This window comes from Tachysurus vachellii, chromosome 7 (genome assembly GCF_030014155.1).
Source record: "Tachysurus vachellii isolate PV-2020 chromosome 7, HZAU_Pvac_v1, whole genome shotgun sequence".
Taxonomy (NCBI): Eukaryota; Metazoa; Chordata; class Actinopteri; order Siluriformes; family Bagridae; genus Tachysurus; species Tachysurus vachellii.
This window is the reverse complement of record NC_083466.1, coordinates 1,393,950-1,466,038: the sequence shown is the minus strand read 5'-3', so window position 1 is coordinate 1,466,038 and position 72,089 is coordinate 1,393,950. Positions and strand designations below refer to the sequence as shown.

At 41.0% G+C, this 72,089-nt stretch overlaps 2 protein-coding genes across 3 annotated transcripts; one reads left to right on the top strand and one right to left on the bottom strand.

Moving 5' to 3' along the window:
• The first annotated feature begins 9,780 nt into the window (after positions 1 to 9,780).
• On the top strand, positions 9,781 to 21,411 carry shha (sonic hedgehog signaling molecule a). The gene is made up of 3 exons (XM_060873777.1): positions 9,781 to 10,425; positions 16,395 to 16,656; positions 19,530 to 21,411. Exons 1-3 carry the CDS (start codon positions 10,135 to 10,137, stop codon positions 20,183 to 20,185), a joined length of 1,209 nt encoding a protein of 402 aa, XP_060729760.1. The 5' UTR covers positions 9,781 to 10,134; the 3' UTR covers positions 20,186 to 21,411.
• Positions 21,412 to 25,447: 4,036 nt separating this feature from the next.
• rbm33a (RNA binding motif protein 33a) lies at positions 25,448 to 46,960 on the bottom strand. Of its 2 annotated transcripts, XM_060873775.1 has the most exons (19): positions 46,773 to 46,959; positions 45,845 to 45,938; positions 44,493 to 44,541; positions 44,334 to 44,407; positions 43,923 to 44,160; positions 41,839 to 41,955; positions 41,597 to 41,756; positions 41,286 to 41,512; positions 40,213 to 40,516; positions 39,756 to 39,817; positions 38,215 to 38,341; positions 37,809 to 38,092; positions 37,386 to 37,643; positions 37,005 to 37,283; positions 35,258 to 35,959; positions 33,736 to 33,903; positions 33,100 to 33,279; positions 30,462 to 30,550; positions 25,448 to 30,340 (listed from the first exon to the last, which is right to left on the bottom strand). In XM_060873775.1, the coding sequence occupies exons 1-19, from the start codon at positions 46,789 to 46,791 to the stop codon at positions 30,292 to 30,294; spliced, it is 3,480 nt and encodes a 1,159-aa protein (XP_060729758.1). In that variant the 5' UTR covers positions 46,792 to 46,959; the 3' UTR covers positions 25,448 to 30,291. The 2 variants fall into 2 exon arrangements, with proteins under 2 accessions (XP_060729758.1, XP_060729759.1); XM_060873776.1 differs by lacking the exon at positions 33,100 to 33,279 and having other exon boundaries at positions 46,773 to 46,960.
• Between the last annotated feature and the right edge of the window lie 25,129 nt (positions 46,961 to 72,089).

Sequence of the window (72,089 nt, the reverse complement as noted above, 5' to 3'; positions counted from 1 at the left end):
ACACCATCTTCTTTTTATTTGGTCTCAATTCTTGTTTATCGCTGTTATGTTTCTCTCACCTTTCTCCCACTGTTTCTCTATCTCTCTCTGTCCAAGTTTGTCTCTCCCTCATCTCCTTGTCCTTCTCTCTCTCTCTCTCTCTCTCTCTCTCTCTCTCTCTCTCTCTCTCTCTCTCTCTGAGTGAAGGGCACTAGTGTCTCTATATTTAGAGCACTTTGGTTTATTTACCTGCTCCCTTCGCTAAAAGTGTCCTTGCTGAGCACTTCACACTGACTATCGCCACTGTGTGTGTGTGTATATGTGTGTGTGTGGGTGTGTGCGTGTGTGTGTGTGTGTGTGGGTGTGTGTGTGCATGTGTGTGTGAGTGTGAGTGGAGCTTCTTAAATTTGCATTTTAATCAGAAATTCACAGAATTCTCCTTCATCAAGGTTTTTTCTCTTCATCTGCTCTGTGTGTATGTGTGTGTGTGTGTGTGTGTGTGTGTGTGTGTGTCCTTTCTTAACACAGAAAGTTATGGAGGGAAAAATTGCAAGAACTTCAAGGTCTCTCTCGCTTCATCTTTCTGTTGTTCTCTCTGCTCTGCCTTTCTCTATTGTTCCTCGCTTCATTTTCCTCCAAGGCTCTTCTCTCTCTCTCTCTCTCTCTCTCTCTCTCTCTCTCACTTTCATTTGTCCTAATTTCTGATGTTTTCACTCATTCATAGGAGAAAAGGATGCAGGGATTGGAAAAAGTGACATAGAGAGAAATCTTTAGGATTTTTATGGAGATCAAATGGAGTGTTTGTGTGTGTGTGTGTGTGTGTGTGTGTGTCTGAGCATAAGAGGATTTTCTAAGCCCAAGCCGTCGCCCCCTATTGGCCAAAAATATGAATAAATTAATAAATAATTCTCTCTCTCTCTCTCTCTCTCTCTCTCTCTCGTTCTCTATTTATCTTTTTCACTCTCCATCTTCATTTCCTCAGACATGTGACTACAGAGAGTCATCCCTCCATCTTTTCTGTCCTTTCCATTTTCCTGAGTGTTTGGAGTTTAATGTGCCTGAGACTCGTCTACTTTAGATCTGTTCATTTATCTGTTCACTTATTCGTTCGTCTTCAGTCAGTGAACCGGGTGTCATACTGATGGACCTTGTCATGTGTTTTTCTCCTCAAAAAAACAAAAACAAAAACAAAAACAATAAATAAATAAATAAATAAATAAAGGATATATTTTAGGCTGCTATGGCTTTTTTTTGAGGTTTAACCAAACTGTAGCTTTTGAGCACAGTCCGAGGCTCTAACTCTTAACACTCCAGAGACGTCGACTTCCTCTTCCTAAAACCCGTTACAGAGATTTGCCGAAATTTACAGCCATGCGTAAATTCCTTTAAATTTTTTTTTTTTTAATTTCAATGCCGGCTGCTTTTAGTTAGCTTTGATTTTTTTTCTTAAGACTATAATTGGCTCGTCACTTCCTCCTGTCCTGCACTGCATCAACACACACACCGTTTCCCTGTGACCTCAAAAGATTGACCTTCTGACCTCCGGGTTCAGAAACATGACAAAACAGAGAGATGCAAAACGTCCCCGAAACTTTTTATTCAAAATGCCGTGAAACTCCCGATGTCCTTCTTCATTCTCTGATTATCACCTCACATTTTACACTTTGACTGAATTTAAAAAAAAAAAATCATATCTTTAGTGGCCTTATGAGTATGATCTCTAATGAAGAGCTTTTTTATTCCATTTTATAAAAATAAATAAATAAATAAAATAAAAAAAAAACGCTAATAAATTCGAGCTTGTCTATTTATAGCCAAAGCGCCAGAGGCAAGAAAAATTCAACATGTCTGTGATTGGCGAGTGTGTGTCTGGCCTTGTCAGGTAGCAAGTGAGTGAGTTTTTACACACTGACCTGCTACTTCTTTTGGACTAAACTGTATGTGTACTGGAATTCTTCTGATGTCTCCTAGTCTCTATTACCCACAATCCATTGCAGGCGTCCTGAGAAAAGACACGACGGAGGACGGAATACCAGGAACGCCAACGGACTTTCATTAACGTTCCTTACTGTATTGTTCTATAATTATTGAATAATCATGAGATAAATAAGTCACAGATACAAGGTAGTAACGTGTAGAAATGAGATAATTAAACCATGACTACGACAGTAACGTAAAGGAACGAGATACGAGGAACGAGATAAGTCACGGCAGCAACTTACTAATGTTACAGAATGAGATAAATATTTCATAGCTATGACTTTGTAATGTGAAGGAATGAGATAATTAAGTCGTGGCTAAAATGTAGTCACGTGACAGACTGAGATAATTAAGTCACTGTCATGACAGTAATCGAAAGAAATGAGATAATAAAATCACAACTGTGACTTAATAATATGGTAGAATGAGATCATTAAATCATGGCTACGACTAACTAACTAACATGAAGGAATGAGATGATTATTTTGTGGCCATGATTTAGACATTCACGAGGAATGAGATAATTAAGTCACGGGTTACAAGATAGTAATGTGAAGGAATAAGACAATTAAGTCACTGCCAAAAATGTTCTAATGTGACAGAACGAGATAATTAATTACGGTTCTGACTTTATACAAGATGTTGTGGCTCCAACTCACTTAAGTGAGATAACAAGATAATTATTAGGCATAGAATAGAATGTTTGCACAAAAAATGGAAATTTTACACACTGTAAAATGTACAACACGACACATAACACAGATCTATAAGTTACACACACAGACGTTTTAAGCCACGACACAGTGATGTTCTTAATGACCTTGTTATTTTGATGAATTACGGACGTCCACGGTTCGGCTCAGTACGCGTCGTCTCTTTAATAGTAAAAAAGAATTTATAAAATGGTTAGAGACACGTGTATAAAGTCGTAAAGATTCACAATGCTGAGATTGGATTTAACTGTCGGTTTGAGTCCAGTGAAGTTTAAGCCATAAGCTAAGTGGCTGCTTTTGGCCAGGACTCCTGAAGAGGAAAAAAAATGGCGGAGAGGCATTACATCACCAGCGAGGGCTAGATCAATAAAAGCGATCTATCAGCCGCCAGCCTCTCTTCAACCTCAGAGTGTGTGTGTGTCGTTGGTCTGATCTTTTGTAAGAGATTGCAAGGTGAAAGGATTTGTCTTTGATAAATGTTGTCTCTGGTTAGCATTTCAGATTGGATGCTAGCTATTAAAACACAAGGACAACGTTATTATAACCCATAACTCACTGGATATTAGCTTAAATATTACATACAGTACATACATTTTAGCAATGTGGGGGATTAGTTACCCTAATATGCTACGTGTGACAGTTAGCAGTTTTATGCATTTTTTTTTAAAGCAAAAAACATTATAGCCTTTTTTTTTTGACTAACCAGTAATTCGCAAATCAGCTAGTAAGCTGTTTATGCTATCACTCATGCAATAAGCTAGAAGTAGCAGTTCTCTCTGTCAGGCTTCAGCTGAATTTCCTGTATGCTAACAACTCATGAGCAAGTACGCTAGCAATCAGTTTCACACTTAGCTTAACTTAGCTTAAAGTTTAGCCTCTGTGAAGGCCTAGCCTGTGTGCTAATCACATATAAGAATCAAGTTGTAGCTAGCTATGTTAGCACAAAGTAAAGCTAACAGTGAATTTTTTTTTCTAACAAAGTTTAACCACACACATAAGATCGTTCCCAGTTTTTCGCCCTAAAACCCTCAACAAACAATATAAAAAATATCATAAAGTTATCTGTCAGCCGTAAACGATATTTTAAAGCGCGTTCCTCTGGAGGACGTCTCTTTCTTCTTCAGCATCATAAACCAGCATGTAAGGTCGATACGTCGCTTTTGAAGTTTTTGCTGAGGATTGAACCTTAAAAGCCTATAAAAAAAAGCCTTTTCATTTGGACCACATTCTGAGGTGTTATTTGGTTTTCCTTTTTCTTTCTTGGCTTCCTACTTTTGATGACAGCATTTTATCTTCTCTATCATCAGAGCTCCAAATTAGAAACTCCATTACTAAGTGCTGTTTTCCTTTTTTTTTTTTTTTAAACTTCAGTCACTCAGGTCTTGTGTTTAGATCCAAACTGTGGCTGATTCTGATCTCGTTTGCTAGCTGCTAATCAGCAGATCAACTGTTGACTGTTAAAATAAAGCAGCTGGCATAAGTGGGAAAAAATGAAGTCCAAGCAAATCCTGAGGTAAACGTTGAAGTATAGCTTTGAATTATTCACTGAAGATAAATTCATAAAGGATAAAAAAAACTCAGGTTTTACTTTCTGATGTTAAATAAGTGCAAAAGGATAACGTTAGCTGAGGCTAACAAACAACAGCTTTATAAAATCAAGCTAGCATGATAACGACTGTGTAAACTAGCTGAATGCTAATTGCTAGCTCACAAAACAATCTGTGTTGATTTAAACAAAGTATATGTACATAGATGTGATTAAAGGAAAAAAAGGTAGCAAGGATTTTTTTTCCTGTCCGTTAGCATGTTTTGTTTCTGTTTTTTCACTTACTGGATTTGTATCTGTTTGCTTTGGGTTCACTTTGCTGTCTGTCTGTCGGTGGATTTCTCGTAGCTTTCTCTCGCACTCTTATTACCGAATTTCTGACATAACTTTTCAGAATCTTTCCCACCTTTGCTAGCTAGCAGTACGATAATCAAAAGACTAGCAGTTAGCATATAAAATGGCATGTTACTTATCTAAATTAGCTAAATGTATATAAATCCACAGACGCGATCTTTTTGCTTGTGTTTTTTACGTTTTATTTCTTTTCGTTATTCTGATTTTCATAACGTATGATTTGTGGTGCATTATGGGTAGTAATAATAATAATAATAATAATAGTAACACTGCTGTTAACTATATCATTCTCAGTTTAAGGTTTCTTTAATTTTTCCGTTTGTTTTCACCTCCCTCCTTTAAAAACAGATAAAGCGAGAGCTCTCACTAGACACAGCACGTCGGCTCTCGTCGTAAGACTTCTCTTCACTTTGTGCTGCTTCGTTTTTTTTCCCCTCTCATGTCACCGCAATTATGTTTTCATCTGTTGCTAAAGTGTCCATCACAACAGCGCCTGGTTCTTTGAAGTCTCTCTTTCTTTTTTTTTTCATTCTCTCTCTCTCTCTCTCTCTTTCTCTCTCCCTCTCTCTCTCTCTCTCTCTGTCTTTCACAGGTGAGTCACGGCGTTTTTGTTGGGTTTTGTACAGCAACCGAGATCCGAGTGTGCGTGACTTCGTATCGCTGCCCACACAATACAATGTGGCTAATATCCAAATAAACAAATGACTCATTGACGGCGGTGCTAAAGGCGTGGACATCGCGCAGTGATTAGCCTGAGATTCGGCAATGATTTCGGGCGAAAACCGAAAATCAACTTTTTCAATTTAACAGATGGAAAATATGACAGTTTGTATGAACGCTATGGATTGCTGTATGCTAAATAACATTTATCCTTTAACATTTATCCTTCAAAGAGGTTTGTCATTTCAGTATTTATTAGCTTTTAAAATAAGTTTTAAAATGTCACCTCACATAAAAATGCCGGGGGAACAACAAAAAAAGTCGAGGGTGACGGCAGAACCCTTACAAACCCCACCATACCAAGTGTGTTTAAGTAGAGGGAGCGGCCGAGAGGAGCAAATAAAACGCCTTTACACACAGGCAGGCCGGGCCGAGCGTGAACTTCAGCTACGCGATTGTGAAATTCCACCACAGCGGAAACACGTCCCTCAAACGGCTCCATGAGTATGTGGTGCTTTTTGGTTAAGCACCATACAGCAAAAAAAAAAAAAGAGGACATTGTATGGTGTATCGGTGTTGCGTAATCTCTGATTGGGGCCCACCTGCAGGTTGAAAGCCGTGCCCTTGCTCCTGTTTGTCAGACGGATGAATAAGAAAAGCTAGGCTCTTCCCAGCAAAACACACCTGACCTGGTTAGGTGTGCGTCTGTGTGTGTGTGTGTGTGTGTGTGTGTGTGTGTGTGTGTGTGTGCGTGTGGGTTTTGTGTGCACAATTAATCCGCCGCTCTAATTCATCATGAAAGGCTCGCAAAGCTCCAGACAGCGGCATGGGGAAGAGCCTAAAGCCACAGGTGCTCTTATGCTTTACAATATTCCACCTTTACCAGTTACCCAGAATGCCATTGGGCTCAACACAAACGTAAAAAATAAAAAAATTAATAAAAAGCATGACGCGGCAGAAATACCTCAGAAATCTACCTGGTCAGAAGAATTTCAAATGAAAGTACTAATAAGGCCTGCTGCTTAGATAGATAGAAGTTATGAATCAGATTAGTGATCCTCTTGACTCACTGATTCAGGTAGAGTCACAATGTTGTGCTCATTGCTCATTGATTCGGTTTGTGATTGTAAATTTATGACTCTGTACCTCACTTCACGGTTATTTCTTTTTTTAAACAAATGGCGTTTTTTGACACTGTGACTCGGACCATTTCCCGATTTAATTTCCTTTTCAGACTCGATTTATTGATATGACTCAGTAACATTTGAACAGTCTTTTATGATAAAATTCTCTCTCTCTTTTTTTTTTAAACAGTGACTTTCTTTGAGATTTGGATTCGGCTAAACATTGAGTCAAAACTGTGAGTCACATCAACGTTGGGATTTGGTTTGACAATGTGACTCTGTGATTCTAAAATCTTGACTCGGCTCAACTGACTCAATTTAACACTGTGACTCGGTTCAACACTGCGATGTGATTCAATACACTGACTCGACTAAACACTGTACCTTAGTTTAACATTGTGACTCAATTCAGTTTCACATTAGAACGTAGTTCAACATTTTATCTTTCTGACTCAACATTCTGACTTAATTTAACACAGTGACTCACTTGGTAAATGGTTGATCACTGTGACTCAATTTAACACTCTGACTTGATTCAACACTGTGACAAGATTTAACATTCTGCCTCGATTAAAAACCGTGACTCGGTTTAACATTGACCCGGTATGACACTGTGAATCGATTCAAAATTTGATTTGATTGATTCTTTTCAACTTTTTACTAATTGGAATCGCAGAAGCAGGTCAACAACACAGTTACTCTGTGATCATTAAGGTTTTGATGTTTTGATATTTTGCAATAACAGGTCGTTAAATGACCTCAAAGGAAGAAGCAAAAGGTCGCACCGAATGAGTTTTTAACTGAAAAATTCCTCCACCTCGGCCGAGAGCTTCATAACGTTTCCCACCGTCTCTGAGAGAACACCAGAATGAGACGCATACCTCACTGTGGCCGTTTCCATGGCTTAATCTGTCACTGAAGTGGAGTGTGTGCTGTTTCAGGGCTGATCTCTCAGCCAAACAACACTGTGTGTGTGTGTGTGTGTGTGTGTGTGTGTGTGTGTGTGTGTGTGTGTGTGTGTGTGTGTGCACACAGGAGGAGCCCTTTTGGAAAGCTCAAACAGACAACAAGGGGGATGACACCCAGAGGACACCGATGCACGCACACACACACACACACACACAAAATTACACTTATTAATATATTCGTCTATACTCAGTACATAAACCTAAAAGGCATCGATTCAGGAAAAAATTTTGCACTAAAAAGCCATCTCACTCTCTCTCTCTCTCTCTCTCTCTCTCTCTCTCTCTCTCTCACACACACACACACACACTCTCACACACACATTATGTCCTAAAACACTTTCTTTTGAGTTAATTAGACCAAAATGTATCACCATTTTGGAGACTCATCACTCACTTATATATTATAATAATTAAAAGAAAAACTGCATTAATTGATTTAAAGCCTGGAATTAATTGCATTCAGTTGCATGCATTAGCTGAAGTTTCATTTATCATTATTAGCATGCCTTAATCTCAGGCAAGTGAGACGACCAGTGCGTGGGTGTGTGTGTGTGTGTGTGTGTGTGTGTGTGTGTGTGTGTGTGTGTGTGTGTGTGTGTTTTCACTGCTAGCTTCTACGACTCTGTAAGTAAATGTCAGTATCTTGCTATGAAATTCAATGAAATTTAACAAAACTTGTCAAAAACAATTACATGTAAAAATATTACACATTATTTATTAATAGTAACTTACAATATTAGTGCATCTTCATAGATTATTAAAGATCCTGGATACATAAATACACAAATAAACACAAATCTACATTTATAGATTTACTCCATAGACATTAAGGGGTCTGATTTATATAGAAAGAAAAAAAAAAGTCTCAGATTGTTTATTATTGCGCTGGGGAGATTTCTAGAGTTGTTTTTCTCTTTTTAAAACATACATTTATTTTCCATCAATTATTTTGAATAACGGTCGACGTTACAAATTTATTAAATAAAAAAATGAAGTCTCTGGGATGAGTTTTGAATGTTTTTTTTTTTTCATCACAAACATTCTAGTGAGTTGCAGTCGGATTGGTTTATTTTGTCCACAATTACATTTTTTTTTTTCTTTTGATTTAATTGAGATATATTTAAAATAGCAATCCAGGATACAATGTTGTTGTTGTTGGTTTTTTTTGTATTATTTTTATTTTTATTTATTAATTTTTTTTTTGGAATGCTCCAGTAAACTATGCTGTAAAAGATTTATTGTGATATATAATGTGGTACTTTTTTTTTTGTCAGAATAAAGGTCCATGTTCAAAATCTACAAAACAAACAAACAAACAAACAAATAAATAAATAAATACATTTTAATTTAAAAGTATTTACTTACTTTTTTAAAATGAACTTTTACATAAGTAAAGTAAAAACAAAAATCATAATAATAATAATAATAATAATAATAATAATAATAATAATAATAATACACTATAATATTTAAATACTTTACCGGATTAATTTGCTGTATCAATGTGACATTTTATTTATTTCTTTATTTTTATTTATTTCTTTATTTTTATTTATTTCTTTATTTTTTAATGGTCCAATCATGTGCCCAGCTGTGACATCACAACACGACACCAAGGAAATTGTGACGTCACTGCAGGGTTTTTGTTTTGGTTCGTCGTGTCCTATAAAGTGAAATAAAATTCTGAACTTGGTTTGGTTCTTTTGACTAAAATCCTACAGCATGTGACACTAATTATGCTGCATTTTTGCAGATTTATTTATATGTATCATCATGTACATAAACCTTTATACTGTTATGTTATAAACCTTCCTGTTCTTCTTATAATACTCTAATATTACTCATAATATTAGTTAATACACGTCTTTGTTATTTTGTTTATACTTTAAATGAATGTCTCTGAATACAGAAGAATCTTAATGCATAATATTGTACAATCTGTTTAGGGGGAACGTTCACATTCACCGTCACGGCACGTGCACACCGTGTGGATCCTGGACGTCTAGCGCGTAACCACTGGTTTTATTTTATGTTTGACACACTGGAAAGATGTAACTGGTGTGTGTGTGTGTGTGTGTGTGTGTGTGTGTGTGTGTGTGTGTGTGTGTGTGTGTGCGTGTGCATTTAGATTGTAGCTATATTTCCTCTATGATCCTTAGGTGCATTGCACGTTGGAGGGAAAATGTCTAATTGGTGTGTGTGTGTGTGTGTGTGTGTGTGTGTGTGTGTCCCAGTGCAACCCCACCCTTCAGGTTTAGAGGTGGGTGGGTGGAAAAGACACACACACACACCATGTTTATTCCACACAAACAGCATCTTTTCACATCTGTGTGTGTGTGTGTGTGTGTGTGTGTGTGTGTGTGTGTGTGTGTGTGTGTGTGTGTGTGTGTGCAGGTCCCTCCCATCTGCGCTTATAACGCTTTAGAGGCGCGCAGAGGAGCAGCATTACAGCGGAGACTCTGCACCTGTACCGGAGAGGAGAGGGCAAGGACGAGCGAGACAGTGCCGGTGCTTCTCTCTCTCTCTCACACACACACATACGCACACACACACACACGCACGCACGCACACACACGCACACAGGAATAGGAATAGAGACGCATAGACGCGTGCGCGCGCTACCGGCCCGAAGCCGGTTGCATAAAAAAAATAAAAAATAAAAAGCAACAAAAAAAAGAAAGAAAAAAGCAAACAGAAAAAGAAAGAAAGAAGCTCATTGATGTGCTGATGATTCTAATGTAAAAATTTCCATTTCGGGAAAACAGAAAGGAATTTAAAAAGAAAACAGGAAGGAAAAAATAAGGAAAGAAATGCGCGCGCTGTCGGTGAGTCTGTGCCTCGCGCTGCTGGTGCTGCTGCCGGTGCGCGCGTGCGGTCCTGGCCGCGGTTACGGCCGGCGGAAGCACCCGAAGAAGCTGACGCCGCTCGCGTACAAGCAGTTCATCCCCAATGTGGCGGAGAAAACGCTGGGCGCGAGCGGGCGCTACGAGGGCAAAATCACGCGCAACTCGGAGCGCTTCAAGGAGCTCACGCCTAACTACAACCCGGACATCATCTTCAAGGACGAGGAGAACACGGGGGCCGACCGGCTCATGACCCAGGTGCATCTCACACACACACACACACACACACACACACACACACACACACTGACTATTCGTGAGCATTGATAATTCCGCACTCGACACAGTACCGAATTCGCACGTGCACAACCGGAGGTAATTTTTTATTTATTTATTTTTCTTTTTAAAACACTTCCCCTGCAAACTGAGTGTTTATTTTACCTGCGCGTTCAGTCTCGTGCTTCAAAGCTCAACACTTCGGGGCTGATTAATAAAAAAAAAAAAAAACGCCACCGGGTTTCATTCAACACTTGTAGGCTGTAACGCGCGCGCGAGCGCACCGTCGACCGTGCACGGTTTGGGCACTTGTTCCAAACATCCGCTCAGTCTGACATTCCATTGGGACATTCCACACCTTTAGATTATTGCAGTGTTAATTGTTGAATAAACACCCTGCGAGGTTAAGTGTTATTATCTAGTAACCAGATGAATCTCTCACTATGGTAGTGTTTAATCGCCTCTTCACCTGCTGACGGTGTTCAGCTCCGTTCAGGTGTTCGTTCACTGAGAACTCTGAGGTGATTAACACCACAGCACCTTCACAGTCTTTAATCATTCTGTAGGTTGTAATAAAAACGCACACTCAGTGTTGAGTAATCACTGTTGGATTGCACTGTAGTTATTCTAATCAACACCACCGGAAATGTTCAGTTTTAACACAGCTGTTTAATTCAATTCTGCAAGTGTTCAGTGTCCCTTGAAGTGGGTTAAATCACAGCCTCTAAAAACACTGAGCTGATGTGTTTAGTTCTCTTCGATCGAGTGTTAAATGAACAGCGCTGCATAGGAATGCTCAGGGCGTGTGTTAATTCACCTCTCACACACTGCTGAATTAATGCAGTGTTAATGCACAAAAGTTGTTCAGTCCACAACTGAGCACCTGTTATTTGATTCAGTGACGGTTGTTCATCAAACTTAGGTGTTAGTTTGACATTTTAGATACTTAATACTGTGTGTGTGTGTTGATTCAACACTGTGAGGTTAATTCGCTTTAACTCTTACGAGGTGTTAGTTCTCATGCTTAAAATAAGACTGATTTAAACAGTGTTCAGTCGGGTTCAGGTAGATTACACGTGTTAGTTCAATAGTTCTGTACTGTTTTAACTCTGATGTAGGTGTTTATTCACGCTCACTGATTTTAATCACCTGCACCTGTTAAATTAACACCTACAGTATAGAATGAGCTGTGACAGTCTTATGTTTGATTGTGATGTTAATTCAACACTGCATGTTTCACTTAACACTGCTTTGATTCAACACTGTAATTCATTTAAGCATTTTTCCTTTTACAAGCCTGAGAATTGAGCTGAATAAACATACAGAGTGTTTAATTGGTATTTCGTTCTCTTGGGCTGAGTGTTAAATATAACTGTTAAGCACATGTAGTGTTGAATTAACACCCAGAGTCACAGTTGAATTAACACCCACAGTCACTGGTCACTGTTATCACACATTCTGTAGTGTTAGTTTAAGGCTTGAGGTGTTCATTTGAAGTTGTATTTAAAGCAGTGGGTGTTAATTTCCAGTTCTTCGTTCAGCTCTAATTCAACACTGTGTATGTGTGTGTTCCTTCACAGAAGTGTTAATAATGCGTAGTGCTGAATTAACATCGCATTAAATTAAATAGTAAGTCGAATCAACTGCTGCAGTGTTGAATAATCCTTAATACTGCAGTGTTTGAAATAATAAAGGTGGGTCATTTGGACCCAGATGAAAAGGTTTAGAGATAATTAACGCATGTTCTGATAAAAAAAAAAAAAAAAAATTGATAACATTTAGGGAAAATTGAACTGTGTTGAAACTGGTTAAACACCGCACATGTTCATTTCCGTTCTCAACACTTTCAGTTCGATTAAACACAAAAAATGTTAAGTTATGCCATCTCTTTAAGCCTGGGAAATGTTCACTCAACATTTCTAGGTGTTGGTGGAGAATTAGACACTGTGCATGTTGATTAAACACTGCAGGGTCGAATTAAACACTATTAAATACTGGTGTTCATCCCCTCGCATTACAAATCAGTCGTGTTGGATGTTAAAGACGCAGAGTTTGCGAGATTAATGCAGATTTTTTTAACGAGCCTTCGTTACACACTGCCAGTGTTGATTAATAATCAAACACTATTAAACACTGTCAGTGTTAATTCTCATGCTGTTCCATTCTTTTAGAACTAAAAAAAGTGAGACACGAAGCTCACTCTGTCTCACTCCCTTGTTCTGGCAGCTGTTTTAAAATATTAAACATGCCCTATATGTGCGAGAGAGAGAGGGAGAGAGAGAGAGAGAGAGAGAGAGAGAGAGAGAGAGAGAGAGAACATATACATTATACACATATACATCCACACACACGTTTCATTTTGTTATTAACGAATCCGTCACAGCTGCTAAATATAGAGACAGAATGAAGCCTCCATGTTTCAGACGGAGCTGTAGGGAATTTTCTGGAAAGTCTCCACATGCTGCATTATCCAGAATGACTTCTTCGGGAATTATTCTTAAACAAACTTGGAGGAAGGTCGTGCTTTGATAAATCAGCCTTGCAAGGACACACACACACACACACACACACACACAAACACTCAAACACACAGAGACACACAAACACTTAAACAAACACACCAACGCATACACACACACACACATACATACATACACACACACAGAGACACACACAAACACTTAAACACACACACTCACACACACCAACACACACACACATACATACATACACACACACACACACAAACACTTAAACACATACACTCACACACACCAACACACACACACATACATACATACACACACACATACACACACAAATATTCAAACACACATACACACACACAGACACACACACACAAACACTCAAACACACAGAGACACACAAACACTTAAACACACACACTCACATACACACACACACACCAACACACACATACACACACCAACACACACACACATACATACATACACACAAATACTCAAACGCACACACATACATACATACACAAATACTCAAACACACACATACATACACACACCAACACAGACACACACACAAATACTCAAACACACACATACATACACACACCAACACAGACACACACACAAATACTCAAACACACACATACATACACACTCACACACACAAGTACTCAAACACACACATACACACACACACTCACACACACAGATACACACACACACTCACACACACAGATACACACACACACGCTCACACACATACATACACACACATAGATACACACTCACGCACATAAACACACTCACACAAACTCTTTTACACACACACGAGTCATGTAAGCAAAAATTTGTGCTCACAGGTGAAGTCACGTGATGTCATCACTCTGGACCAGTTGGAACATTGGCACTAAACGATGTCGGTTTTATGCCCATATAAGGACATCCTAAAACAAATTAACCGAATATGCAATGCACGTGCGGGAAATTTTTTTTTAAAAAATCATAAAAACTAAACTTTTACGGACGCACATCGTTACACTGCACAGCAGAACTAAGACGTTTAGGATACTGTAAGTTTCCTACGATCCCTTATCGATTCACTGCAGGTGCATTTTAAAGTCTCTCTCTCTAGTTTTTTTTCAACCTCCTTTAGAATCGGGGGATGAATCTAACTTCTGGTGTGGTTTAGTCTTTTCTCAGCGCAAACTTCACCTCCAGGCACACACCAGCTCATTAACACATAGGGTTAGCACTAGCATGCTAGCAGCCTTGCCTGAGGAAGGAATATTAGCATTAGCATTTTAGACCAGGTTAACTGTTTGAGGCTCATTTTAACACGTGCAGTTAGAGAGCTAGCTGACGACAGCTAGTTTTCTGTTTAATGTGTCGCTAATAAACACTTTTTTGAGTAGTTTGAGATGCCAAAACATTCCGTGTCAAAATAGCAAACGGTCTTTAGCTAATGCTCACTCACTCACTCATCTTCTACCGCTTATCCGAACTACCTCGGGTCACGGGGAGCCTGTGCCTATCTCAGGCGTCATCGGGCATCAAGGCAGAATACACCCTGGACGGAGTGCCAACCCATCGCAGGGCACACACACACACACACTCTCATTCACTCACGCAATCACACACTACGGACAATTTTCCAGAGATGCCAATCAACCTACCATGCATGTCTTTTTGGACCGGGGGAGGAAACCGGAGTACCCGGAGGAAACCCCCGAGGCACGGGGAGAACATGCAAACTACACACACACAAGGTGGAGGTGGGAATCGAACCCCCAACCCTGGAGGTGTGAGGCGAATGTGCTAACCACTAAGCCACCATGCCCCCCTTAGCTAATGGTATATATATATATATATATTTTAGCGATGTGAATGGTTTTAGCCTAGCTGCCTTGCAGAATGTGTTGCTAGCAAAGTAGCTAGCTGAGTTTTCTTTTAGCATGTCTCATCTTCCAATCAAAACTAATAATTAATGAACAATTCATTAAGTAATTATTGATTGTAATTATGTAACTGATGATGAAATGGCGGCTTTTGATTGGTCGGTTGGTAGAAATACTGTTACACACACACACACACACACACAGAAACATCCAGTCTGATGTGTATCAGATATCCACCAAATTTTACAAACACACACACACTCGCACACACACGCACACATACAAACACATACACACATATACACACACACACAGAGTCAGTAAAATGGTCTGTATTTCAGCTCGCCGTCACTAAGCACTTTTTCCAGGCGAGTCTTTGTTAGCAGATTAAGAGGCGATGTCCGGAGCGTCCGCATGTCCCGCCGCGCTTCACGCCCGCTGCCTTGATTTGAGGCACACGACCCGATGAATTAATAACGAGCTCTCTTCCCCGTTCACTCGAGAGCCTGAAGTTCTCAGACCTGTGAGGGCTCATCTTTTTTTTTTTTAACACCACTGTGTGTTTCCTGCGTCATTTTAATGTCTCTGTGCCAGTGTGGCTCTGATTAGACAAAGTGTTACAGGGAAAAATGGGCTCATTGCTCAGGGAGAGATAATCTACATGACACTAAAAGAAAATCTTCAAGCGATAAGAAAGGTTTGTGAAATAAAGCACGGCAGCGTTGGAGATGTTTGTCGCAGTTTCCAGCTCCTCGGCTGGATCTATACGTTTTAGAGCAGTGAAGCGATTGCAGATGAGTTATCTATATTTAATGGCTTCTTCCTCACAGAGAGAGAGAGAGAGAGAGAGAGAGAGAGAGATTGTTCCTCATGACAGAATAATATCCCAATATCAACAGCTTTCAAAAAAAATTGTGCTTCCTTTTCAAAAAGCAAGTCCAAGATTCAGGGGGCACGGTGGCTTAGTGGTTAGCACGTTCGCCTCACACCTCCAGGGTTGGGGGTTCGATTCCCACCTCCACCTTGTGTGTGTGGAGTTTGCATGTTCTCCCCGTGCCTCGGGGGTTTCCTCCGGGTACTCCGGTTTCCTCCCCCGGTCCAAAGACATGCATGGTAGGTTGATTGGCATCTCTGGAAAATTGTCTGTAGTGTGTGATTGCGTGAGTGAATGAGAGTGTGTGTGTGTGTGTGCCCTGTGATGGGTTGGCACTCCGTCCAGGGTGTATCCTGCCTGAGATAGGCACAGGCTCCCCGTGACCCGAGTAGTTCGGATAAGCGGTAGAAAATTAATGAATGAATGAATGAAGTCCAAGATTCTTTGTAGCTCCAAGAGTGCTAAAGACATGTTGTCATGGCAGCAATACCAAGCTGTGTCCACTAGGGGGCAGACCGGCAGCCGACTGTTACAATTTTACATCGGTTTTAGTGTAGCTAGGAAAAGTGAAGGAGTCTCAAGTGTCAGGAACGGAAAGGAAAGATCGAGGAGAATCTCAGCCCCACGATCTTATCTAAGTTATCCAGCTAGCGTAACGCGCCCTGACTCGATCCGTCTCCTCGTTTTTTTCCTCAGAGATGCAAAGACAAGCTGAACTCGTTGGCCATCTCTGTGATGAACCAGTGGCCGGGGGTGAAGCTGCGCGTGACCGAAGGATGGGACGAAGACGGACACCATTTTGAGGAGTCGCTTCACTACGAGGGCCGAGCCGTGGACATCACCACGTCCGACCGAGACAAGAGCAAATACGGTATGCTGTCGCGGCTAGCTGTGGAGGCCGGCTTCGACTGGGTCTACTACGAGTCCAAAGCTCACATCCACTGCTCCGTTAAAGCAGGTAAGAATTAGACGCTATGCAACGTGTGTGTGAGATTCACGCTATAATAAGTGTGTGTGAAAAGTGTTTGTCCTGTGTTACATTCAAACAGAAGAAGAGGATTCAGACTCATACTCCGAAAATTTCAACCCAAATAATAAAAACAAGATTTGTTTTTTAGTTGGAGGAAAAACGAAACAGTCGCGATTCAACAAAAAGAAAAAAAATCTCTCGAAATTTCATTTCAAATCATTAAAATTTTGAAATTTTACATTTTGAAAGCATTCGAAGTTTTTTGTCTGCAGAAAAAAAAAAGTTTTCATTTTATTTGAAAACATTTTTATGTAGATTTGTTTCTCCTTCATATTTGTTTCTTTCAGTATTTACTTCCGTTACTTTTTTCTCTTTCCATTTACGGAAATCGAATAAACGTTGTTTAATTGTCTCCTGCGCTTCAGACGAGAAAGAAATAAAATGTTTCCTCGTCTTTATCCGTTTAACTTTATCCTCATTCAGCCAAATCCTTATTAACCCTGTTATTACACACCCATTCTATCAGGATAATCCCTGAGATTAGATTCCCAGAAGCCAGCCGTGAGGTGTGTGTGTGTGTGTGTGTGTGTGTGTGTGTGTGTGTGTGTGTGATTACTGAGCTTATATCGCCCCACTCAGTCTCTGTGTGGGAGAAACTCTTTACGAGGGGAAAAAAAAAGATAAAATCGATCATCTGTTTAATTTATTTACGAATGTCTTTAAATTCTTATATTTTTCTATCTTTATAATAATAAGAGGAATTATAATTCTTATTATTAATCTTCATCTTATTAATATTATTATTATTACTTTCTGTGTAAATGTACATTTTAAAAATTTTAAATTCTTGAGGTTTTTAATGATTTTTTTCAGCAGTCGAACAAATGCATAGATTTTTAACGAATTACTAAATTAATTGATTTAAATGGATTTTAAGATCAGACTCAATTTTTATCCTAAAATTGAGTCAAATATTAAGGAAATAAAATCATTCTAATCCAGTTAGAGAAGTGTTTCTAAAAGGAAAAAATAAATCAAGAAGTTTTTCTTGGTGTGTTCTTTAAAAACGTGGTATTTTCACGTCACGTCGCTTTAAAAACGAATGAATTTGCTTGTGATTGAGTTCCGTCATATGACAGGATTATAATTTATTGAAATCTGTTCTATTGGTGAAAACACGTCTTAAATCCCGTCTTGTCCGTTAGTGCGTCGCTGAGTAAGACAGAAATCTACGGATTGTGATTCCAAACACACGTTTAGACATATTTATCGAAGCCCGTGTCACTCGGAGGTCACATGCCTTTAGAAAAAAGAAAAAAAAAAAAAAAAAAACAGGAGGATTTCCGTGGCCCGGGATCTGATGAGAGGATTAGGGTTTAAAATAAAAAGAAAGAAAGCAAGAAATAATGAAAGAAAGAAGCAGAAACCTTTAGCCGTGTTTGCTGAAAGTGTGATCCGAGAGACGGGAATGTGAAGAGGAGTATGATGGGAAATAAAAAGGTGGCTTTGGCGTTAGTCTGCAGTCTCAGACCTCATTTACATTCAAATCTCCATCAGCGGAGAATCGGCGCAGAGCAAATAGCTATTCTTTCTTTCTTTCTTTTTTTTTTACCAGGCAATCTGTGTGTGTGTGTGTGTGTGTGTGTGTGTGTGTGTGTGTGAATTGTCACCCAGACGTTTCTGCACCTGAGCAAATATGAGCAAGTTGCTGGGAAAAAGGCCCAGAAGTGTCCCCTCCTTTATTTTCCAAGAGCTTCGTACACAAACTGTAATTAGAATGACAATGTCACCTCCTTTATTGGACCTTTTTTTAATTAGAGCCGTCCGAGCCTCTTCCCGTGAACACACACACACATACACACACACACACACACACACAGGCTCTTTCGAACCGAATTCACACAAGCTGCTGCTGATTGATCTTGTTTGCTGAATGGCTGTGTTCCAATATGCGTCTCATTCCCTTTGTCTCCTTCACTACACACTACACACTACACAAGACGTTCATCTGTTTCTCCAGTAACTGAGATCCCGATTTAGAGCAAGGAATATTGTAGAATTAACAGATTGGGAAAAAAATGAAATTCAAATTTGGGAAAAATTCCCCAACATCATAAATAAATAAATAAATAAATAAAATTTTAGAAATTAAATTTTCCAATCAAAACTGGACCAAAAAACACTTTAAAACATCAATTACAATAAGGACAAAAATAAGCACTTTAAAACATCAATTAAAACAGATTACAAATGACAGAAAATGCAAAAAAAACAAACAAACAGGCAAATTACAAAAAAGGAGAAAAAAATACTTTAAATCATTAATTAAAACAAAGAAGAATAAGAGACAATGCAAAAAAAACTACTTTAAAACAAATTGCAAAAAATGCAAAAAACACAAACAACAATTAAAACAAACATAAATTACAATAAATGCAAAAATAAGCACTTAAAACATCAATTAAAACTTAGTGATAATTTACAGCAAATGCGAAAAACAACAACACACACTTTAAAATACTTAATATTAAACACTTTTATTTTAGAAGACGTTTCATTTTTAACGGCGTCGAATTGAGCTGATATTAGACATGATTTGAATAAACAGCTTTTGATTTTGAGTCTTGAGTTTTATCTTCGATCTTGAATTAACACTGGTATAAAAACACAGTAAAACAAACACCGTACATTCAAACCTGATGAAAAAACCTACAGAATTCATCAATTTAAACCTGTTGAAGGATTAGAATTTAACTTATCCGGTCGGATCAGTTTACTCTTTTTTCAATTTAAATTGTTATAGAAATATCCAATTAAAGATGTAATTAACAACTGCAGTTTTTTTTTTAATTTCTTTGCAGAGAATTCAGTGGCGGCGAAGTCAGGTGGTTGTTTTCCCGGCTCGGCTCGGGTGCGCCTGAAGGATGGAGTGCTGAAGGAGGTGAAGGACCTGAAAGAGGGAGACGAGGTCCTGGCGGCGGACGAGTCGGGGAACCTTGTCTACAGCGAGGTCATCATGTTTGTGGACCGCGACCGCACCAAGAGACGAGCTTTCCATGTCATTGAGACCAGGAATCCACTGATGCGGGTCGTCCTCACCGCCGCGCATCTCCTCTTTGTTGTACAGAACTCCACGCTGACCGAGATATTTGCCAGCGACGTCACACCGGGGCAGGAAGTCATGATGCTGGACAAGGGAGGTCAGCGTCTTCGTGCGGTCACGGTGGATCGTGTTTACCAAGAAGAACATAAGGGGTCCTTTGCGCCGCTCACGGGTCACGGCACCATCGTAGTGGACGACATCCTTGCTTCCTGTTACGCTGCAGTAAAGGACCAAAAGCTGGCGCACATATCGTTTGCCCCCGTCCGCTTTGTCCACAAGGTGGCGCCGTTTTTGTTCACCAGACCGGCCCAGGACGGCGGCGTGCACTGGTACTCTGACTTTTTGTATCAAATTGGGACAAGGATTTTAGGTGAAGCTGCTTTTCATCCACTCAGCATGGAGGACAAGAGCTGAAAGACATCTCTCTCTTTCTCTCACTCTCTCTTTATATATACATATATAAATATATATATCAAAGACTAATGTAGGACACAAGACAATATTAGAATCTAAATAAAAAGAGACAAACGGGCCCCCCTTTCTGGAAGAGGAAAAAAAGAGGAGGGATATTTATTATTTTACAGACGCCATCTCAAAAAAAAATGGGAAAAAAAAGAAAGAAATGGAGCCTTAAAAGTGTCCTGAATAATTTATTCACACATGAACTCGGGCTGCTGATCTCACACACACACACACACACACACACACACACACACACACACACAGGATTGTGTTTCAGCATGTGTGTGTAGCATCCGGATGTGCAGAATCTATTTTTGTATACTTAAAAGAAAGAAAGAAAGAAAAACGAATGAAAAATTGTTGTGCACGACCGAGGCATGTGCCGATCGTCTCACGTCTTTCTTCGTACTGTCGTCAGTCAATGAGGGGGCGGGGCTTAACTTAAACATCCTGAGAAACAGAAAAACTTACGACGTGACAAGACGGCTCAAATTTTAACTTAAACCCCGCCCATTTTTCAGACTTCAGTCAAAACCGTTGTGTTCTCGTTCAAATTTCTCCAGTAACAAAAAGACTTTAAAATGCTGCCTCCTTTAATGGGACAAAAAAAAAAAAAAAAAAAAAAGGCCTCGTCCCAAATAGCGAGGTTATTTTTAAAGGTTATTTTCTCGGCACATGCCTGCGTGCGTCTGTCTATCTGTCTGTCTGTCTGTCTGTCTATCTGTCTGTCTGTCTGTCTGACTGACTGACTGACTGTTATATATATTTTTTGGGATTGGGGGGTCCATAAATTATATTTTTCTACACAGAATTGTAAATTAGATTTTGACTGTTCGATCGTTACCGAATCACTTGAAATAGTGTAAATTATGAGAATATATTTTAATTTAAATAGTCACAGAGTTCCTTTGTGCTATTCTCCTTCTTATTTGTATTATTATTATAATTATTATTGTTATTATTATTATTATTTTACTATTATCATCATTATTTTTTTGTCATAATTTTTACCTCATGTTCATTTTTTTTTTTTTACTTCCCTTGTCCTTCCTCTTTTATGGAAATCAGAACTGCACATTTTGGACGTCTCGCTCTCCTAACCGAAGAGTTACGGACTGAATTACAACGTAACTCGTGTAAATTTACTAAAAAAAAAAATGTATTTTTTATTTCCTCCATTTTCTTTTGTAATAGGTAAATAGTTTTATAGGAATAAAAATGTAGCAGATATGCACAGGCTCATTGTGTCAGGAAATGTATAGAGATGATTATTTATATGTTTATATTATAAAAAAAAAAAAAATGTGAGAAAGAAATGCTGTGTGTTTCCAGAACTGATTTATTTCCCTCTTTTACTGTGAGAAGGTTTTATTATTGCTTATTTGAGTATTAACACAATACAGATATATTGCTGAACTTATTAAGTTAAGATCCTACTGTATTAACAGTTACTTTAAAGGGGGGGGGGATACAACTAAGTGATGGATGGACTGATGTGATCTGATGAATAGATGGATAAACGGACACGTTCCACTGATCACTAATAAATCTTTGTTGATGGGTGACTAGACTGTTGGATGGAGGGATGGAAGGATGGATAGAAGGATAGTCTGAGAATGGAGGAATGGACAGATGGGTGGATTATGGATAGACTTAGATTGGTGGATGAATTAAACAGTCTGCTTTATGGATGGATTGAGGAATTATGGAGAGAGTTTTGGATGTTTGAACTGATTGTGGATTGATCGTTGGATGAATGGAAAGATAAGTGGATTATGGAAAAACTGGTGGATAAAAAAAAATGGGTGTTTAGTTTGCTGGATAGATGGATGGATGGATGGATGGATGGATGGATAGGTTTTGGATTGATTGTTGGGTGGATAAATAGACTGTGGATTGACTGATGGATGGATGGATGGATGGATGGATGGAAGGAAAGATGAGTGGATTTTGGATTGTCTTTTGGATGGATGGATGGATGAATGGATAGATAGATGGATGGACAGAGCCTGTTATATGGATGGATAGGTTTTGGATTGACTGTTGGGTGGATGATTTGTTGGATAGATGGATGGATGGATGGATGGATGGATGGATGGACAGAGCCTGTTATATGGATGGATAGGTTTTGGATTGACTGTTGGGTGGATGAATAGACTGGATTGATTGTTAAACGGATTGATGGATGGAAAGATGAGCGGATTATGGAAAAACAGTCTGGTGGAAGAAAAAAACTGATGGATGTATAGATTGTTGGATGGGTGGATTGATGTTTGGGTGAATGGATGGATGGGTGGATAAATGGATTAGTTTTTGATTGACTGTTGGATGAATGGGTTTTGGATTGATGTTTGGATGGATAAATAGACTGTTGGATGGATGGATGGGATTTGGATTGATTGCTGAAATGATGGACAGATGAACAGATAAGAATGTTGGATGAAGGGTAGATGGCTATATTATGGATATGGATGGATGGGTAGATTTTGGACAGACTGATAGTTGAAGGGGTGAATCAACAAATCAAACAACATAACACGATGACTACAAGACCTGTGAAGATGTGCTTCACAGATCCAAGATCCTTGATGTGTTGTATGTTGTGAGGTAGTGCCTGTGTGGATCGGACTGGACTGTCCAGCACGTCCCAGAGCAGCTCTATGGAACTGGTCTGCAGGAGTATTTACGTAATTATAGGTGTCAAAGTAACATCCACATGAATGCCAGGACCCAGGGTTTCTCAGCATTGGCCACATCATCACACCTCCTCTGCCAGCTCACCATCTCCCCATAGTGCACCCTGGTGCCATCTCTTGATTAATCAGACCAGGCCTTGTTCTTCCATTGCTCCAAGGACCACTTTTTTCAGCAGTCTGTACTACAGTAGGTCTTCTGAGATCGGTCTAGTCTCTAATTCTCTGAACCGGACTCCAGGTTCATCGCTTCTCCTTCCATGGGGTTAGATTTGTAGGTATTAAGCCCTGAATACCGGGAACAAACCAGCACAACTTGGTCCTAGTCAAAGTCAAAGTCACTCAGTTCCTTACGCTTGCCAATATTTCCTGCTTTCACCTGGCAGTGGCATTCATGGATGAGTAGATCATGGATATACTGTTGGATGGATGGATGGATGGATAGGGAGAATATAAATAAACTAGATGGAGAGATGAACAGACTGAATAGTTGGAATGAATGAAACATGGATAGGGTTTGAGGGATTGAAGGATGGACCAAGACATTATCATGTACTCAGTTATTCCATGTTCTAGATTACTGACCCAAGAGGCGGAGCTAGAATGATAGACAGATAGAAAGACAAACACTTCCTGATGCAAACTTGTCCATCTTTCACAAACACCAACCTACGTCCTTCTCACTGTCGAGTGTGTGATGTGCCATACAAGAGCCTGAGTGTTCTCAGAGCTGGATGGTGTGTGCGTGTGAAAAGTGTGTGTCCTGTGTTACATTTAAACAGAAGAAGAGGATTCATACTCCGTGTGTGTGTGTGTGTGTGTGTGTGGTAAAAGCATACTGTAGGGTTCAATAAACACTCAGCTTTAATCTTTCAAACACACACACACACACACACACCACAGTTATAAATTATAAATTAACAGACAAATAAAAAAACAGAAAATATATGTTAAATAAAAAAGAATTAAAGAAATAACAAAAAAAATTCCTAAATTATATAAACAAATCAAGAAAAATAAATTAAATTTAATCTGCAAAATCAAGCAAGAAATTTGACTGCTGTTTAAAAAAGTAAAAAAAAATCTATACACTGTAAACCAATAAAAAAATAAAACATTTACAAATAAAAAAAAAAGTGATTCTAAAGGATAAAGAAACGGGTGAACTGGTTTTCAGTCAAACTGAATTTTGAAAACATTTTACAGAACATTTAACAAAACAAATAAATCTTTTACTGAAGTAGAAATAAGACGACTTTGTTTCCAGACAAACTTTGATACACAAACTCGCTAACTGCATAGCTTGTGTGTGTGTGTGTGTGTGTGTGTGTGTGTGTGTGTGTGTGTGTTTAGAAAAGGTTTGAAAGCTTTTGAACTGTGTTGCAACACGAACAGAAATTCCACGGCCACTTCTCTCCTGCAGCTCTTATTGTGTGTGGGTTTTTTTTGACCTTGCATGCTTTATGCCAATCCACACAAAAGCATCCAAAAAGCATAAAAGCGTGAGCATTCCTCACCACGCAGGTAAATAAAAGCGGCAAAATCCTGAAAGCAGCCTTGTCCCTGACAGAGAGAGAGAGAGAGAGAGAGAGAGAGAGAGAGAGAAATGCTCAAGGTTATCCAGAAAAATAAATAAATAAATAAATAGAAAGTAAAAGAATGATTTAAGGCAGCAGAATGTAAACCTAAAAATCATTTAGCTTAATAATAATAATAATAATAATAATAATAATAGCCTAAAGCACTAAAATATTCAAAAACAGATTTTTTAAAAGATTCCAAACTGATGTATATAATGAGAAAAGAAAAGAAAGAAAGAAAAAAATTTAACAACAACAAAAAAAAAAAGAAAATGGAGAATGAAAGAAACGCAAAATTAAATCGATCCGTTAAAGTAGAAAACAAAAACAAGGAATAAGTAATTAAAGACAGAACAGAGAAAAAAAAAGAAAACAATGTGAGGAAAAAGAGGAAAACTAAAGAAACAAAAAAGAAGATAGAAAATGAGGTAGAGAAAGGGAAGGAAAAAGAAAGCAAAAAAGACAATCTTTTGACAAAATGACAAAAAAATAAAAAACAATGTTGTTCATGAAAAGACAGGAAATACCAAAATCCCAACACTAATCCCAACATTATTCCCACAATCCAGACACCAATCCCTCAATTCCAGCATCATTCCAATACTAATCCCATAAAATAATCCCACAATTCCGAGACTGATCGCGCCATTCCATCATCGTTCCGACATTCATCCCATAACTCCAAGCATCAGTCTAACACTAATCCCACAATTCCAGCATCATTCCAACACTAATCCCACAATTCCAGCATCATTCCAACACTAATCCAAAGCTATTCTTGTAATTCCAACACTGCTGCGACAGGTCGGTTTTGTGGGTTGTGTTTTTATGTTGTAGAACCACAGTAGTGTGGTCTGTGTTATGATTGGGTGAAATTCTCTTCTGTAGCCATGTTGTGTAGTTCAGCAACACACACAAACACACACACACACACACACACGGTTGTTTCAGGTAGTTTTATTGCTTGTTGAATTGTTTACATTGCCATGCTGACAGAAAGAGGACGTGTACACACTGATGTGTCCATGACAACAGTTGAAGAAACACACAGTTCACTCCATACAGTAACCAGTGATCACATGACTTCGGAGCGTACAGTACATGATCTCTTATACGGAGCGTTTCCTCCACAAAAACAAGGCAGAAGTGTGTGCACAGAGTGTGTGTGTGTGTGTGTGTGTGTAACAGACAGAAATCGCTTGCAGCTCGGAGCGAGCTTGTGAATGTTCACTCGGGTGCAGCGTCACCGATCCGAGGTAAACAAATTAAGGAAATCCACGAGCCACGTCCTCCTGCTTTAATATAAAAAAAAAAAAAAAACCACGTCATGTGAACATTCAAGGTGCAGTCTGTGCCGGGACGTCGAGCCGACACACCGCTACGGAGATTTGGCGAGCAATTGTTTAGCGATTATGCTAAGAAAAAAAGACAGAGGTAAAAGGACGAGGAATCTGTTCATCTGCCCTGCACCTGGTGAGAAACGGAATCGCGTTAGAGGGAAAACTCGCTCGCTGGAAACACTAGCTGTGGACAAAACCATCATTAGTAAGATAGAAAGAATTCTATATTAAAAGGAACCGTTCACTGGTTAAAGTGGCAGTATGTAAAGTTTACAATCATTACTAGACCTTTAATTATCAAAAAAAAAAAGGGCTCTAATTGGCTGTTCATTTCAGACACTTGTTTAGCTCCGCCTCCTGCTGCAACAAGGGAACTCCTCAATCATAATTTTTTTCAGATGTGGAAAAGTGAAAGCTTGACGATTTATTTTTTTTTGGGTTGTTTCAGTAGAATCAAAGATAGCAAAGGGATATAAATGAAATAAATAAATAAATAATACGCACTGTTTCTTTAAAGTTCAGGTTTAAAGTTTAAAGTATAAATAAATAAATAAAACTAAGCGTTTTCAAATGTGAATTTATTTCACGTTTCTGCCTATACTTTTTCTGGCCCAGAAATTAGCTACACCCCTCCATCTAGACAAAACACAGGCGGAGTTATTTTAGATAAAACAGGGAACTCGAGCAGAATTTTAATGCTTGTGTGGAGTTTTAGTTCAACTTAAGTTTCCGAATTACACTTTTCTGGCCCTGAACCCAGCTCCGCTCCCGAAAGCTGCCTCAAATGTATGTAAAAAGCAAGTCAAAGATCGTTTTAACTGTTGTGGGAAGTCGAAGGCTTGGCGATTTAAGTTTAAGTGTGAGCGCTCTCGCAGGAAGGGGAGGGCTGTAAAAATTACACACTGCCGCTTTAAATAATCTGCTTTTGCTGTAATCTGACTTCTAGTAGGATTTTTGTAAAACATTACTAGCCCAATTGACGCAAAATATGACCTCACTTGGAGACAATCAGCTGAAACACTTGCTGTTTGATGCCTGGTGGCTTTTTCTCTGGAGCTACAAGGCTAATATTTTCCCTAGACAGAATCCCAAAAACATTGTAAGTGTAACTGGTAAGTGAAGAAGCAAACACTGGACACCGAACAAGTCTTTAACTAACTGACTGCTTGTGAAATTTACTGCTGAACGGTTCTTTTAAAACAATTCTATAAAATAACCATGTAGACAGAATCTGGATCATCAAACCTGCAGGAAAAAGAGCCCCAAATTACAACACAGACAGAACCAAACCACTTAGAAGGCTTTTTCAAAAGCGTCCAGTATGAAAACTCCTAAAAAACATTTCAATATCTCAGTAACTGAACCACAGGACAGGAGAAAAACATCTTCATACGAAGTTACTTTAAGATTCAATATGAACCTGGGTTTGTTTCTAATAAAACTCGTGTTTAAGTCTTATACGCATGTGTGTGTGTGTGTATGCATATATATACATAATATATATGCATACACACACACACGTCAGAAAGGTGTCATGTGACACAGCTCAGCATAGCTGATACGCTTCAAACGCATGAGGACGTTTAAAACAAACGAAAAAAAATAAAGGATGAAAAATAAAGAAATAAAAGCAAGATGAATTAAAAATGTGCATGCACGCACGCACACACACACACACACAACAACAAAGACATCTTACCAACGTGTACGAGTTACCTGTGGACAAGACGTAAAGAAATTACCCACGTTAATCTAATTAATCTAGCGCTTTTTACTTAAAAATGATACAAATTTCGATTTCGAATAGGGCTGCTTTCATGCTCAACGTTTTTTTCCCCCTGCCTAATAAACACAGAAATAAATAAATAAATAAATGTATATAAAACTCCTCAATATAAAAAAGTGTGAAAGCAGCTTTCAGTTCTAACTTGCTAGGATTCCATTTTTTTTTTCATGAGGAAAAAAAAAAGTTTTCTTAAGCTACAAATAAATAAATAAAATAATTTCAAGTCGCAACCAAAATAAATAAATAAATAAATAAATAAATAATAAAAAAAAACATCAGTTCTTTAAACTCAAAAATCCCCCTCCCTTAAACCCAAAACACTTGACTGGAGATGTTAAGGTGGTGAGATGAGGAAAAGAGAGATTATTGTTGTGGGGTTTTTTTCAGTGAACCGCCTGCAGATACGCCACGTTACGTTTTATACACACGACCATCATTTATACTTCTTTTTCTTTTCTGTTTTTTTTTTTAATCTTTAAAACGTCTTCAAATCATCATATTAATAAGCGTGCCAAAGATCAACACTTTGGCCTAAGCCTGCTTCTCCAAACAAAACGTATAAAACAATTCAGCAATGATGTGTTTTGGTACAAATAAACAACAACTTGAAATTTCTAATATTTAAGGAAAGAAAAAGGAAAAAAAAAAAAAAAGAAAAAAAAAAAAAAGACTTCCACAAAGTTCCTCAAAAGGTCCAATATAAGCTGGTCTTATTCACATGAGCGTGAGCGCTGATAGCGGCTGCTCCCGACACACAGAGACTCCTGGACAAGCGCAGAACAGTGAAACGCTGAAAGGCTAACAGCTAGAGGAACGAGGACGAGGGCAGCTTCTGTGCTAATCGCTAAGGATGAAAGATAAAGTGGCGCTCATTAAAATAAAGGGAAACACAAAGGAGTAAAAGCTCAGTGGATATGGTGTGGTAACGCAGTGCAAAATCACCACAATGCTAGTCAGCAATAAACACTAGCTAGCGCACGCCGAGGAAGCTGTGACGAAGTGGAAGCATTTTAATGAATCATCCGTCCAAGGCAGAGAAAAAAAAACATCAGAACTCATGTTGTACTGATGGCAGCACGAGTCAGCAAAGACAACGTGGCGAAACGCCGATCCGGAACGACTCTGAAGCGGTAAAACATCCGGGAGGAAACAGAAAAAGAAAGAAAATGCAACTTCAAAATAACTCCAGCTTTTACAACCTCGAGAGTCCAGCGGAAAAATACAACATCTGACCATTTCAAGGTAGTTAGCAATGCTAGCAAGCTAATCCAACTAAGAAAATGAAGTACATCATAAAAAAAGCCATGGGTAAAGATAAATAGAGAGAGAGAGAGAGAGAGAGAGAGAGAGAGAGAGAGGAACAGATATGTTTACTTGCTTTGTAATGCAAGTTAGCAAAGCTAACATAACAATCCTTCACAGCAGGGGAATGGAAGAGCGCACTTGAGCAACAGAGTGAACAAACGCTTAAAAACAGGGAGATTTTTACCTCAGAAAAAACTTTACACACAAAAAAAAACCTCCACAAATCCACCTCTCCAGTCTAGTTTAGCACAGAGCTAACATAACAATAACAACGCTTCGGACTCCAGACACTAACGCGACGTCTAGATGCGACACGAGCTAAAAACTTCAGAGCTAAATCTAACGCCGGGGCTGTGATGTAAACGACAGGGAGGCCATTACTATAGAGTTATTAAGGAAATGAAGAACGAATGAAATCCTGAAATAAAATTAGCAGTGTTAGCATTATATTTCTTCAGAATGCAGCGCTTCATAGCTAACCAGAGCCGTGCTAGTGTTAAAAAAAAAAAAAAAAAAAAGTGAATGAGAGAGAAAGAAAGAAAGAAAGAACACTATAGTCTCCATACCGAACAAACTGAAAGGGAGCTATGGCTAATTACACGTGATGCTAGCTGGTAAAATTTCAGATTAAGTGGAAAGGTTTGTCTATCGCCGGTGTTTTATTACAGAACCTGTAATAGCGTTTCTTTTATTTAATTTAAAGGTAGACCTTTTTTTTTTTTTTTTTTTTTTTAAGTTTGGTGATAAAATAAATAAAGTCAGTATTTAAACCTGCGATCATAAACGTGTGGCTGCTAAAAGCTGAGTGAAGTGTTGGATGGGGATAAATGTGCTGAAATATGAACTACAGCTACGTCACACCTGAACAAACTCTTTACACCCCGTTTCTGCTGCCCTCTAGTGGTGGCAAAAAAGAACTACAACTCCAGCATGAGCGATCTTGTCCAGAAGCGTAAACAAGGAGGACAGGAGCAACCGATATCGAGCGCTACAGGTCTCACTTAAAAGCAGCCTTCTCTCACCTTTCACTTGCTGATCGTTCAGTCAAAAGAAAACAATAACAATAACAATAACAGCGTCTCTACAGTCAGAGCGACTTTCCCCAAGTGTTACTAAGTTTTGGGAATAATCACCGGAGTAAATAACACAAAGCAAGAACAGCTGCTCTCAGTGAAACCATGGACGATTAAAATCCGAGTCGTTTGGTGTTTTATTTCTCCTCACGTTATTTCCTCCGAGATTCGCTTTAGTGTTTTGAGAGCTTTCGTGGAAAACGTGGCCTTGATGCAGGAGCCCAATGTCACCTCTCGGCTTCGTGCTGATCGTTCTCTCGTCCGTCCGTCCGTCCGTCCGCTCAGCTGTCCAAGATGGTCACGTCGATGTGGGACAGATCGATCATATGCCTGCGTGATCACGACACAGAAACAACTTAGCCGCTAAGCCGTTCATTTAAGCTTCATGCAACAAACGAACAAACAAGTTGTATTCCTCCGACAGAAGAAGCTCCAGATGAACCTCGCTCACCTGTGGAAGCTGTGCTGGAAGCTCAGAGCGTGCTGAGGATTCACAAACTTAGCAACGGCTTTCCTCTGCTGCGGCATCATCTTAAACATCTACAGAGCATCAACAAAAAAAAATTATTTTTACATTAATTTTTTTTTTTTTTTTTTTTTTTAAATCGCTGATACAGGAAGAGAAACTGTCCTGAAGAAATACAATTATTCAGAAGCTTACTCTACTCAGTATATATAAACCTGTTCTCATCCATACAAACTGAAATTTAATCTATATCTGGCCACCAGATGGCGCTACAGCACAATCACAGACACCCCAGCCACACGGACAGAAAGCTGAGTAACTAGCGCCACCCAGTGTACTATAGTGTTACTGCATCATGTGACCATTCGTACAAGTATCTATCCATCGTCACTGCTCGGAAATACACCTGACACTGGAGACTCCTTCCTTATGTGTCACCTGAACATCATCTCAGGCCAAGAGAAATTCACCTACATCGATGGTTTGGGAATGAGCTGTTACCATAGAAACCACAATCTATCAGAACAACAGCTGCTGTGATAAAACATGAATGAACACTTTCTGACCAATCAGGATCCAGTACTGTATATGGTGTGTCCTGTATGGGGCAGATGGAGTTATGGTCATATGTATGGGGCAGATGGAGTTAAGGGGGGGTGTGTGTGTGTGTAAGTATATATATATATATATATATATATATATATATATATATATATATATATATATATATATATATATATATATATATATATATATATATACAAACTCAACTCCATCTGCCCCATATACATATATATGTATATGGGGCAGATGGAGTTAAGAGTTAAAGGTATATGGATGGGGCAGATGGAGTTAAGGGTATATATATGGGGCAGAAGGAGTTAAAGGTATATGTATGGGGCAGATGGAGTTATGGGTATATATATATGGGGCAGAAGGAGTTAAAGGTATATGTATGGGGCAGATGGAGTTAAGGGTATATATATATGGAGCAGAAGGAGTTAAAGGTATATGTATGGGGCAGATGGAGTTATGGGTATATATATGGGGCAGAAGGAGTTAAAGGTATATGTATGGGGCAGATGGAGTTATGGGTATATATATGGGGCAGAAGGAGTTAAAGGTATATGTATGGGGCAGATGGAGTTATGGGTATATATATATGGGGCAGAAGGAGTTAAAGGTATATGTATGGGGCAGATGGAGTTAAGGGTATATATATATATGGGGCAGAAGGAGTTAAAGGTATATGTATGGGGCAGATGGAGTTATGGGTATATATATGGGGCAGAAGGAGTTAAAGGTATATGTATGGGGCAGATGGAGTTATGGGTATATATATGGGGCAGAAGGAGTTAAAGGTATATGTATGGGGCAGATGGAGTTATGGGTATATATATGGGGCAGATGGAGTTAAGGGTATATATATATGTGCCTATGGGGCAGATGGAGTTAAGGGTATATATATTTGGGGAAATGGAGATATGGGTATATCTAAGGGGCAGATGGAGTTTAGGGTATATCTAAGGGGCAGATGGAGTTAAGGGTATATCTAAGGGGCAGATGGAGTTAAGGGTATATCTAAGGGGCAGATGGAGTTAAGAGTATATCTAAGGGGCAGATGGAGTTTAGGGTATATCTAAGGGGCAGATGGAGTTTAGGGTATATCTAAGGGGCAGATGGAGTTTAGGGTATATCTAAGGGGCAGATGGAGTTAAGGGTATATCTAAGGGGCAGATGGAGTTAAGGGTATATCTAAGGGGCAGATGGAGTTAAGGGTATATCTAAGGGGCAGATGGAGTTAAGGGTATATCTAAGGGGCAGATGGAGTTAAGGGTATATCTAAGGGGCAGATGGAGTTTAGGGTATATCTAAGGGGCAGATGGAGTTTAGGGTATATCTAAGGGGCAGATGGAGTTAAGGGTATATCTAAGGGGCAGATGGAGTTAAGGGTATATCTAAGGGGCAGATGGCGTTAAGGGTATATCTAAGGGGCAGATGGAGTTAAGGGTATATCTAAGGGGCAGATGGAGTTAAGGGTATATCTAAGGGGCAGATGGAGTTAAGGGTATATCTAAGGGGCAGATGGAGTTAAGGGTATATCTAAGGGGCAGATGGAGTTAAGGGTATATCTAAGGGGCAGATGGAGTTAAGGGTATATCTAAGGGGCAGATGGAGTTTAGGGTATATCTAAGGGGCAGATGGAGTTAAGGGTATATCTAAGGGGCAGATGGAGTTAAGGGTATATCTAAGGGGCAGATGGAGTTATGGGTATATCTAAGGGGCAGATGGAGTTATGGGTATATCTAAGGGGCAGATGGAGTTAAGGGTATATCTAAGGGGCAGATGGAGTTAAGGGTATATCTAAGGGGCAGATGGAGTTAAGGGTATATCTAAGGGGCAGATGGAGTTAAGGGTATATCTAAGGGGCAGATGGAGTTTAGGGTATATCTAAGGGGCAGATGGAGTTTAGGGTATATCTAAGGGGCAGATGGAGTTAAGGGTATATCTAAGGGGCAGATGGAGTTAAGGGTATATCTAAGGGGCAGATGGAGTTAAGGGTATATCTAAGGGGCAGATGGAGTTAAGGGTATATCTAAGGGGCAGATGGAGTTAAGCCCACCTGTATGGGACCGATGGAGTTGAGAAGGTTTTTGATCTGTTTCTCTGTGGTAGAGGATGACAGGCCGTCTATAGACACCGTGCTGGACTGAGACTCCACACTCCGCGTACTCTGTCTGTTTGGAGGCATCATCCGACCGCCACGAGCACCACGCCCACGCCCACGCCCAGAAACCACCACCTCCACAGTGACCACACACACACACACACACACAAACACACACATACACCCACACCTTAGAACAAATTCACTGAAACACGTCTATGAGCTTTATATCATTTCCACCATGCGTTCTCACCCCGACTTCTCTGCTTAAAAACTGCTTACTAATTATTTACTCGTTTGTGACAGTATTTAATAAACCGCCTCCTCCAACTACTTACTATAGACTATAACTGAAACCTCAAATCTCTTAGTGAGAAAAGGAAATCCAACAGAAAAGCAGATGATAAATTTCATGTACACACAACAACAAACAACCAAAAAGGAAAAAAAAAATGTAAAAAGAGGGAAAATAAGAAAATGTTAATGTATTTCTCCAATTTGCAGGTTGGAGGGAAGAAGAAGCAAAAACATCAGTCACATGCAGAATAATTTGTCTTTTATGCCCCTGTTTGTTGCCCTATGATGGCGTACCCGGTTACTCTGGCTCACTTCAGGCTGCTGCTGCGGCGGCGGTGGCTGGTGTTGTTGTTGTTGTTGTGGTCCAGCCGCTGGCACCGTGACCTTCCTGGCGGTGCCCAGTCTCTGCTGAGGAGCGGCTCGTCCAATCGCCTGATTCTGGAGGGTTGGAGTCTCCTCTCCCTGTGGGATAAAGATAAGCCTGCTCATATATTCTGCTCATACACACGTCTGAGGTACGATATTAGTGGCAAGAGAACGACGGCGATTCTACCACACGCTCGGAGCGCAGATCGTGTCACAGGGATCCACTGAAACGAATACGAATGTTACGCACTTAACCCTGCGGTATAATCATTAACACTGTCTGATCTTTATCATCTAGTCTAATTTTCTTATTTCTTTGTCTCTGCTGTTGTACATGAGCATTCTGCAGGAAGAGCGGGACAAAAGGCCGACTCGTGCTCCTGCGCTGATGAGCGAATCCGTCCGTCTGAGCGAGACGCTATCACTCCATCACTCTCCCGTCTGATGCGCTGACAGATTAACGCGCCTGAATAGAAAATCCAGAGCTGCTTGTCGGATTCTAAGCTGCATTATTCCCTCACCCTCACCCTCCTCCTCCTCCTCGCTGCTTTTGTGAACGTTTCATTTACTCTTATCGGCAGCGCTAAGCTCAAAAGAATACCCGTCCCTCTTCTTCCCCCTTCTCCCGCAGGTATTATTACGGCGCTACCTGCGCTGAGGAAGAAGATTAATTGTGCCCGTCGTGGGATTGACACCTATTTTAACACGGATCAGCGTCAGACGTCTGGAGAGGAGAAGATAACGTTGTCAATCCGTTCTTGAGGATGAGACAAGAGTCTGGGTTCTTTTTTTCGCCTCCACGCCGCTTCTTTTCACGGTTAAGACGTTTATTTACGAAGCGGACTCCATGTCAAATCTCAAAACTATAAACTTTTACGGTCCCGATGGTGCGTAAATGACCTAAAGACGATCCGCGGACCTTTAAACAGCTGTCGGAAGATGAAATGCCACACGACTCACTCTGACGAGTGCCATTTCAGCTCTTAAAAGGTAAAGTGTGAGCTCAATTAGAGCCCAGGGCCTTCGTGTAGGCTTTATGGATTTAATTCGGTCAGATGGACGTTCGCACTAAACTTCGACACTTGTCCGTTTTGTCCAGACTCGGAAAAAGACGCTTGACTTTTTTCCTAATATCGTGTCCTAATATTACAGATCTTACCCTTCACTCCACCGCAGTGTTGCAGTGCGTCCTACAAAACCACTTCACATTTTATACAGTAATATGCTCACAGAAACGGACTGATGCCACCACCACCATGCTTCACATGCTGTATCAAGTCTCACAGGGCGACTGCTGCTTGGAACGTTGTAATATTTTGACTGATTAAAAATCTTTTTTTTTAATTTTTTTTTTTTTTTAGATGTTTGGGATTTTAGATTGGATGTAGCTGACGTGATGAGAAAGATTTAAAGGCATGATGCTGAAAGCTGATAATAAAAGTGTACTTACGCCCGCTAGTCGTTTAACAACTCGCACTTTTTGCGGGATCTGAGGCGAGGCGAGGCCGCCGGTGTTAACACGTTGCATGACCGTCCTCTTCCTCACAACGTTAGCCTGTGCCTGGATCGGTGCAATCTTCTTCTCTTCTGGAGGAGCGGTGACGTCGATGTTGGAGCTGGGGAGCTGTGGAACGTGTCTCTGTGGGTTCTGTGGGCGCTGCTTTTGCTCTACGCTGGGGTTCTGTAGGCGGGATTTAATGCCGTTGGGGGTGGCTGAGGGGGGTGTTGTGCTGGTTCTGGGTTGAGTCGGGATGTTTTTGGGTTGAGTCGGGATGGTTTGGGGTAGAGTCGGGATGGTTTGGGGTTGAGTCGGGATGGATTGGGGTTGAGTCGGGATGGATTGGGGTTGAGTCGGGATGGATTGGGGTTGAGTCGGGGTGGTTTGGGGTTGAGTCGGGGTGGTTTGGAGTTGAGTCGGGGTGGTTTGGGGTTGAGTCGGGGTGGTTTGGGGTTGAGTCGGGGTGGTTTGAGTCTGCACTGGGGGTGTTTGAGGCACTACTTGTCCACCAAGGCGCTCCAGCAGCTCCTTTTTTCGTGCGCCTGCTTGCATTTGCCTGCGCATTTCCTTACGTTTAAGGATTTCCTCACGTAGTCGCTTCTGCTCCTCGATCTTCAGCCTGTACTGACGTGTCTCCTCATCCTCATCATCATCCTAAAACAGGCAATTAAAAATTTTTTTCAGAATTTTAAGGTTATGTTGTGTTTAGACGTGTTTGCCCGAGTGCGAGTGTTCGGACGTGTTTGCCCGAGTGCGAGCGTTCGGACGTGTTTGCCTGTGTGCGAGCGTTCGGACGTGTTTGCCTGTGTGCGAGCGTTCGGACGTGTTTGCCCGTGTGCGAGCGTTCGGACGTGTTTGCCCGTGTGCGAGCGTTCGGACGTGTTTGCCCGTGTGCGAGCGTTCGGACGTGTTTGCCCGTGTGCGAGCGTTCGGACGTGTTTGCCCGTGTGCGAGCGTTCGGTCGGGTTTACCCGTGTGCGAGCGTTCGGACGGGTTTACCCGTGTGCGAGCGTTCGGACGGGTTTACCCGTGTGCGAGCGTTCGGACGGGTTTACCCGTGTGCGAGCGTTCGGACGGGTTTACCCGTGTGCGAGCGTTCGGTCGGGTTTACCCGTGTGCGAGTGTTCGGACGTGTTTCCCTGTGTGCGAGTGTTCGGACGTGTTTCCCTGTGTGCGAGTGTTCGGACGTGTTTCCCTGTGTGCGAGTGTTCGGACGTGTTTCCCTGTGTGCGAGTGTTCGGACGTGTTTCCCTGTGTGCGAGTGTTCGGACGTGTTTACCTGTGTGCGAGTGTTCGGACGTGTTTACCTGTGTGCGAGTGTTCGGACGTGTTTACCTGTGTGCGAGTGTTCGGACGTGTTTGCCTGTGTGCGAGTGTTCGGACGTGTTTGCCTGTGTGCAAGTGTTCGGTCGTGTTTACCTGTGTGCGAGTGTTCGGTCGTGTTTACCTGTGTGCGAGTGTTCGGACGTGTTTACCTGTGTGCAAGTGTTCGGTCGTGTTTACCTGTGTGCGAGTGTTCGGACGTGTTTACCTGTGTGCGAGTGTTCGGTCGTGTTTACCTGTGTGCGAGTGTTCGGTCGTGTTTACCTGTGTGCGAGTGTTCGGTCGTGTTTACCTGTGTGCGAGTGTTCGGTCGTGTTTACCTGTGTGCGAGTGTTCGGACGTGTTTACCTGTGTGCGAGTGTTCGGACGTGTTTACCTGTGCAGGTCTGTTTGGCATGGTTTTTTGTACAGGTGTGCTCGTCTGTGCAGTTGGTATTTTATTCTTCATCTCTGAGGTGGCTGGAGGTGGGGCAGTTTTAGGGAGACCACGCCCTCGCCCGTTGTCTTCTCCCCCACCCCCCTGCCCCGGCCTGGTCAAAGGCCTAGGCTGATGGTGACGGATGGGGTTGGGGTTGCCGGGGGCGACGGGGAGCTCACGCAAGTTACTGTTGCGCTGAGGGAAGCTTTGGAGGTGTTGCATGGATGAAGGAGACCCCTACACACACACACACACACACACACACACACAAATCTTAAGACTCCAGATCCTTGAGATCCCCTCTTTTTTTTTTTTTTTTTATAAATAAAATTTTTATACCATTCTCAAGCCACCCATGTTGTTTTGTGGGCGAGGCTTCATCTGTCTAGGTCCGCCTGGAATGGGCTGACGGAAGGGCGGGTGAGAGAAGTGCATGATGGGATGCTGCTCCTGGTGCTGATGCTGGCGATGATGATGATTATGAGGCAGAGGAGGAACTTCCTGTCTGTGCTGCTGCTGCTGCTGGTGCATTGGGTGATGATGTGGATGTGGGGGAGGGTCATGGTGCTGCTGCTGAGGATGTGGCTGAATTAGGCCCTGGACCACCACACACACACACACACACACACACACACACACAATTACACAGTTACAATTTAAACAGCAACGGCAATGAAGAGAAAACGAGGTAAGAATAAAAATGCCATTCTGTCATCCATTGTGTTGTGTGTGTGTGTGTGTGTGTGTGTGTGCGTGCGTTACCTGCATGCCAAAGGGTGCATGCTGAGGACTGAAGGGGGCGTTGTGCTGCTGTGGAGGAAACGGCTGTCTGGGTCCCATGAAGCCGCGAGGTGCAGGCGGGGGAGGAGACTGCTGAGGAGGGGGCAGGTTGGGGCGAGGGGGAGGAAGGTCTCGCTGGAACATTCCGCCGACCGGGGGGCAGAACCCTGGCCCCGGCTGAGGGAAGGATAGAGGGAGGATGTTGTTGTTCATCAAGGGGGCGGAGCCAGGGAGATCAAACAGGGGCTGGGCTGGAAAACGTGGCTCTGTCGAATAGAGTATAAATGACCTACAATCCCTCAAAGGCAAACATCAGCAAAGACCAGATGATGAACTAAAAATGTCTGTCCAAGAGATATGATGTTATCTGGGACAGCCTCAGGTTTACCGTTGCTGTAGAATGGCTCCCTCTCCTGGTGGGGAGGCGGCGGCGGTCTTCTCCACTGCTCCTGAGGCGGGGGTCTCTGAGGCTGGAGGAAATTACCCTGGAGGTGCTGCTGGAAATCCACAGGGCCCTGAACACATGAAACACCCATCGAGATGTTAGCGTGCATGAGCGCCAGCGCGGTGTCGGGGGAACAAAGTCCCACGGTGGAGACGAGTAAACAGTTTCGCTACGGAACGACCGCTGACATTTTCAGCTAATGAAAACCCACGGCGAGATAACAATCCTCTAATCTCCCCGCTCTTTTATTCTCTTAAAGAAATGACACTTTCGCTCCTAAAGAGCAGCAGCGCTTCCTCTCGGCTCGTTACAAACGACTTAAGATGCGATCGAGCTTTTAATCCGGGCGAAAACGCGCTTGGAGAAAAAGTTACTTAAGGGAAAGTCAATCAGCTGGATTAGCTACGCAGAGCAAGGAAGGATGGAAGAATGGCCGACTCGAGGATTCGGGAAGAAGGAAAAAAAGAAAGGAATAAAAAAAAAAAAAAAAAGGTCACCGGCTCCAACACAATAGGAGCTTAAAAAGGGGCCCATAATACCTGGCTGCATGATAAAAAAAAAAAAAAAAAAACACGGCGTTGAGCTAATCCTCTGCAAATACGCACTCACATGGTCAATATGTGACCTGATGATGACTGACGATCTGCATGAGAGATAAAATAAATACCGAAAGACAAAAGGCCACCATTTTGAAGGGGGGGGACGGGGGACGAAGCTCAGGTGCCAAGATAAAGCTTCTGACAGATTTGCATGATGAATTTTATACCAAAAAAAAAAAAAAAAAAACATCTATGATAAGAATACAATCATCACCACGCAATTAATGAATGAACTAATTACAATGAGAATACGACAGGAAGGGTGAATAAACCCCTGAACGTTATGGCGCCGGTTACGATATATACGGAAAATAAAAACCAACAGGGATAAATCAAGACGTGGTTGTGATTAATATTCACCAAGTCAGCATTAATATTCATCAGAGAGCAGATATTGAGGTGAGACGTCCCTGTATGATAATCGATGCTAATCAGACACCCAGAGGGCCGTCGGTAGCTGCTGCTGCTGCTCCGCATTAGCATTTTAAATAACCTCCAAATGTGAAAAAGAAAAAGAAAAAAAAAGTGAAGGAATATAAAAACACACAAGCTACTACACTTATCCACGTGCGTACGCAGCTGGATTAGTCCCAGAGACCTCCGGCGTGTGTGTGACGTGACGTTGTTATGAATCTCAAACACTTCCAGTGTTTATATAGCATAGCGTTGACGTTTTATTGTGTTTTATTTATGCTAACAGACTCGTACGTTAAAGCGCTAGGGATCGCGTTCTGTATCTGTAGTGATGAGCAGCTAAGTGAAGGCTGCAGTCAGACACCACCAGGGGGTGCTGTGGACAGTGTTGCTCCTGAGACAGACAGCATGTTGACTCACAGCGTGTGTGTTTGTGTGTGTGCTGTCATGAGGTGAAGTGTGTTTACTTACCGGGAATCTCTGAGGGCCAAGGTTGGGTCTGGGCTGGTTCGGAGCAGACGATATCAAAGGAACTGAGAGAGACGGACAGAAATATACAATTCATCTGTTGATAATTTGCTAATCGCAAACAAAAGGTGCAAGATGGCTGTGTCTGGTGGGCGTGTCTATGTTGCACATACAAAAACGAACCTCTAAAATATTCCTGAATCGCTCTAGGAGGCAGTGCCTTCCTATATTTTACTTACTTCCATATATGGCAGTTGTGAAGCCACACCCCCTTAGAACTGCTCTCGTTTCCAGAAACATTCTTATAAACATCACTACGGTTCTATATACGATTTAGTCGTAAAGCCACTCCTACTTCGAGCTGCTCTTCTTTCCATATATGGCATTAAAAGACATCAATATCTTCCCATAGGCGGTGCAGTTGTTAAGCCACGCCCCCTGAGAGTGTAAGTTGACGTACCCTGCACAGGCGAGGAGGACGCCGGGCCTCTGAAATGCGGGTTGATGTGAATGTTCTTGGGCTGCTGCTGCTGCTGCTGCTGGTTGGAGTGTGTGTGTGGAATTGCGTGTGTGTGTCCGTGAGGGCGAGGCGGGTGCAGTTCATGCTGCGGACTCTGGTGCGGCGCCGGCGGGCGTGAAGACATCAGGGACTGCAGATGCTGCTGGGGGAGCGGCATGAGCGGCGTAGGGAAAAGACCGGGACCTCCACGTGGACCGGAGGGGCGGGGCTGAGGACGATGGGACGGAGGAGACATCATCCTGGGCTGAGAGGGAAAGAGAAAGACAGATAAATAATACGTCGTTAAAATCCACATTACCCCTTCAGAATAAGCAAGATATCAGAAGGAAAGAAAACATCTGTATGAAGTTGTAGCTTTGAGCTAAATCCCGTGTGTGTGTGTGTGTGTGTGTGTGAAGGAGAAGAAGATTCAATTGAACCGTTCCACCTCTCTAAAGTCTGTGGGTGCTGTTATTATTTTTTTTTTTACTTTATTTTAAATCAAATAAATGAATGAATTAATAAAAAGTGACGAGTTCCCGGGAGCAGGAACGACACGGATTTCCTCCCCCGTACACAGGAAGATAAAAACCCCAGGGGATTACGCTCCTCCATGGATATTTAATAATAAAATAAGCAAAGAGAGCTAAATCCTTAGACAAAGTGCAGATTTAATTTGGCGTAATGCTTTCTGATGGACTCCTGCCAAGTGGTTCGGGGTAATCCACGTATCAACATGGATAAGAGCGCGACTCCAGCTAATTGACTTTTCTAAAGCAAACGTGAAGCACGTGAACCTGAAAGGACAGACGAGTGTGAACGGAGGGGTGACGGAGGCTAAACCCTGAGCTATGACATCTGGATGTCCTGAAAGGTCACTAACTACATATTACAAGCATCTGTTCGATCTGAAAGCTCCCTGACTGCACCGCACCTTTAACGTGACCACGTGTGAGCTGGAACGGTGTCAGAAATAAGAAATGTTATACATTCTGTAATCTCAGGGTGGTTTATGAGCTGTGATCCGAGTCTACCTGCATGCCCAAGTTGACTGGCATCAGCGGAGGTCTGGATTCGTTCATCCTCCCCCGCCCTGCGCCTCCGTCTTTACGGAATCCTCCCAAACCGAATGCGGGCGGTCCACCTCCTCCTCTTCCTCCCCCTACTCCTCCTCTCCCTCGTCCACCGAAGCGACCTTGCTTCCTCAGCCGTTCCTTTTCCTCGAACTCCAGCAGGTCTGCTTTGGCCTCTTCGGTCAGTTCTAAAAAAAAAAAAAAAGGTCATGAGCGAGTAACTCAGGTGCTCAATAATAAATGAAGGCGTGTATGTTGGTTATGGGACGTACCCAGCGTTTCCGGAATGTTCCGGCGTTTGCTGACGGCGTCCGAGAGACGGACCACGGTGCTGTCTTTGCGTTCGGTTTTAAAACGCAGCCGCCCGCGTCCGTCGTCCTCGTCGTCCTCGTCGGATTCTTCCTTCGCGTCGGCCTCAGGTTCGACCTCCAGCTTAAGACACGAGTGGAAAATAAATCAATCCGGCAAAAGGACAGAACGTTCACTAAGTGCACTTTCACTAGTCATCGCTTACCTCCTCTGCTTCTGTAACCTGAGAGACGTCTTCAACTTCCTCCTCAGGCTCCGCCCCCTCCGCCATCTCCTGTGTGTCAGGCTGCACTTCCTGTGGCTCTGGGCCGTAGTCCTCGACCTGCAGGAAAAGTCAACGTCAGCTAATGTTACATCAGACATCCACTGAGTGGTGCTTGTTTACAGGAAACTAATCAACACACACACACACACCTCATTACTCTCCTCTAACAGCAAATGCTTTACTCCTCTTACACCACAGCGGATTTGTTTACCTTTTTTTTTTTTTTTTTTAAATCGGATTATAGCTACATTTATTAGACAAATCAGAATACAATTTTTGTAGCTGGAGAAAAACTCCCTCATGATGATGATGATGAAAAACCTGCACGGCTGCAGACGGAGATCGGGATGAACATGTTAACGTCACGTATGAAAAAGGGACAGCGTGTGTGTGTGTGTGTGTGTGTGTGTGTGTGTGAGGGGAGAGAGGTGTTGAATTAGCATAACAGTGGGGGTCTTAGTCACATTTCTATGCCCCATTAGTATTCCTGCATTTATTTGAAATTCAATGAAATGTAAATGTTCCAGTCGATGCACTGCACTGAAAAACTGGATAAACACACACACACACACACACACACACACACACACACACACACACACACACACACACACTCAGGCATTATCATTGACCGTGTCGTCTTTAGATAAACACACAGACACACACACACCTGAGTGACAGGCAAAATATAGCGTGTGAATGTCTACACACACACACAGACACACAGCTATATGTTCTGTACACTGTTACACTAAGTGCCCTGGAACTGATTTGTGTAAACACAGAACACACACAATCCTGTACACAGCAATCCTGTGTGTGTGTGTGTGTGTGTGTGTGTGTGCATCTGTAAAAACGCTCGATCCCGTCCACTCGAAAGGTGTCTCGATCCATCTGGTATCCTTTGTACAGCAGACAAAAACGTCTTTCGACACACTACAGGTCCCAGAAGTTGTTTAAGGAATAAACGAGTGGAAGGAGAGAAGCGAACAGACTCATCAATCATCCGGTGCTGCGCCGGAGCTTTAAAAGCCTTAACAATCTTTTCACCTCTTATCAGATCCGGGCTGAGGCCCGTGTCCTCGAGTGATGTGACAGGACAAAAGAGGTCTGGAATAAAACATCACTAAAAGAGGAAAAGATGGAATGAGGTGTCGGGTGCAGACGCCACCTTCCTCCTGTCAGGAATCGGAGATAACTCATGGTGCTCACGTTTTATATATATACACACACACACACACACACACACACACACACACACACACACACACACACGTATAAACAGGTGCGTTAACAGGTGATATCATGATCCAGGTCCAGTGCTGCTAGATGATTCTCCTATTATCCCAGAATAAAGACTGGTCTATAATGCAGCGATTGGTTAGGAAACTGTATAAAGGACAGTGATTGGTTAGGAAACTGTATAAAGGACAGTGATTGGTTAGGAAACTGTATAAAGGACAGTGATTGGTTAGGAAACTGTATAAAGGACAGTGATTGGTTAGGAAACTGTATAAAGGACAGTGATTGGTTAGGAAACTGTATAAAGGACAGCGATTGGTTAGGAAACTGTATAAAGGACAGCGATTGGTTAGGAAACTGTATAAAGGACAGTGATTGGTTAGGAAACTGTATAAAGGACAGTGATTGGTTAGGAAACTGTATAAAGGACAGCGATTGGTTAGGAAACTGTATAAAGGACAGCGATTGGTTAGGAAACTGTATAAAGGACAGCGATTGGTTAGGAAACTGTATAAAGGACAGTGATTGGTTAGGAAACTGTATAAAGGACAGCGATTGGTTAGGAAACTGTATAAAGGACAGCGATTGGTTAGGAAACTGTATAAAGGACAGTGATTGGTTAGGAAACTGTATAAAGGACAGCGATTGAAGTTACTGCTGTGTTTATGAGTGGAAAGTGACACCAACTCTAATTTGCCTAATGCACTTTTACACCTCAGAGATGTGGGCGTGTCCAGCGACGACTCCAGGGAAAGGAAAGTAAAGAGGACAAAAAGACTCACTTGAAATTCGTCATCCAGCGGCTCGTCAATCTGCAGGTCCAGCACTTCGTCTTCGTTTCCTCCCGTGGTGCAGTCCATCCCCTCTTCCTCTTCAGCCCCGTACTCCTCCTCCGCCTGTTCCACCTGCTCTCCCTCCACTACTCTGTACTCCTCGGCCGTGTAGTCATCTCCTTCCTGGAGCTCGTAGGATTCGTTGAGACCCGACGTTGCGTTCAGGCTCACCACTGCACCCTGCGCGCTAATATGAACGTACACACGGATTAAAACATCAAACAATAATTAGAATAAAAAATAGTTTGTTTTAGCTTCCGACCAATCAGGTCGTAGATGAGGGACCGGAGCAGAGCCCAGGCCTGCAGTGAAGTTGTGTACAGTTGTGTTCAGCGAGCACCGAGCAGATTGGGATCAAACCTGGTGTTCTGGTCTTCCTCGTCACTCTGCAGCAGGTCGTCATTAAGCTCTTCATCTGACAGCTCTGACGGGTTCTGCAGGAGGAGCACGAGAGATTGGTGTTAGTCGCTGCACCAGTCTGTGTCTGATGGACGTGTCGCTCCATCACAGCACACTTACCTTCTTGGATGAAAGCCAGTCCTCCTCAAGCAGGTCGCCTTCCAGATCACTGCCGAGTAAAAAGTCAGGTTAGAAACACTTTCCATCTCAATCAAACACACAAACCTCAGAGGCATCCCGTTAAACCAGACCCGCGTCTGCGACGGAAACCAGAACCAGACGTCAAAGACGTCAGCATCCGCAGGGCTTCCAAATGCTCCGCAAATGTTAAATCAATTCCTGAAAAGTCACAGCGGGAGGAAAGCGTGGACGGATTCGCCGCTCTCGTTACGCCGAAGATGAAAAACTAAATGTCGTCGTCAGCGTGCTAAAGTCAACTGGGCAATTTAATCTCAATTCTTTTATCATCCTCCTTTTCTTCTTAGCTTACTTAAATGACCGGGTTTTTATTTTAAAAAGAGAAATAAATCAAACCGTGCTTTTCCTGTCACGAGTTTAACGTTTATATTTTTTAAACTACTGCAATTTTACTCACTCACTCACTCATTTTCTACCGCTTATCCGAACTACCTCGGGTCACGGGGAGCCTGTGCCTATCTCAGGCGTCATCGGGCATCAAGGCAGGATACACCCTGGACGGAGTGCCAACCCATCACAGAGCACACACACACACACACACACACAATCACACACTACGGACAATTTTCCAGAGATGCCAATCAACCTACCATGCATGTCTTTGGACCGGGGGAGGAAACCGGAGTACCCGGAGGAAACCCCCGAGGCACGGGGAGAACATGCAAACTCCACACACACAAGGAGGCGGGAATAGAACCCCCAACCCTGGAGGTGTGAGGCGAACGTGCTAACCACTAAGCCACCGTGACCCCCAATATAATCATTTCTATATATAAAATGTAATTATTATTGTGTGACGTTACTTTCATTTTATTCTAACATTCATTTTTATAATAATATAGTGAGACAGGGTTTCCCGCAGAAAATTTGTTAGTTAAGGCGGTAGGGTTCGGCTGGTTTAACAATTATTTATTTAACACTAAATATAAAATTTTAATAACCTAATAATAAATGAGAAAGTGCAAAACAAAGCGCGTCCGCGCTATTCTCCGGGATGCACTTGACGGCCTTTTGTGCAGCGGAATTTTTTTTCCCCCATACGACCTAGTTAAGGCGGAAGGGTTTCCCAGCTTAGGCGGGCCGCCCGAACTGCAAAGTGCTGCGGGAAACCCTGCGAGATATTTTTATATTAATATTTGACGTCTTTTTTGCCGCTGAAATATTTAAAATTTATTCACTTTTTATTATTTTTATTTTTTTTAACTTATTAGTAGCAAACTGAAACACACCACTTTACCGCATCTATTATTAATTATTTATAAACATTTGCTCACCTGTCCAGATCATCATCATCATCATCACCTCCTCCACCTCTTCGTCTCCTCGATCTCTCGGCTCCCGGTTTATCGTACTCATCAAACTCCTCATCTGGAAAAACAAGACAGGACGCAAATAATCGTCTCAAATCCACGACAAGATACGTGATATCGACATATCATACGCGGCACTGGGGAACGCCCTTGTTTACGTTACAGCAGGAGTTACGCTTTTACCACTGACGCTGGAGACTCCTTCCATTTAATGGTACATAAAGCTCTCTTTCTGATGAACTTGAACACATCAGTATCAGTGTTTCCATGCAGCTGAGCAGTTGGTTCGTTTTTCTGTTTAATCCAGCATAAAGTTAACTAATTATATATATGTATATATATATATATATATATATATATATATATATATACACACATATATATACACACACATTTTAAAAATACATTTTAGTGCATTATTCAAGCTTATACATTGCTGGATACATCCTAAGTAACTAGAGCAGTCAAATCTATAAATAAAATGCTTTCTTCAGCGGATAAAGTCGGTTTAAATCGACTGTTTATACACATACGCGGCATCAATCCGGATTTCTGCCGAAATTCTACGAAATCGCACGGAAATACACGAAACCGTACGGAAACACACGAGACCGAACGGAAATACACGAGTCCCTCCGGAGACACCCACAATAGCTAATTAGCTAACAGGCACAAAGCTGACGTTTAAACGATTTATTTAACATTCAAACGAACAGTGTAACATAACATTGTGTAAATATTCACACCTCACCGCCCCCTCCCCATTCGAACAAGAGTCGGTTCATTTCTCGGTATAGAAAAGCCGTCGTGCTAGCAAGCTAGCTAGCAATGATGGCTAACACAAACCGTCTCATTAAAGTTTAATGCGTTTAACAGGCTTAATATCTCATACCTCGAGCACTGGCCGCCATCACAGAGGACGGCAGATGTCTTCAGAGTGTTTGTTTCCTTTCAAGTTTGGATAAGTGCATTGGGGCAGATGCTACAGGGCGATTATTTTGGACCCGAGGTGTTAGCGAGTATATTATGTGAAGACGGCGTCGAAGTCATACACAAACATGGCGGACGGGTCCGAGTCGCGTCTTGCATTGTGGGTGCTGCGGAAGTACTGAATTCAAAATGTCCACCGATTTACTTATTTGTTTCTTAAAATTGCACAAGTTTTCTTTCTTTTTTTTTTTTCTTTTTTTTTAAATCTGAGCTTTAGGTGTTTTGGTATATAACATATCTCTATATTCAATGTCTGGAAAAGTGTTTATAAAAATCCTTCTTACATCACATTGTGTTTTCAAGCCAGTTTACAGCTTTCATTGAAGTTCATCAACAAAAATACACAACATAAGAAGACATAAACGGTTCTTTGTGTGATTTCAGCCTAAACGTTTATTAGTTTATTATCGAAATCTTTCGAGTGTGGGAAGACGAACGCTTTTGTGCAGTAAGGTCGCTCGAGTTCACATGGAAATTTTTGAGAGCGAAACGATCGACTGACTGAAGATCCGAAGGAAACGTTCGAATGTACGAATGTAAATCTCAAGATTTACAGGTGTGAGTCGATATCACATCCGATACACTCGTTTACACACGGGGCAATTCCTCTTTCTCACAAACACAACAACAGCTACAATAATAATAATAAGAAGAAGAAGAGTTTCATATCCATAAAATCTTTTATATATTTTTATATATATATCCGTGTGTGTTTCATCAGGATTCCCTGTTTTTCTTCCTACCGTCTAAAAACCTTGTTTAGTGAATTAGCTGTGTGAAAATGTCCAGGTGTGAGTAATTTAATCAATGTATAATGGTGTTATAATGGTGTAATAGACTGGTGTCCCATCCAAGGTGTATTTCCAGCTCACATCCATTGTTATGGGACATTTACCAGGACCACCAACAGGGATAAAGTAGCTGCTGAACATCACATGGTGATGATGAATGAATGAATGAATGAACGAATGAAGTGTTTCCCACCTATTTTTATTTATAATGACTGAATGTATATTGATTTAAGACTTTCAAATAATAATAATAAGAAGAAGAAGGAGAAGAAGAAAAAGAAGAAGAGTTTCATATCCATAAAAAATGTATATATTTTTATATATATATCCGTGTGGGTTCCATCAGGATTCCCTGTGTTTTTTCCTACCGTCTAAACACCTTGCTGTAAGTGGATTAGCTGTGTGAAAATGTCCAAGTGTGAGTAATGTAATGAATGTATAATGGTGTTATAATGGTGTAATAGACTGGTGTCCCGTCCATTTCCAGCTCACATCCATTGTTATGGGACAGTTACCAGGTCCACCGAAATGCCAACAGGGATAAAGTAGCTGCTGAACATCACATGGTGATGATGAAGGAATGAATAAATGAATGAATAAATGAAGTGTTTCCCACCTCTTTTTATTTATCATAACTGAATTTCTATTGGTTTAAGACTCTCAAATAATAATAATAAGAAGAAGAAGAAGAAGAAGAAGAAAAAAAAAATAAGAATTTCATATCCATAAAAGATTTATATATTTGCATTCGTTGCTCGTTGACTGAAGAATCACACGGATCTGTAATTGTTGCTTAAATCGAATTAAAAGCAATAAAGATTCTACATTAGATGTATTGTTCGAAGCAGGATGTTACGGCTGAGAGAGACACGTCCTTTCATACACACCTGACCTTCACCCTTGTCATTGCAAGGAATACTCATTTGATTTTCATTACGTTGCACATATCTATGTTACTGACATAATACAACACTAAAATGGTGCTTGTTAATGGAGTCTTATATTACCAGTATGAAGTGTCAAAAAACGTAGAGTGGTTAAGGCTTAAGTTCACAGAAAATGTCCATTTGATGTCGGTTGTTTGCTCAGAAAGCAACTAAAGGTCTAAGGTTAATGCCTATGTGGAGTTTATTATGTTCTTACTATATCCGTGTGAGTTTCATCAGGATTCCTTGGGTTTCTTCGTACCGTCTAAACACCTTGTTGTAAGTGGATTAGCTGTGTGAAAATGTCCAGGTGTGAGTAATGGAATGAATGTATAATGGTGTTATAATGGTGTAATAGACTGGTGTCGCATCCAAGGTGTATTTCCAGCTCACATCCATTGTTATGAGACAGTTACCAGGTCCACCAACAGGGATAAAGTAGCTGCTGAACATCACATGATGATGATGAATGAATGAATGAATGAATGGTTTCCCATCTCTTTTTATTTATGATAGCTGAATTTTTTAATGGTTTAAGACTCTAAAACGTGTCACATTTCCAAACGATTCCGAGTCATCCAAAGGAATCGGCTCACAAGAACGAATATAAAAGCTTGGCTGTTCTTCAACACCGGGGATTTCGTGGTTTTCAGTGTTTTTGTCTTTGTGTGACATGCAGAGCGCTTGGTGTGTTATTGGTTGCTGCACCAGTGATGAACCGGACTTCTGGATGCCATTGGTTTCGCTTCACGTCAGTCTCCTGCGCGCACTCACCGTGCCCTGTGAACGCGCGCGGACCGCGTGCCCGCGCAGACAGCGTGCCCGAGCGGAGTCTGTCTGGAGTCTGTCTGAAACAAACTGAGCACAAATGTCGCTGCTGGGACTTTCAGGAGACTCTGCGGAACTTTATACACACTTTCGATGTCTTTGAGACCTGTGTGACTGTAAACTTGTCTTTATTCGTTGACGTTTCTTTCAGCAGACAGTTCATTTAAAGCACAGGTAAGGAGCACGACGTTAACGCTGGGACGGTAATTAGGATAAACAATAACACAAGAACTACACGATGTGTCCGTTATAACGATGTTGTTACAGAATGAGGCTGTTTAACATGGCGAGCACGCGCGACGTGTTCATAACGTGAACGTATGGATGCGTTGCGGTATGCCGTTGCTTAGTAACGTGGTCACGAGCACTTTTAAACTTCAACGGACAAACACTCGTGCCCGCCCTCTTCGAAGCGCGCGACCACCTTTTGTCCTCCCTAATGCGGCATACAGGTGACGACGCACCTGCCGTCACGTGACCGCAATTATTCACTCCTTCATCTCTCTCTCTCTCTCTCTCTCTTTTATTCTCTCTTTTATTCTCTCTCACTCTCTCTCTCTCATATTCTCTCTATCTATCTCTCTTCATGTCTCACTCTCTCTATGTCTCACTCTCTCTCTCTCTCTCTCTCTCTCTCTCTCTCTCTCTCTCTCTCTCTCTCTCTGTCTCTCTCTCTCATTTTCTCTCTCTCTTTTATTCTCTCTCACTCTCTCTCTCATATTCTCTCTATCTATCTCTCTTCCTGTCTCTCTCACTCTCTCTCTCTGTCTCTCTCTCTCTGTCTCTCTCTCTCTCTCTCTCTCTTTCTCTCTCTCTTATCACTTGTTTTTTTTTTTAATAATAAACAAAAAAGCACAACTCGCTTTTTCACTCAGTATTAATAATATTGTGGGATTTAATATAGCGGCTCCTGATTGGTTGCAATGGCATTAGCATATAAGTCAAGCACAAAGCCACGCCCCCTCTATCCGCGTTTAAATAGAAAGTTTTAAAGTCTACTTGGTTGAACTGAGCATCTGCTTTTGCCCACTTGACAGTGAAAATATTATTTAGCCTACTAGCATGCTATCACCTCGCTGTGATTACTGATTGTAATGCTGGCTTCTGATTGGTCACTTGGATGCTGACGGAAGGAGTCTCCAGTGTCAGTGCTCAGAGTTTACACAAAGCGTTTCAAAATAATCAGCTTTAGGGTTGAACAAGACAACCCTTGTTCATGTCTGATTCGTTATATAACATCGATAATTCCTGTGAAATTTCAACATTTCAAGCCAAAAATATGTCTTTTTTCTTTTTGCTAGCTTGGTTGCTAGCTCTTATAGTTCGGTACTAGATAGGGCACGAGGGAGGGCACGAGGGAGTGGCGCTTTGCACGTTCTCCTCACCAAACAAAGAAACAACGAGCCACGAAAATACAGAGCTGCTTTTTTCGTACGTCAAGCTTCGTGGATTTAAAGGATACACGCACTTTCACTCAGTTTATTCACACAATTCATCAAAGCGTCACACACACTCAACAGACTGCAATCCCATAGGCCCAAACTCGGTTTGATTGACAGCGCATGTAATCCCGCTTCATGATCATAGTAACCATCATCATCTTCATCATCATCTAAACTCCAGAGCAGAGGTTTATTAACTTTTACTCTACGGCTCTGTTCTGGATTCTGATTGGTCACAAGGTGTCGATTCATTTTGCACAAGAGTAGCCTATGGAATGTGCGGCCGCTTTCGTGGTAATACTTCGATACTTCCGTCGACAAACTGTTAGGAAATGTGTGTTTATTAACCTTGCTTACAGAAGAGGTCTTCAGAGCCAGCGCTCGCCTTGTGTCAGGAGGTTTAACACGATTTATCAGTAACAAAACACGGCTTGTGGTAATGAGGGATTAGTTCCTAGAACGTAAGCGAGAACAGGAAGGAACTGATGGTAGGTTGATGAACTGGCTGCAGGTTGTTGGTGAACTGCTGTGCTGTGAGTGGAAGAGAAACAAGTGTTACTTCAGAGGGGATCAGTCCAATCTGGCAACCCGGGTTATTTCTGTTTGGGGTGTGAGGAGGCGCTGTGAGTGTGTCTGAAATTTGCTGCTTCATGGAAGAGAGAGCTTGTGGGTGTGTGTGTGTGTGTGTGTGTGTGTGTGTGTGTGTGTGTGTGTGTGTGTGTAGGTGTGTGTGTGTGTGTTCAGATGGTCCATATTGAGGTGGGCATCTTTGTTTGCATTTACTTCTGGTTTACTTCATTTTTTTAATTGTTCAACTTCTGTAAATGTTAACGGTGAAGCTGTTTGGTGAATAAGGAGGCACTGTGTGTGTCTGTGTGTGTGTGTTTGTGTGTGTGTGTGTGTTTGTGTGTGTGTGTTTGTGTGTGTGAGAAGGCCTCACCACTCATATGTGAATCAAACCCCATTATTAATCAAATAAAACCCAAACATTTTGCTCAAGCAGTCGAATAATTTGAACGACGACTTTTTACCGACCGAATACAAAAACACAGACCGATACGCATTCTATTTTAAAAGCACAGAAACCCGAGCGAGGTTTTTATCACGAAAGACTGAAACCTAGCGGTGATTTTGGGAGCATAATGATGGCGGAATAACGCTGGATTGCACACAGGAATTTTACAGCTCATCTTTTTTTTAACAGAAACCCTGTTAGTCAGCTAAAGTCATGGAGCCGATCAGCTGACGACGTTTAACGGATGGATTTGAATCATATTCCTGACACAGTGAACACGTTTTATGATACGGAGAGATAATGAGAGCGACGGAAACGACTCCTTTAGATGGAATCTAATAATCTGTTTATTATTCGGCTACGTGTGAAACCCGTCCGTGTTAATGCAGCGTTTGCTCGGTGTTTGTTATGTCTCATATCTAACACCGAATATATAAGATACAACACCATTCGTTGTTTATTAGTGTTTTATTTTCTAAGTGTTAAAGTGTCACCGTGTTCACTGGAAAAGCTTTGTGTGTGTGTGTGTGTGTGTGTGTTTTGCCATCCCCTCGTGAGACCCCGCTGTCCTCAGATGCCCTTCAATCTACAAATTTCCTGCCGTTCAAGAAAATGCAGCCTCGCGAGTTTGAGGTTATTTTTTTTTTTTGCTTGTTAAATTCGCTAAATTTAAGTTTGCTTTTCTCCTTTAGGTTTTAAGCATTTAAAAAAAAAGGGCTGTGCAAAATACATCATTTAATACACAAAGTGTAATTTTTAGCTGCTGTCGATTTCTATGACATTCGTTCCGTTTTATTTTGTTTCTCAGTGAACCCAAAAACTCCAGAGTGATGTTTATCAGTTTATAGAAAACTCGCAGGTTTTTTTTTTTTTTTTTTTTATATTCAATGTTTTATGACAAAAATATCAGCCATTTGTTGAACGTTTTCTCTTTTTTTTATGAAGAAATTTTGCTCGTTTTCCAGATTTCTTTATTTCACACAAAAGTAAAACTGATCAAACATAAAACATAAAAAAAAACAATTTCACACACACACACACACACACAAGCATCACATCACACATCTGATCAGCGTTTTGAATCTTTATAAAATAAAAAAGCTGAAAAGATGCAATACAAGAAAGATACAATCTTGTTTGCGCTTAGAAAAAAAAGAACAGAAAAATAAGAGCAGGCCGTTCACAGCTAGCAGAAAAAATCTTTCCCGGTTCCTGTAGCGTTAGATAATTAACCGTGTGTCACCTCGTCCGTTAGCTGCACGTTTGTTGATCGACGTTTAGCTACTTTTTTTGATTGTTTTTGTTTTATATCGTCACGGTGAAATCTTCAGTGAATCTTTCGCTTTTCACGCAGCAGTACAGAACGTTTGTAAGTCTGAAATGTGCCTCGTGAGTGTGTGTGTGTGTGTGTGTGTGTGAGAGAGTGTGTGAGAGAGAGAAAGAAAGAGATTTATACATTTTTGCGTTTGCAGAATTTACGCTTTAAAAATTAGCAGAGTAGAAAATTAATAAATAAAGATTTCATCATGTTTTAGAAGCATTTTAATTTGAAAATATTTGCATTTTTGATTTCTAAGTTGCGTGTTTATTTATCAGACGTGCGCAACATTTATTGATAGTAACATGTTTTTAACATACGCGTAAGTTACGTTCAACAGTTACTGAAAGATCAGTAAAGTAATTCTGGCGTTTGTCAGTGAATAATTTCTCTTAGGTAATATTTATTTCTTTCTGTCTGTTTTTCGGCAAAAATAAAAATCGTCATGTTTTCATTTCATTTCATTATTTTAATCATTTCATTATTTTGTTTGAGAGTTTTTGCCACAGTGTGTTTTAAGGAATTAGAATTCAAATCAGTCACAATTTCTAATGAAAAGAATGACGTTGAAGTGTTTTTATTAAAGTCATATGATATCCTGAAGCCCCAGTTTGTTGTGGAACCGGCGATCACACGTCTGTTTTTATTATTTAAATAAAACTTTTAAAATTGTAATTAAAACATCTTTGTGTTTGTGATGTTTACAGGCTGAAGGTCCTTCCGGAAAGTTCGGCCCTGAAGCCGTGGCACTCAGACGGTAAGCAGAACGCAGTTTAGGGCTTTAGCTCGTTATTCAGAACCGAAGATTCGAAATACACTAAATACAGACGAAAACTTAACAAACAAAATCAAACATTACCACGTCAAACTTTATGCCTTCAGCTTCACATCAACTGCAGGGAAAAAAACCTAAAAAACTGTTTTACGTAGGAAAAAAAAGTTTTCTCTATAATCACTCACCATTCAGACCACTTATCTAAAGTTAGCGCCGAAGCCACGCCCACTAAACCAAGAGGCGGAGCTCTGTTCTTAGTTTCTAGCTACGGATATATGTTATCTGTCGTACAGTTACACTGCTGAGTTCTGGAATCTGATTGGTCATATTATATAAGATAATTTATCTTATTTATCTATCTATCTATCTATCTATTTATTTATTTATTTATTTTTTATCTTATAGCTACGTGCTGTGAATCTATTTAGATCTATTTTAAGTTAAAAATATTCAAACCCGTTACATGATTTTAGCTTTCAGTAGATCGTCGGCTTTTAATGAGCTTTAATTTAATTTAATTTAATTCAATCTTTTAATCTTTTAATTGAATCATAATCATGCAGCCTTCGGATTGTTGAGTTTATGAATCATGTTTGATTTATTTGACAAAAATAAATAGATTTTTTCTTTTTTGAGCCTGTAGGTAGGTTCTTAATAAAATGGGTTCTTTTTCTATTCAGCAGCGAGTTATTAGTGTTTTTAACGATGCAGGTTCATCAAGTTCAATCTTTTTTCTTGCAGACTGATGAATTTATTTATTTATTATTGAACGATTCCATGAAGCTTGCTCAAAACTTTCTTCCCAATTATTTATTCTGTTAGATTTTTTTTAATTTTCTTTATTTTTTCTGTTAATTTCTCTACAGTTTGTGAAAAAGCTGTTTTTGGCTCTTTGTGATTTTGCCATACGAAAAGCTGCTGTGTGTGATATTAAAACCCTGTAAAGAAAAGTGTGTGTGTGTTTGGGGTAAATTTTGTGTGGCTTATTGTCCAGTACGTGTCTGCTTCACTGACTCAGGTACACACTGTTCCAGCAGATTCTTTGCTCTCTCAAGTTTCTCATTAGCCATGAAATCTAAATCAGACCTTTCCTCTGTCGTTTCTCGGTTCTCAGCTTTACTGCTGCTTTGAAGATGCCTTCAGTATTTATAGCTACACAACTTTCAACATTTCACCACATACCAAAAATCCATATCCAGTTCATTTGTACATTTGGGAATCTGTTTACATTTACGTTTAATCTTGTGGAACAAACATGAAACAAATCAGTTTCTGTTCTCACTTATGTTAAAGTAGCTATAAACATTCAGTCCTTCACTAAACTCCTCTGTCGTGACCATGTGGGAAAACTCACAGCTTTACCGCTGACTCCTTCCATCAACGTTAGAGAAACGTCTCCAACAAGAGTAAAATAAAACTTCACCACACCAACGTCTTGGTTTTAACTACAGAAACAATGGGTGCTTCTTAATCAGGTCCCTAGTTCACTAGTCAGGGCGCGGATCAGAAAGTCAGACATTTTAAGTTTTGTCTCTAGGGAATGTTCTCTCCCTAAAAACACCACACAAAATCCAGGGACCTTGTTCACAATGCTCACTAACGACTTTTAAGGATATAAAGTCAGGATAAAACCGTGTGTATTGAGCCCAACACCCTAACCGCTAGGCTACCACATGCCCTAAATAAAAACACCTTACCCAATCAGACCTCGACCTTCACTTGCAGGACTAATATTTGTGGCTCCACTAGTTTCCTAAACTAAATTAGAATCTTGGGGTTCCTCATAACTGCACCAACTCGAGGACGATTTTAGTTTAAGGATGGGGTGAAATATTTTTAGCGGCACAACAAGAAAAATCTTCTCAATATTAACATCAGATCATCAGTGATACCACACTTACCATGGCTAGGGGTCCAAGTGAGCAAAATTGGTAGCAAGCTCTGAGTGGGAGGGGCATAATCTGTTTTCTCTGTCAATCACAGTGACGCCAGCCAATCATAGGCATCCGTGAGCTCTTTGCATGTGGAAGAAGGTGGAGCTTTTTTCTTTCATTTTCTCAGCATGTATTACACCGCTTGAGAAGTTCTGAAAGTGTGATAGTTGGCTTGCGTGTCTCAGAAGACACTGCTACACACTGGTACAGCGTAGCACAAGCCCTCACAAGTCCAGGGACCATGGTTTGGTTCCTCCTTTATCTGTATTTCATCTTCCGTTTCTTTCTTACCTACAGTACTGAGCCATCGTTTTTTTGAACTGTTCTGCATGCATGATCTCTCATAAACCTACCGTTGTTTATAGGTGCTCTGATTAAGACAGGAGAGAATAACGCTGTTCCTGCTTCCCAGTGATCACAGCCACTTCTGCTCCCTTGAACCCCCACCCATGGTAACTGTGGCATTACTGCAATGTCCTGCTGATAGCATGACGGCTTTTCTGTTTGTGCCGATAGAAAGCTTTGTAGACAATTTTAACCCCAAATCATCCCAGAGTTCCTTAAGATCTGATGATGGGCAGTGGACCGGCATACTATCCAGGGGGTATTCATCCCCTGTACCCAGCATTCCTGATTGGGTTTCCTTCTAGTTCCAATCCTGACTAGGATCATTAGTGCCCCAAACATTTCAGAACCTGCCCTGCTAGTCACACTGTATTCTGGTGGAACTGGTGTCCAAATTGCAGAGGTACCCTGATTTGCAGGCTTGCTCAAGTCCTGCTGTATTTCATCATTCTCTCCCACCGGATATATTAGTTATCTCAGTCTCATCTTTATTCTGCCGTTCCTCTGAAGAAGTCTTTAGAGAATGGAAGTGCTTACATGCCCCAGGGAGTCCTTTCTTCCTTGCTGCTTGTCTTGCATGATGTCTTGAAGGCGACTCTTCACGTCTCTCTCTACCTTTCAGTCTTCCCACGGAGGACGCGAGTCTCAGGATGTGTTTTGGCAAGCATAGTCGCTTTTCCTTGAAATACGCGCATTGCTCTGCACCACAGCGACATTGAGGGAAAACACCCCGGGGTGCAGATCTCACTATCTGGGCAAGTCTTACCTTTTACCCTGCCCCGGGAGGCTCACGTGTATCAGTCAAAATCTACAGAACTCAAGAATCTACGAGCGCATGCAGTATGCTAACATGCAGTATGCTAACATGCCAATCTAATTATGAAACTAGCTTTAATAACAGAACAAATTGTTCGGCAGGGGTGAGACTTTCTGATTTGTGCTCTTTAGAAAACCCAGAGAGGGATACCTATGAATTTAAGGTGAGCAGATTTCTCATCCTCAGTCACCTGCAAGAAAACATTTTCTCTTTTCCGTTTCAATCTTTCATCTTTCGCACAAAGAAATGAAAAAGGGTTTTATTCTGTGATTCAGTGGAATCACATTATTTCTGTTTACTTTCTTAACCGTTGTTTGTATCGCACAATTTGTTGTGTGTTGTATCTCTATATTTGTGCTCTTCAAGTTAGCTGCTCCTGAAACAAGTCACTTATGCAAGAGAAGCTATAAATGCTGCTCAGAAATGTGGAGGAGTTTGTTTCAAGAGCAGCGGGACACGGCTGAACAACCTGTTTGCCTGTTAGATGGATTTGTTTTGTAACGTGATGCAGCTGAGAGATTTTACTTCCTGCCTTCACCTTCCTCAGGTCACGACGGTGCAAATTAGAGCCGAACATGACATTGTGTTCCACTGTGTCCACCTTCTGCTCATTATCTGTTTGTTTTTCTGCTGCTCTCTGTTCCTCTGCTCTGCTGTTTGTGGTTCTACACACTAATCAGTATCATGTTTGTGGTTCTACACACTAATCAGCATCATGTTTGTGGTTCTACACACTAATCAGCATCATGTTTGTGGTTCTACACACTAATCACCATCATGTTTGTGGTTCTACACACTAATCAGCATCATGTTTGTGGTTCTACACACTAATCATCATCATGTTTGTGGTTCTACACACTAATCATCATGTTTGTGGTTCTACACACTAATCATCATCCTGTTTGTGGTTCTACACACTAATCATCCTGTTTGTGGTTCTACACACTAATCATCATCATGTGGTTCTACACACTAATCATCATCCTGTTTGTGGTTCTACACACTAATCATCATCATGTGGCTCTACACACTAATCATCATCCTGTTTGTGGTTCTACACACTAATCATCATCATGTGGCTCTACACACTAATCATCATCCTGTTTGTGGTTCTACACACTAATCATCATCCTGTTTGTGGTTCTACACACTAATCATCCTGTTTGTGGTTCTACACACTAATCATCATCATGTGGTTCTACACACTAATCATCATCCTGTTTGTGGTTCTACACACTAATCATCATCATGTGGCTCTACACACTAATCAGCATCATGTTTGTGGTTCTACACACTAATCACCATCATGTTTGTGGTTCTACACACTAATCAGCATCATGTTTGTGGTTCTACACACTAATCATCCTGTTTGTGGTTCTACACACTAATCATCATCATGTGGTTCTACACACTAATCATCATCCTGTTTGTGGTTCTACACACTAATCATCATCATGTGGCTCTACACACTAATCATCATCCTGTTTGTGGTTCTACACACTAATCACCATCATGTTTGTGGTTCTACACACTAATCACCATCATGTTTGTGGTTCTACACACTAATCATCATCATGTGGTTCTACACACTAATTATCATCATGTTTGTGGTTCTACACACTAATCATCATCATGTTTGTGGTTCCACACACTAATCACCATCATGTTTGTGGTTCCTCACACTAATCTTCATCATGTGGTTCTACGCACTAATTATCATGTGGTTCTACACACTAATCATCATCATGTGGTTCTACACACTAATTATCATCATGTGGTTCTACACACTAATTATCATCATGTGGTTCTACACACTAATCACCATCATGTTTGTGGTTCTACACAATAATCATCATCATGTGGTTCTACACACTAATCATCATCATGTGGTTCTACACACTAATCACCATTATGTTTGTGGTTCTACACTTTGATCATCATCATGTTTGTGGTTCTACACATTAATCATCATCATGTGGTTCTACACACTAATCACCATCATGTTTGTGGTTCTACACACTAATCATCATCATGTGGTTCTACACACTAATCATCATCCTGTTTGTGGTTCTACACACTAATCACCATCATGTTTGTGGTTCTACACACTAATCATCATCATGTGGTTCTACACACTAATCATCATGTTTGTGGTTCTACACACTAATCATCATCATGTGGTTCTACACACTAATCATCATCATGTGGTTCTACTCACTAATTATCATCATGTGGTTCTACACACTAATCATCATGTTTGTGGTTCTACACACTAATCATCATCATGTGGTTCTACACACTAATCATCATCATGTTTGTGGTTCGTTTTGTTATTCTTTTGGTATTTCTCTCTCTCTCTCTCTCTCTCTCTCTCTCTCTCTCTCTCTCTCTCTCTCTCTTTCTCTCTATCTCTCTCTGGCAATTAGTCTAGTGTATAAACATGTAATAAATATGTAATACATTTTCTTTCTCCTGGATATAATTACACACATACAACACACACACAGTTGTTTCATCAAGTCTTATTTTCTTTTCTTCATTTCATGTTCTTTCTTTCTTTCTTTCTTTCTTTCTTTCTTTCTTTCTTTCTTTCTTTCTTTCTTTCTTTCTTTCACTGTCTTCTTGTTTTTCTTCTCCTACTTTAAGGCCTACCACTCGTTGAAGATTTTTCTGAAAAACTTTTTTTGTTTTACTCGCTGAACTCTTTCTGTGATCCTTCCTCAGTGGTTGGTTAAGAGCGCAGGATTTCTTTGCTCACGTGCAGGTGTAGTGTGAGGCTGCTGTCAGTCGACTCTGTTTGTCCCCCGAGAGAGCTGTGAGATCTGCAGCGCATTCCAGTGACTTAACACACGTCTCTTTAAGGCATTAACAAAGTGTCCAGTGTTGATCTCATTAAAGAGCAGCAGAGTCACTTCTCCTGGTGCGTGAGAACAGGTGTGAGAGACGAAGTGAGAGAGGAACTGAGAGGTGAAGGAGTGATTAAAGCCACGCACTGAAACAGTGTCAATAAGATAACACACACACACACACACACACACACACACACACATACACACAGCCAATATCAATTTCACGTTCCAGCACATACAGCGTCAGGTTCCGAGTGAACGCGGCCTGGGAGACAGGGTCAGAATTATCAGCTATCAATTAGAGCCTGAAGAGGATTAACCCCCAGCACTGACAGATAGCAGAGGTCATCTCAGCACTCCATCACTCACCACCTCTTCACTAATCACTCGCTACTTTCACTCCTTTAACCAAACCTGAGCTCAGACTTTGTAACCTTACTCTGAGGAACATAAGAACAATGGAGCACCAAGCAGAAGAGTCTAAACTCATGATTAATCTTAACACACCAGTGTGTGCAGCAAACAGGCTGTGTAATCATGTTAGTGTTAATGCAGCTTCAGTGGAAGGAGTCTCCAGTGAGAGGAAGTATATAACCATCAGAAAGTCTTCACTGCCTTATTCCATCACTCCATCACTCCCTTACTCCTTTACTCTCTCACTGCCTCACTCCATCACACCTTCCTTTCCTCACCCTATCAATCCTTCACTCTATCCCTCCTTCACTCCCTCACTCTCTACTCAGTTGTTGATCCTTTTCCTGATGCAGCCGGTTTCTCTGATGTTTTCTGTCTGTTTCCCAGTCTGTGTCTGTTACGCTGACATTGTTGAGTAGTAAAGCTTCTTTCTTCTTTTCTGCTTTGCATCTCTTAGTCTTTCTTTCTTTCTTTCTTTCTTTCTTTCTTTCTTTCTTTCTTTCTTTCTTTCTTTCTTTCTTTCCAGTTAGATTTATTGATAACCGATTTGGGGAATTTATTATCTGCAGCCAGGGGGCACGGTGGCTTAGTGGTTAGCACGTTCGCCTCACACCTCCAGGGTTGGGGGTTCGAATCCTGCCTCCACCTTGTGTGTGTGGAGTTTGCATGTTCTCCCCGTGCCTCGGGGGTTTCCTCCGGGTACTCCATTTTCCTCCCCCGGTCCAAAGACCTGCATGGTAGGTTGATTGGCATCTCTGGAAAATTGTCCGTAGTGTGTGATTGCGTGAGTGAATGAGAGTGTGTGTGTGCCCTGCGATGGGTTGGCACTCCGTCCAGGGTGTATCCTGCCTTGATGCCCGATGACGCCTGAGATAGGCACAGGCTCCCCGTGACCCGAGGTAGTTCGGATAAGCGGTAGAAAATGAGTGAGTGAGATTATCTGCATCCACTTTAATAGCGTAATGTTTATCTAAACTAAATGCAGTGTTCCCCTCGACTTTAGAGGGAAATCCCACTCGTGGTTTAATTGTGCGAGTGTGTAACACACATCCCTGTGCACACTCTCGTTCCTCTTCTGCCTTGTGTGTGTGTGTTTGTGTGTGTTTAATAAAGATGATGGTATACGCGTTCACACTTTCTCACTTTCATTAAGCAGCTGCTTCAGGCAAACACGCAGCTTTGTCAATCACCACAAAAACCCAGCGACGATAAGCAGAGCTTTTATATCGACAACAAAAAAGAATCGAGAAAAAAAATTCTGCGTTGTGTGTAATTGTGTACTACAAACAAAAATGTGAACTTCTTTCTTTCTTTCCTTTCTCTCTGTCTTTAACGACTCGTCTATTGTTTAGTTTCCCCAAGAATATGATCATCTGTAAATAATAATTAAGAGATGAATAATAAATGATTTCTCAGAACGTAAGCGACCGACATTTGCTTTCATCTGCCGACTGATCCAAAGAAATAAATGTGCTCCAGTGCAACAAGAACGCTGATCAAAACCCAGCTGAACACATCAGGTGTGTGTGTGTGTGTGTCTGTGTGTCTCACCGTACATCAAACCTACAAACACCTGAACTTCTGGAAACTTGTGCACTGAGCCCACTGACCATTGAGCAAGGGATCGCTGGATCCGCTGATTGACACAACGATTTATCTAAAAAAGTCTAACGCCGTTGTAAGGAGTCTCTCTCAAACTTGTTGCACTTCACCGTAACTAGAATCATATTCTCCAAACTATAAACCTGCATGGACAGTGAGGAACGAAGGCGTAGCGTTCAAATGACTTAAACCTTGTAAGATGTCACAGGCTACTGTTAGAGCTTTTTATTTCCTTCTCCAGGTTCATCACTAGTATGCGTGATATACACGTCCATGAGGCAGCATTACAGGACGTCACACAAGAGATCACGAACCTACGAACGTTATTATAAAGCGTCGTAGCTAGCAGCAGCTGAACTCCTGAGGCATAGACGTGTTTAATCAGGGTTGCTGCTGTTCTGAGGGAAAAGAAAGAGAATTGAAGATGCTAATTATTTTCCATCTACACACACACACACACACACACACACACACACACACAGAGGAACATTTTGGTGTGTTTGCCATGTCCATCATGCGTGTCTGTTTAAACACACGTTCCATAATCAAGGACAGAGCTTTTGGCTTAGGAAGGCCCCAGGTGGTGTGTGTGTGTGTGTGTGTGTGTGTGTGTGTGTGTGTGTGTGTGTGTGTGTGTGTGTGTGTGTGTGTGTGAAATGTCAGCGGAAGCTTGTCTCAGTGACCTGAATGGAAACAAAGAATAGCGGACACACAGCTCTGCCCTTTTCTCTTTGGCCCTGTTGCCCTCTGTAGCCTTTGATTAGCCGAGTAGGGAGCAGTAAACCCCCCCAAACCACCACCACCTCCACCTCCACCACTCACCCCCTCTGGAGTACGCACTTGTCCACCGGTGACCCCTCCTTCCGGAAACATCCGCAGTGTGAAAGTGGAAATGTTGCACGAGGGCGTTCGGGACGCGATGCCGTGCACCTTGACCCGTCTAGACGCTTTTATCCGTTTCCGTTTATCCTTACCAAGCTGAACTCTGACCTTTTCATCTCAGTTCTTTTTATTTATTTATTTATTTTTTTAAAGTCTTCTCTCTTCAAATGATTTCAAGCAAAATATTATTCCATTAACGTCCGGACGTGTAACTTTTTTTTTTTTTTTTATTTAATTAAAAAATTTTTTTTGCTCTGAGGTTAAAGCCACGCTAAAAAACTGAAACTTTATTTTTTAAATTTTTATTTTACTTTATTTATTTTTAAAAATGTAATTCATCATATGTTTTCTTTCCTTTTTTGTCGTTTTATTTTTGCTTTTTCTTTTGCAACTGGAATCCCGGAGGACGCTCTATTTTTTGCCCCGGTGTGATTGTGTAATTCTACGTTTCCTGTAAGTACCTCTTTGGCTCGCTGTGTTACATCACCTTCAATTCTCTGTTTATATTTTTACACCTGAATTTCAAACCTGTTTTAGTGGCACATTTCCTGTACAACTGCTTCAGCTCAGTGGAAAGGTGGTGATTTCTTAAAAACGCAGATATATTAAGATTGCTCTAGAAGCTGATTTAGCTCCAAGTTTCAAAACTGCTTATTATTAAATAATATATTCGAAAAATTGTATATAATAAAAATGTTAAAATTAATTTTAAAAGAGCAAAATGGCGCAGATAGTATTGTGTTATTAGGGCAAGCAGAGGAAGTGGAGTTTAGAGAATAAATATTTGTTAATGTAGGAAATTTTGGGAAACTTACGTTATAGTTTTTTTTTTTTTTTAATTTATGTATGTTTTTAAAACATTTTCCTATACAGCATTAAATTTAGCATTTTCGAAAAAATAATAATAATAATAACTTTTTTTTAATTTTCTACAGATAAAATTTTTTAACCGGGAATTTAAAAAAAAAACGAAAACATTTTATATATACAAAAAAAAAAAAAAAAAAAAAAAAAAGTTTCCTGGTATTTTATTGAGCGCTTTATTTGAAAATGTTTAAATGTTTTACTCAGTCAAGGCTAAATAATGATCCAGTTTGTGTATTGTTTCTATCTCTATATTTTTACTTGAACGTTGTAAATTAGGCCCTAATTTAAATAAACAATTTTAAAGAAAGAAGAAAAAACGCACAAAACATTTATAAACATGATCATTTCCTTCTCAGATTCACTTGATTTCTTTCTATCAGAGGTTAAATGCATTCATGGGGATAAAACCATTTAAGGCTTTGCACCAACAAAAAGCGGTCAGTTGATTGGCGGTGGATCTTAGTGGTGCTGTTATAAGTTTTTGTGGAATTTTAGCGAAATGGTTGTTTCTGTAGAGCTGATACACTGCGTTCCCTCGGTTTCTGAAGGTGGGCCTCGTTGTTTCCTCACAGCGTTCACACAGAAACACTCGCGTCACGTTCAGTCGGAGCTTTTTACAGCCGGACGAGAAAATGGCAGCCGCAATGCAACACTGCGTCGCTCCACCCACTCCACCATTTCCCATCCCCACCTCTCCATCTTCCATTAGATTCTATTTTTTCTCATCACATTCATCAAACAAATCCGAAACTCTCACTGTGCTAGCTTTCTGTTTGAGATTGTGATCGTGTCCCCATTAATATTGTATGAATCCTCTCTGTCTCTGATGAACTCTTTTTTACTCTTTTTTTTTTTTTTTTCCATCCCGATACCAAGCTTTTCCAGAACGTACCAGAAACACGTCGTTGGTGTTGTACCAAGAGCTAGCTGATGCTTAGTTGTGTTGAAAACAACCCTAAACAGAATTTCTAGCTCTGTTGAATGTCACTCAGACTTCTTTTGGGGTTGGACTCGTAAATTTAGACGAATGGAAAGATCTTTGAGCCCCAAACAAAAGGCGGCGTGTAAATCCACTGAAGTATCTGTGATTAGCGCTGTACCCGAAGCCCTAGTTACTAATTCTTAGCATTTTGACTGATGTAGTGTTCACTTTTTTAGATGTAAGTGATGAAATGAAATTCCACAGTTTCTGGAACATTCCCAGCATATCACTCACGTGCCTAAACAGGTCGAGTCTTCTTTAGATTGTATTCTCGAATTAATCTGATCGTTCGTGTCTGGTTTACCGTTCACATAATCACAAATCTTCACAAGAAGACACTTCTATTTTTTTTTTCTTTCTTCCTCACAGATTTTTCATTTCATTTAAATCTCCTCTCTTTCGCTACAGAGCCAGTTCGCTAGTTGCTAATGTTTTGGGTGTCTGAGGTAAAACCTAATTGATTAGCACCCATTTTTTATCTCTTTCATCATTCATCTCTCTCTTTCTCTCTCTCTCTCTCTCTCTCTCTCTCTCTCTCTCTCTCTCTCTGTATTAATCCAACACTTTCAAGTGAATGTAAGTGAATGAAATAAACTGATGACAATCATGCTAGTCACTGATTGCTGGCACCTTCCATGATTCCTGAGGTTTCTGTGTGAAATTGTTCAATACCTCAAATCGTTTTTTTTCTTCATCTTTTATTTACATTTTTCACATTTACTTAAACCGAGCGTCTAAAATGTTTTGCTGTGACTCAGACGGTTCATTTGATTGATGTCATTAACATCTGAAGTAAATGTCTAAAATATCATTGATTTATCCACTATTTTTCATTTCCTCCATCATCTCTTCATCTCTTTCCTTCTCTCTTTTTATCTCTGTCTGTCTTTCTCTCTGTATCAATCCCTTGGTTTCTTTTAAATGAATCTTACCTTTTTCCGTCTGGACCAAATACCTAGCATTTCGTGTGTTTTTATATTGTTAATGCTGTGTTTGTGCACGATATGCTTTTACATTCCCTCTATCTTTTTTTTTTTCCATCTTTCTAACAGTTTTTATTTATTTATTTATATTTAATACATAAACAAATCAACTGCACCTCCTTAAGCTGGAGATACAGTCGCTAGCTGCTAGCTATAGTTGACATTTTGGCTTATGTGAGGTAAAAATTTCCTTGATTAGCAACTATTAACCTTTTTAGCTGTCATTTTCCATCTCTCTCTCTCTCTCTCTGATTTCATTCTTCCACCTTTTTTCTATCCTTTCTCACACTTTTTATTTATGTCCGCTCCCTAAGTAACTCGAACACATCTCCTCTAGCTGGAGATCTGCTTTCTAGTTGCTGGTTGATTTGATTTGCATAGTGTAAATATCCCCCATGATTAACAACCAGCTTTCATTCCCTTCATTTTTCTGTTGAACAATCCCACAATTTCATTTAAACGGTTTAAAAACGTCACTTTTTGTTTCTAGTGCTAGTGAACAGCTAACTGCTAGCATTCATTACTGATACTGTGACTGTCCTATTATCTTCCATCATCATTAGACATGCACAATGTATAAAACAACTATTTCTTCTTCTTTAGACTCGGATGCTAGTCTTTAGCATGTTGATAATGTGAGGTAAAATATGCTGCAAGTAACCATGCTGCAAGTTTCACACCTCTTCCTCTTCCCGCTATCATTTCATCCTCATCCTCATGATCGTCTCTCAAGTTCTTGTTAATTCTAAATCTAATTACAATAAACGACATCAGGATCATCACACATAAGGACACACTGCATTTACTGCATGAAACATGAAGGTGTAGTTAATATGTGGGAGCCACTCCGAGCCACTCCTCCATTTTCTTTTCCCTTCAATCCAATAAGATGCCGTAGAGCCTCGGGTGCTTCGACTCGGGTTAAAGCCTGGTTTTGTTTTAAAACCACCTGTGATTAAAAAACACCACATGCATAATTCATTTGTGTCCAGTGTGTCATTTGTGTTAATAGTTAATAATTAACAGCCATCCTTTAATCGTCCGTTTCTCCATTTCTCTCCATCTTCCACCCGGTTCGTTGATAAGATTGTTGCTGTGTTGATACAGAATACGTTCATGACGTGTACAGTACAGTCAGATCCTGCCTTCCTGTGGATGTATGTACTGTAACATGACGTCAGTGACACGATAAATTCTGTCACATCACGTTTTTTTCACGTGCTTGAGTGTCTGAACTCTGACAAAATCATTCCTTCGGTATCTTTATCATGTTAAATTAATCGACGCTCAGCTGCTTTATTGGTTTCAGAACAATTGGAATGATTTTTATCACAACACACTTCTTTGGCGTTTCCCTCTCATATACTCGAGGCTTTGCGCGGCCGAGTGCCTCCTTTGTGAAGCTGCTGTCAGTCTTAGCTTTGATTCTCTCTGGGATCTTGATGTCCGTTTTTCCACCATGTAAGAAAATGCTGGAGCTCTGCCACCTTCAACTAATTAACTTTGCTCCGAAAACCGATCAGTTGGTTTGACCAGCTGACTAGTTACCTTCATTTCAGTACAGAATCCTCCCACTTCCTCATTAGCGACCAATTTACCCATCGCGGCTCTTTGTATGAAATGTTTTCTGGTCTCTACTGGGTGTGTCATTGGGTGTGAATGACATCTGAGGTCCAGACTCCACGCAGGAGGACATGCGCTCTCTCTCTGCTTCCACACCGAAATATAGTGTTCGCAAGGAATAAACGCTCCTGTTACAGGAAATCCATAACCAACACTCATCTAATTCTTCACAGCCAGAAAGTTATTGTGATATAAGGGGAATAAAACCGACTCCGCATCCTGCTCTGTAGTTAAATCCAATAAATCAGTTTTTATTAAATCAACACACAGTCAGGCTAATAGCTTTTACTACTGTGTGTAGAAACACCATATGGTGTGTGTGTATGTGTGTGTGTGTGTGTGTGTGTGCACGCTCGGACAGAGAGGATCTTCTTCACAATGAATCTGCCTTCTTTTGTCCGCTGCACAGAGTCGACTTTTTAGGAGCCTCATACATGGGAGATCAAGAGTTGCCAAGGTGCTTAGTAGACACACAGACACACACACACACACACACACACACACACACACACACACACACACAGTCTCATTTCCTTTGGTTGTCAGAGCCCTGCTGTGGTTCCACTGGAGGTCACTGACACGGCCACTGGAGCTTTTCCCTTTTCCCAGCCGGTAAAGACTCTGCCCCTGCCCACAGAGTGTGTGTGTGTGTGTGTGTGTGTGTGTTTGAGAGAGTTTTAATTATCTGATCCTGTAGATATCCAGTTCTCAAAACTATTTCAGACGTGTAATTAGGCGTTTAGTTTAGATAACTATCCGGTTGTTTAGTCCAGTTTAAAATCTCCTTTCCACTGGTCCTCAGCTGTTTCCCAGTTCCCTGTAGCGTAAAGTGGTCTAGTTTAAACTCGGTAACTAGTCCTCATATCTACCAGCTGTACAGTCCGCTAGTCTGCTAGTCTAGTGCTTTAATGTTTAGAAGTTCATACGTCTGGACCCTAGGTTTCGAGGCAGTGAAGTATCGAGACTATAACAGAGGACATGAGGTAAAGCTCTTTACACACGTGTAATAGATCACTAACCTCAAGTCATAGAGTTTAAACCAGCGCAGTAGACTAAATGACGACTAGATGAGTAGACGTCTACAGTCTACAGTAAAGTCCTAGTTGACCCAGTTAGTCTTAGGCCCTCAGGTTCGAGGACTGATTGAGTCGTCTAGTGCACTAATTCTGCAGGAACCAGTGGTGAGCAGGTGAGCAGATCGGCAGATCAGGTGATGTTCAGGCTGCCATTTTGTTTTTGTGTGTGTGTGTGTGTGTGTGAGGTGAGACAGTGAACGTTGTAGAGCTTCAGAAAGGTTAAAGTCACTGGACTCATCCTTCCCTTCCTCTTCCTCTGGCCTCGGCGTTAACTTGTATTCTAACGAGATTATACCCTATGTGTTCGGCTCGGACCGACTCCTCTCGGCACTTTTTTTGATCTCTCGCGCATGACGAGGCGCTCCGGCTGTCCGAGCGGCACTATGAAATCGGCCTGATGTCGTCCCTTTTTCTCCTCCGCCAGCGTCCCTCGCTCCGTTTCCGACCCCGCATTCCAGGAAGCGTTTAGGGCATTTGCTGAAAAAAGCTCTGTGGGGGGGTTATGTGTGTGTGTGTGTGTGTGTGTGTTGGGGGTTGTCCCAATCGCCTGCCCTTTTTATAAAGGACTCAGACAAGCAGAGACACCACGACACTCTCTCCTGCTCACTATCACTGACCTCACTTTGATCACAGAGTTTCGGAGAAGAAAAAAAATGCAACGAGGCCTTCTGAGCCTCCAGTTAAAAATACAGAATGAAAGACGGCAGGGACGTGTGAGGACAACAAGTTTCTTTCTTTCTTTCTTTCTTTCTTTCTTTATTTTATGGAAGAACAAGATGTAGTACTTTTTATCCATTTATAGTTACATGTGGTGTCTATAAAACGAGTTCCTGTTGTCACTTACATTACAGCAGCTGTAACCTGTAATGAGAGTGAGAGAGACAGGGAGAGAGAGAGAGAGAGAGAGAGAGAGAGAGAGAGAGAGAGAGAGAGAGAGAGAGAGAGAGAGAGAGAGAGAGAGAGAGAGAGAGTGAGAGACAGAGAGAGAGAGAGAGTGAGAGAGAGAGAGAGAGAGTTAGCCCCTCCCTCCCTGGGAGCATCTCCTGAAAACAGCTCTCACACCAACGTTAACTAGACATCTCCTTACAGGAAACGCGAGCTGTTACCATAGAAACCATACACGAGCACATTAACATATCCTCCCAACACCTTCTGTCCAATCAGAATGCAGAATTCAGCAGCGCTCTGGTGCAGCATTTGTATAACATTTGTCCAAAAGCATGTTCTTGTCATGCCGTACGAGAGTGTTACACATTTCTGGCACATGCCTTCTCCGAGGTAAACAGAACACACATCAGCATTCACCACACACACACACACGCGCGCGCTGACAGATATCCACGTCCACCAGGACAGTTTAACGTATCTTTCAGAGCGTCTGTTCTAACGGCTGTACACCCTGACAGTGTTTACTGCGTGTCAAACACGTGAGACGTGGAGTTATTTGACAAGACGTGTCCTTTAATGACCAATTCCCTTCCCGTAACTCCCTTAGCCGAGTCGGAGCATCAAAAGCCCCGCGTGCGGAGAGACGCAAAGCCGGGGATTTCATTCTCTAGCTCCATCGCTACGATCAAACACACCGCTATTTATAACCGTCACGCCGTGTGGTCGAGTCAACAAGCGTGAAGAAGCCACAGAGTTAATAACAGCTCATGAGGAGCTCACTAATAGCTAAAGGTAAAGCTAAAAGTAATGATGTTTCACACTCGCGTCGTAACATTACACGAATCATCATCAAAGAACTTGAAAGTGGCTGAAAGTTATGAACAGCAAGTCTAAGAGTGTGTGAGACCATCGTGCAGAATGAAGCGGGTCGAATTTTTATTTGTTCTTTCTTTCGTTCATTTGTTTTGAACATATCAGCACATGATGCTGGAGAATTGATGGATTTTGTATTGTGTGTGTGACAGTGTTAAACTCTCTATGTGTGTATGTGTGAGTGTGTGTGTGTGAGTGACAGACTGAGAGATGGAGAGGGAAGCAGAGCTGGCAAGTGTGCTTTGCTGGAAAAGTGAAACACCTGCGGCCATGACAGGAGGTTTTGACCTTCATCTGGAGTCTTGCTCTCTCTCTCTCTCTTTCTTTCTTTTTCCTGCTCTTGTTCTCTCTCTTTCAGTTTATCTCTCTCTCTCTCACACACACACACACACACACGTCTGTAGACGGGAGTCAGTGAGCGAAGCAGCTCGGCGCTCACACGCTGGCCGTCGTTTCCTAACACGACCTCCTGGATAAAGGAAATGTAGATGAGGCATTCACACGTTCCTCTGAACACGACACACAGGACAGGTGGACTTTCTCCACTCCGCTTTCTGACTCCGTACCTTTAAGAGCCGACACAATGCTCACGTTTCCTGACTGCTGCGCTTTTCTTCCTCACTCGTCCTCCTCATGGTTTTTTCCCCCCATATCCTGAAAATACTCAATCCTGCTTTTCTTACTGACTCGTCAGCAGAGCAGCCTGGTGGACGGTTCATTAACATGCCGCTAAGAGCTTACAGGATTTACATCTTTAACTTCAGGAACTGCTGGTACCTAGAGTCCAGTGCAAAAATTTGTGCACCCTGAAACTATAATGTAGTTTGTAGAATAATAATGTAGTAAATAAAGTAATGTAGTAAAAAAAACAATCAAGTAGAACACGTGAAACCAAGTAGAATTATTTTAAACCTAGATAGATAGATAGATAGATAGATAGATAGATAGATAGATAGATAGATAGATAGATAGATAGATAGATAGATGGATAGATAGATAGCAATTTAATTTTAGAGTATGTCACGAAAAACAAATCTAACAAAGTAAAAAGAAAAATGAATCAGTGCATAACTTTGAAGTACATGAAGAAAGAATTCCAGGTAGAAAAACACTTGTTGCTTTTGTCTTGTGTTGAATTATTGTACTGAATTTTTGCTTTTTATTAGACTGCCATCTGAATTCATACAAACTGTTACCCTTAATATACTGTGCATTTTGTAAATGTGCCTCATGTTAGATAAGGTAGATGATGAGAAACTTAAAGGAAAGAATGTGGATGTGGTGTTTGTGTGGGAATGTAGATGAGGTGTTTATGTGGGAATGTAGATGAGGTGTTTATGTGGGAATGTAGATGAGGTGTTTATGTGGGAATGTAGATGAGGTGTTTATGTGGGAATGTAGATGAGGTGTTTATGTTGGAACGTAGATGAGGTGTTTATGTGGGAATGTAGATGAGGTGTTTATGTGGGAATGTAGATGAGGTGTTTATGTTGGAACGTAGATTAGGTGTTTATGTGGGAATGTAGATGCGGTGCTTATGTGGTAATGTGGATGAGGTATTTATGTGGCAATTTAAATGAACTGTTTATGTGGGAATGTGGATGAGGTGTTTATGTGGGAAAGTAGATGCGGTGTTTATGTGGGAATGTAGATGCAGTATTTATGTGGCAATTTAAATGAACTGTTTATGTGGGAATGTGGATGAGGTGTTTATGTGGGAATGTGGATGAGGTGTTTATGTGGCAATTTAAATGAGCTGTTTATGTGGGAATGTAGAGGAGGTGTTTATGTCGGAATGTGGATGCGGTGTTTATATGGGAATGTAGATGAGGTGTTTATGTGGCAATTTAAATGAGCTATTTATGTGGGAATGTAGATACGTGTTTATGTGGGAATTTAAATGAGATGTTTATGCGGGAATGTAGATGAGGTGTTTATGTAGGAATGTAGATGAGGTGTTTATGTGGCAATTTAAATTAGCTGTTTATG

What these genes read in the sequence shown, in the direction of transcription:
- shha (XM_060873777.1), top strand. Translation starts at nt 10,135, where the DNA reads ATGCGCGCGCTGTCGGTGAGTCTGTGCCTCGCGCTGCTGGTGCTGCTG. An exon ending in CCGACCGGCTCATGACCCAG is followed by an intron (nt 10,426 to 16,394) that starts GTGCATCTCACA and finishes TTTTTTCCTCAG; the next exon opens with AGATGCAAAGACAAGCTGAA. An exon ending in CCACTGCTCCGTTAAAGCAG is followed by an intron (nt 16,657 to 19,529) that starts GTAAGAATTAGA and finishes ATTTCTTTGCAG; the next exon opens with AGAATTCAGTGGCGGCGAAG.
- rbm33a (XM_060873775.1), bottom strand. An exon ending in AGGTTACAGAAGCAGAGGAG is followed by an intron (nt 41,757 to 41,838) that starts GTAAGCGATGAC and finishes TCGTGTCTTAAG; the next exon opens with CTGGAGGTCGAACCTGAGGC. An exon ending in TTGTTAAACGACTAGCGGGC is followed by an intron (nt 33,904 to 35,257) that starts GTAAGTACACTT and finishes TTTATCCCACAG; the next exon opens with GGAGAGGAGACTCCAACCCT.